Raw genomic sequence first — 60023 nt, 5'->3', positions numbered from 1 at the left:
TTTTTCGTCAAAGTGTAACAACTTCTCACCTGTTTAATGATAACGCGGTTTCAATTCCGATTGATTTGTATTGATTGTAAGAAGTACCACAAGACTCAAATGCTTTTGAAAGCCATGGGTACCCTGATATGTACCTACAAGGTCCATGCGTCCTGGCTAGCAAGCAGTGTCATATATGACATGCAAGGTCAGCAAGGCTTAGAATGTCTGCCTGCATCAACATACTGAAAGCACAAAGTAAATCTTATATTTAAGTACTGGCTGTCCTGTCCAAGCACATAAAGCAGAGACTTGTCTTGCCAAGAGTCGTGCTGTCTGCAAGCCATGACGGTCCTAATACACTTGTCAAGACAAGTGAGTTTTTCCTGATGGACCTGTAGAGGCTATCAGTGCGACAATTGTCACACAGCGCCACGCGAGGGGGGATGTCACGTCCCTCCTGGATCGTCTGCTTGCCAATGTTGTACAGATGAAAGGCTGAACTGTATGTGGAGTCTGGTAGCCCCGCGCGACGGGCCCCGCGAAGGTGAGCGCTCCTCCCAAGAGGTCCAATAGGCGTCAATGTCTAAGCTCGACGTGACCAGGGGGGGAAGGGGCCAGGCCAAACGTGGGCGCAAGGAGCCCCCGAACGTTTCTCATGTGTCAAACGAGAGCTTGAACCTAGCGACAACTCCCCTGCCTAGTTTTTCCGCGAACACCGCCCACATGCCCAACAGATCAACCCGGCTTTCCGCAGCCGCCCTCGACATCGAGAGTCAGCCGGCAGCTAAGACGACTGGATTTGCTGGCGGGCCCGGCCGCGATGGGGGGAGGAGACGTCTCTGTACTATGCAGCGAAGGAGGAATTGCGCCAAGTTGATGCGCGCATCGCGGTCCTTTCCTATGAACGGAAGTGCTTAGAGCAGTTCATCGCAGAGTTGGAGGATTTCGCGGGGACGACCGACATCTGAGACATGTAATGCACAATATGTATGTACCCCCGTGGACACAACAAGGATATTCTGCTTGATGAGCTGAATTGTGAGCCACCAAAAAAGGCCAAAGTGATGACCAGGAGGTAGGGGTCACGTAAGACGGCATGCTGTGGAGAAAAGGTATGCACCTCGTGTATCATCAACATCTACTGCGTGATCTCCTGTAGCGATCGCAAACCACTCTGACACAGAGACCTATGAGGATCGAAACTTGTCGGCTACGTCGCCCGACTGTGTGGACGTAGCATAGTGGTGTGTCTGTCGCGACCATGTCGCGATGGTGGTGTCCTGGCTGCGACTCCGACCTAAGTGAAACGGACATAAACGCTATTAACAGTAATAATCATATGTGGTACCAACATCTATCCGCTCGATGCCGTAGGTGATGGAGTGTGTGGATGTATCTCGCGGCGTCGATTGATAGCGTACCCATACCGAGATACTGGCGGTCGCGGCGGTCATTCGTTGCACAGATCTCCATACCTTAATAAGTGCTCATGTACAGACGGACACCAGCATTTTTTCCACCAGGACAACACTGATGCTGGTCAATCGAAGCGTGAGCAGAGTCGTTCCGACTGATAAGGTGTGGCAATGGGAGAGTGGCACATGTGAAGCTCTCCCATTCTGGGGAGATAGATTCCGCCACAAGTCGCCTCAGACAGGGAACATTGGAGCAGGGAGCAGCAGCTAGGAGCTAAGAACCCTTTCTGGACTTTCCATCCCGCCAAGGTGAACGCTTAAGACACTGAACATGTAACGGAGGTCGGCGACGGAGGCATAGTGGCCCACGCGATCACGGTGGTCATGGCTGAGCCATTTGAGTCGAGCAGGGTCGGAAGGAAGATGACTCTCTCGCCACAGTGGCGAAGTATTGATAGAGCATCAGAAGTCGGGATCGGGACAAGTAGCCATAAGCACGCCAGCGCGACAGCACAAGGGAAGCACGTCGGGTGGAGAGCTGGACAGAACCCCGACGGAATGCACGACGATAAAGGCCTTGGGTTCATCATCGCACTTTTTTCCGTGCTGCACAATCAATGTCGCGCACAAAAAGGCATCATGAAAGAGCTGGACGACGCTGCGGATGTCGTACATGCGACTGCACGACAAGAAAATCGCCTCAGAAAGACAAACAGCTCTCTCCAACCAGTTCAGTGGGAAACATGGGGATAGCAGGCGGAACCTCGGTAACGGAATGTCAAACCGTTGTCACTTAAGTTGACATCATCGACAAATAATTGTGCTCGGATTGCATCGACAGGGCATATGCGTAAGGGGCTACAGGCTCATTGGATTGCACACGAGTTTTATGACGCCCGAATGGGTTTGGGAACGTGTCTGTGAAATATCTAACGAGATACGCCTCCACTAATGAAGACTCATCGATGCCACCCACGACCCTCAAAGTGAGACAGTTGTCTCCCGTGCGACAGTAATGGAAACATGCAGGGAGCCACGGAGAACCTCTTCATTTCTATGCACGACGCTAGGATTTGGTGCTACCTTGCTACCTCCCGGAGGTGGATCGACCAACGCGACGTCCGCACACTAGAGAATCCCATAATGGCATCAATGTTGTACAAGGGCGAAGGGAAGGGTTCCATATGACGGACACCTGACTTGGAACACCCCGCGTCCCGACTACACCGGCATCGATCGCCAACGATACCGCAGCATGAACGGTGCAGCGCCGTTTGAAGGCGTATCGGGCTGGGCCTACGTCGCGACTTTGACGACTTTGACCGAGGGAGTGTGCGACAGGCTATAAACCGTTGCACCTCACTGCGGCAAGTACTGCCAAGCGCCACGGTTCGACGCTAAGCACGAGTCTGGTTGCACAGATGGGGATTGAACATGTCACCACTTCTGGTATTTATGAACGAAGGGGGCACGTACGTCGTCTCGGCGAAGGTCCTGCAGCCGTCGGAGACAAGGAGATTACTCGCATTCGATGACGATGCCTGGGCGCTAGATAACTCGGGCCGTCCCCGCCGGCCACAAGCCGCTTGTTGGAATCGTGGTCATCTGATCCGCGACAGGACGCGACGTGGAAAGGAAGCCGGACCCAAACAAGTTGGGAGGTAGTAGGGCCACTTCGACTTCGACTTCGCTATGAACCTACCAACGAAGACGACGCCCGCCGAGAAGCTCACCAATTTCCTCACTCGTGTTCCAGCACCCGATGACGATGAGGCATTGCGACGGTGGCTCGATCGTTTCAATCAAGAACTGGTGCGTATAGCATGAGGTGTCTCGCATGTTGAACGAATACTAAACCGAGCTGCGTAGATGCTGTACAAACACTCTACACGGAAGGATGTGAGAGATGACCACGTTTGGAAGAGCGTGGACATCGCCCTAGCGAACATCACGCACAGGATCTCCGGAGAACTGCGATTGTGGGTACTTGAGAACTTCCCGGAGCTGGCCCATGAGGTCAGAAGCCAGGAAGACGAACTTGGGCTGATATACGCTGCCGCCTTCGACGAGCTCTCCGTCAAGCGCCTCACAAACGCCTCGAAGAGACGGGATACAGAACGTCCTACCTCGCGAGAGGCGAGGCTTAGGCAAATCGGCCAGACTAGGTCGGAGTCTGTGACGGAGGCCGCACCAATGGATTCTCAAGTGAAAGTGGATGAGATGGTGAGCCGGGCATACGACGCATATGAGCGTAACCACAGGGCGAGTTTCAGTTCATTTACCCCGAAATAATGAGTCACTAATCCCCACGGACAGTGTGACCGTTGCTTCAAAAACTGGGGGAACATCCACTGTCACCTGGTAAAAGGGAGCACCACATGCGAGATGTGTCGTTTCTACAAGCGGCCATGTAGATGGGACGGCTACTCGTTGTCGGCCGGAGACTACAGGGGTGAGTCTCCATTACTCCGATGAATGATGCCGCGCCAGCTGAAGGGGTCGGCCGTTCCAGAGGACTCTCCGACAAAGCGTCCAGATGACGTGGAAATCGTGTCCATGGACGGCGGCGTCACAACGTGCGACGAGACCCCGGCGTCTCTTGACGTAGAGCGCAGCGGATCCTGGAGGAAGGCAGAGGGGATACATACGCGCCCCGAGGATAACGCCGCGCAGCATCGAGGGGCAGTGATCGTTCCCATCCATGAGCATAACACGGCCCACTATGACGAGGCTCTGGAGCGGCGCCGTTGCGCCACAATCAACGAAGTCACAAACCTCCGTCGAAGGATCGCAGAGCTGGAGGCGCAGGCCGACGTTGTCCGCGCGATTATGGCGCAAACGGGAGGGCCTTTCGACGCAGATGTGAGTTAGTGGTTGCAGTGGGCATGTCAGGCGTAACTGTATAGATACCATACGTCACATGGTGCACCCTATGTATCGAGAATCATATTGTGACAGGAATGCGACATGTCCAGCGACACCCATCCCGCCGCCTGTGAAGTCTGCGACGACGTTCCATATCACGTGGGGCCCCAACGGTAGCCGAGATCGTGGCCACAACGGCGTCTAATCCGCGGCATTGTTGCCCATAGAAGGCATGACATCCCCGATCCACGGTCCGCGACCGCGAACACTGTGGCTCCCACGACTTCATCCCTCTCTGCTCATTCTCACTTGACTAGTAACGACAAAATGTTGGGTCTTGGACTCCTAACGCCGACCGAACAGCTCATGAACTACCTCCGGGACAAGCCTGTACCTGAGCAAGGGGCAGCGCTCCACAAGTGGACGGTAGACTACAAGGATCTATACGTACGACTGTCTCACCGCCGGAAATACCATTGATTGGGAACTGAACTATCAACAGGACTCGTACTTTGCACATCGCGGGGATCATCCCAATGAGCCGCAGCCGGAGGCTCTAGTAGACGCTGCCAAGGAGGCAATGAGGCTGGTACATGCACGGGCGACACCGGGCTTCAAGCTGTGGCTGACTGAGCAGTTCCAAACGCCCTCGGTGCTAGACACCCGCGCTGGCACGCCAAAAAGAGCGGTAAGTGGTTCTTGTCCCAAAGACAAATGGACATGAACCTAAACCGTTCGGCGTGACAGCCACCCCAGGAAGGCGACGGCAAGGCGGACGTCAACAGGCTCGGGCTCCCTGCGATGCCAGTGATCACGGTGCCAGATGGGACACCTGCCAAGTTCGGCCCTCCTGGTAAGAAAGTACGACGCAACGCCCCTTCCGCGACTCCAGGTCGCCCCGGCCCCGCCGTATCAACAATGCATACGAAGAGAAAGGCCAACGAGTTGGACGAAGGCCACACTGAATCTTCAAATGGCGCCGACCGCGTACGTACTATAGTTCAGCGATGTACGAGAACTAACAAGTCGCCACTACACAGTCATGCGGCAACTGTGTCGCATTGCCCGCAGACACGGTCTGCCATGTAGAACCAGGGGCGCCGGCGTGCCGCCAATGCCTCGACCGGGGCCTCAAATGCGACAGGACTGGTCACGTTCGACCAAGCGTAAACGTCGGCGGTGCGTTGCTGATGGGGAGAGCATTCCGCGGGGTTACTGATGTCGGAATGTGGATAACAGACTCTGCTACGGGACCAATCAAGAGGGTGCGATTGGAACAGGATGAGCCGCGGTCCCCAGGCCGTCATATAGACTTGCCGGTGAAGGAACCGACTGTCCCGTCATCGACCAACGCTGCGGCTACCTCTGCAACAACAGATGCGACCAATGGGGGAGAGGAAACGCAGACGGGTAACGGGACCGCGGCTGGCAGCGTCCCAGCTCCACAAGAAGGGGTGGCACCGACGGAAGAAGACCAGTTACTTGCTAGCCCGGTCGAACGCAACGTTCCTGAACTCCGCCATGTAGCAGGAGAGCAGGACATGGAGAGTGCGGATGTGGCCACGGATCTCGACGGGGTGGAAGCGTTGATTTCCACAGAGGTGAAGGCAGGCGCCTCGTCGGCCCCTAGGATGTCCGTCGCCACGCAGACACAGAGTACGTCGCCCTCGTGCATGTCGCCGGTTGGCAGTCGCGAAATCGGAGGCGAGCGCGTGGACGTGTACAGCGCAAGGAGGCTGTACCTGGTGGCAGCCGAAGAACTCAGATCCATCGAGGCCCGTATTCAGGTCCTGCAAATGCAAGAAGAGAACATGAAAAGGGCCCTCGCGACTATGGAGCGGCAGTTCGCGACCCCGGGCCCGGCTGAAGACTCTGCGGGAGGCGCCTCTCCACCGGCTGCAGTTGGGGTGCGTGCAACGTATTCTTCGGTGAATGAAGCGCGTGGAGCGAGGGCCGAGCCGTCGCGTCGCGCAACGGTCCAAGCCGGATCGCAACACAGAGTGGGACCAGGTGCCGCGGGGCCTTCTCGGCGTCATGATTGAGGTAGCTCCAACGTGCGCTGAGATTGTCGCGATGCACACACTGACGTGTCAAAAGGTTGTGCAGTGATGATGTGATGTGTAAATGTATGTAGTGCTCATGATTCCTGTGGTCGTCAATTTCACAGGTTGGATGTTGGAATGATCGTCACCGTGCTGCGGTTAGGGTCTGCGAACCAGCCTTGGTGTACTAAAGTATGAGGCCACATCGTGTTAGATACCACAGCGATCGTATGCTATCTGCATGTGCGACGTCTGGTTGCATCGATGGCAAACGATGCAAGCATGGATGCGTCTGCTCTGGACGTCGTCATGTCCGCAACATCGTGGGGGGCTTACGCGATCATTCGACGAAAACGGGTTTCGGTTGGCCCTAGTCAGCGCGACAATCAACAGTTAGCCACAGAGGGACGACTCTAGACACATGACCACACAAAGAGTCGTCCGGCTTTGGTTTTCCCTGTGTGGAAGTGCCTTGCAAGACGTCGCTACAGTGTGGTTGAAGCCTCGGCAAGCAAACAGACCTGTATGACTCAGGCATCGAGGATCTTGCCAATGAAGACCTGGCGGCCTCATGTCATCCGAGATTTACTGCACAGCGCGGGTTAATCGACACGCACGTGAACGACGACGCGTCGCGTCAGTATCGACGTCGCGGTTCGACAGCACATTCCCACGCCCCTGCCATCATCCTTGCAGTGACCCCGTCTATACTGAGCTACGCCCTGCATTTATTTCGTACCCTCCTGAACCCCAGACTTCAGTATCATGGTCAGCGACGACGAATACGAGGAAGGACCTGAAGTCAACATGCGTGCGCAGGGGACAACGACGGGGTTTGACTGGAATGACGACATGTCGTCCATCGTCGAGGACGATGAACGAGGACACTACGAGCCGCAAGATATTTGGCGCGACAACGATAGCTTCGATGACGACGCCCGCTCTTCGTCCACGAACCCGACGGAACCAAGGGCTGCACGTGTCAGCACCGAAGAGCAGGAAGAGAATCACTCCCGCGACGAGCTTGACGATTCGGAGGAGGTTGACGACGTCAGGTCGAATCGGGGAGACGACGTGCTGGAAGACCCAGCTCTATCCGCTGACACGTACGCGCCGACCATCGGAATCGATGTCTCTCAGCTGGCGCGGATAATGCGGGACAATGGGCGGGTGGTAAGTCAACAGTACATGTCACACGGGACTATACGACCTGGCGTTGACACGCCTCGAGTGCGATCATTGCAGAGGGGCGCAAGACGACACGGCGCCGTGCTGCTTCAAGAACAAAAGCGATGTCGCGTGCTGGAATTGCGTCAGAAACCAGTGCGAATGCAAGTTTCAAGGACTGCCACTGGTACCAAAGTTGCGATGTGTGTCCATATAATCCGTTGGAGCGAATATGTTCTTACTCGTCGGGTTCCACAGATTTTGAAGCACCCTTGGGTCACCCGGGCAGCTTCGCAGACCATTCTGCTGGTGCTCGTACGAAGGCCGACAATCCGCCCGTTCTCATGGCCGACGGGACAGTCGCTGCAACATCGCGCGATCCTATGTCTGGCATGGAGACTGGGATGCAACGCATGAACTTCCGCGCAACATCATCAAAGCGCGCGCGGAGAAACTCACCAGTGTCTGCGGAACCTGTCAAGCGTCCGAGATACGAACATCCAGGTCCCGACCCACATGACGGGGCACCCACAGTCCCGGGGTCTAGGGAAGTCAGCAATGCGAAGCGAGCCTTTACGAAACCCGACAGACTCGCTGGTCTCCTTTCGACACGTCGAGCATCGTCACGTTCCGACGAGCCCACCCCGGAGTCGACACTCCGCATTCCGACGGACTATGCTCATAGCGACGAGGCGACAGTGAGTCGGGCGATTGAAATCCACACCGGTATGGTAGAGGTTTATCAGTGGAGCCTTAACAAAACCAACGCGGAGCTCGCGGTGGCCAAAGAAAACGAACGGTCTATCAGGGAGAAGCTTGGTGAATGGGAGGAGCGGCTGGCACGCTATGAGGAATCGCACTGACTCAATACGACGGTCGGACGAATGATAATCGCCAGTACTAGGACGGTGCCGTTCGGGACCCGGGCAGTTTCAATCATCTTGTAAATACTTGTAACGACAGCGTATGTAGACTAAAGCGATGTGCAATGGATCTGGAGCACTGAAGCGGGTGGCTGAAGAGTGACACCTTTTACTGACATGAGTGAAAGCTCGCCCCACTTTGCGATTGGACTGCCGAACCCGTGGGGAAACACGACGCCACACCGTTCGGTACGCCGATGTGACGGAGATCACAACGCGTGGCGACGTGGCGGTTGGGCGCCTACGACGTCTGTGTCGCGCATGTTCAACAACGGCTCTTCACGATCCCACCTCTAACTCCCGACGCTCCATAGTTCAATAGACGATGGCACCAAGGAAGACGACCGCAACAACAGAACCGGCGACCGCACCGCCGCCTCCCCACGTTGCCCACCTTCGCAACGTATTCAAGGCCATCGAATTGAAAGCATTCGAGGACGGCTCGGAGAGAACCCAATTAGAGGGCTTGCGGATGCTGCGCGACGCATTCGTATGTCAGACTAGACCTGCAGTCGAGTTCCGAATGACATTCGCTTTCGCAGATCCAGTACGGTGCACGGGAAGAGCTCTATGTCGGCGAAGACGGCTGGAAGACAAAGAGCGACAAGGAGAACGCTGCAAAGGTGGTTAAGGGGATCTCGAAGATGCTGGTCGGGAGCAACGTTCCCATAAAACCAAAGGTTGCAGCCTGGATCGCCGCCAATTGGCCAAACCTGGTCACTCCCGCCAATCCGCTGCCTGTGGGTCCCAGACGGTTTGAATTCGACGAAACGGATATAGGTGAGTAAGAACGACGACTGTCATTGTGCATTCATAAATCAACTCGTGCCGAAGATTCACTCAAGGAGCTCCTGGCTCAATTGACCCAACGGTAAGTGCATGAACCAATCGCGAGGGTGTGATGCTTATCAGCGGCCTTGACGTGTTCAGGGATGTTTATGTGGCCCATTCGAAGGAGGACCGTCCAGGAAAGGCGAGGAAACAAGCTTCAAAGGACGAGGTACAGCTGGTAGTCACTGGGAGAGTACATCAGCCTGTCGAGGATGTCAACAGGCGCTCTGTAGCTAAGAAGAAGGGCGTATCCGCTGCGAAGGGGAAGACGGACCACATTAAGGGCTCGAGAGAGGAAAATGCGGAGCACGCGCGAGAGCGATTGCGAGCGGGGGCTAAGGTGCGCCTCTCCGTGCAGACATTCAACGTATGATAATGATGGCATTGGCCACAGTGTGACTACTGCAAGTCTGCAGTGAATGTCGCGCGCCCGTGCGTCGTGCTGCAGGGTAATGCCAAATGCGAGGAGTGTAAGAAGAGGCGAAAGGGATGCTTCTTCGATGACCGTTCACTCAGCGGATATGTCAGCAGTGAGTGCTCGTCTCGTTAGGCGGTTTGACAGCGCCAAATGACACTTTAGAACTCAAAGAACAGACTGGCGGAGCGAGGGGGGGCGACAACGCCGACGTGGAGCACGTCGAGACCACGCCTGGCCCGTCCAGGGATGAGCGCTCACAGTCCGCGGCGGGTACTGCTGGGCCAAAACGCGGTGTAAACTCGAAAGGGAAACATCGGGCACACTTTGTGGACGGCCCAGGGGAAGCGTTGTCGGATTCGGCGTCGGAAACGACTAAGGCTCCGAGTCGCCGGGTGCGTCAAGTGGAGGTGTACATACCTCCCGTGAACATCGACCGGGCGTCCTACCGGCCAGTAGAAGAACTGCCATGGGAGTCGCAATGGGAGGCGGGTTCGGAAGACGGTTCGGATTCGTCTCGGTGTTCCATTGAGAGCAGGTACACACCTTCGGATGTTGCGCCGGAGGTCGAGATGAACCAGGCGCACCGAGAGGATGCTAACGAGTTGGTCGCCCTCCGAGAGCGAGTCGCGCAGCACCGAGAGGCCCTCGCCGCCGCAACATCTCTGGTTGAAGCTAAGGAACGGTTCAAGGCGCACCTGGAGGAGAGGATAGCAGGAGCAGAGGCTGACAGGGCTCAAGCGGCGGCACGACTCGAGGCCCTGAGGTCCGTTCGGGAGAGGGCTGGACACGACAGGCGAGACGAAGCTCGATGAGTATTGGCGGGATGGTCAAGGACAACTCAACTGTGCGTGTGTATGGATGTATGCTACTGAACGACGTCGGTCAAGCGAATAGAAGTGATGGATGTATCGACGATGCGTGTGCACATGTGGGAGGAAGGTAGTGAGCAGAGTCGGACGCACCATGAGTAATCGAAACACCGAATACGAAACATGTCATTCGAAAACGACCTGTTCAACAGCCACACCTTGGGACAGTACTCCACGACCACGCGACTCAAAACGTATGAATGGGTCGTATCGTTCATGAACGATACAGGCCGAATGGACTCTGATGATTCATGGTTTGCTCACGCATCAAGCGGCGGCTTGGTCTTCTCAGGACACCGTAATGGTGATTGATCCCCGTGCGACAAGCGAGACGCGTGGTTGAGATTGGTCACGAGCCCCCAAGGACTCGGACATTTCCCATGTGCATGCGTGGCCTTCCTACGTTCTCCCATCCACGACTGATAATATCACCCAGGCAACTTTCCTCATACACTGCGCGCTCCCTATGTCGCGGACTGCGAGCAGAGTTGATGATGACGAGGCGGTGTTATCTTCCATCGAGGTCTGGTTCTCAGTTGCGGAAAAGCAGGACCTCCGCGTCGCGTCGATGGCGATGCAGGTGGTCCAAACGCTCCATGGGCTGATGGTATGACTCACTATTGGTCACTATGGGTCATATTCTGCTGGCTGACGCTATGTCGACAGGTTAAGCATGGGGAACGGCACAATAATGCGTCGGGGATAATGGCCGAGCCGACCTGGATCACTCTTCGGCTGAACAAGTTGGCCCAGCTCGTGAAGACCGGTTCTTTCCATGTGGACGGACGAAAGTGGGTCCAGAGCCATTGGCCTGAGCTACTCGAGGGTGGCGAAAGCCGTTGGCCAGCTTGTCGAACCCGGAACGCGGCTGATGCCGATGCCGAGGTCGATGACGAGATGGATGGAAATCAGGATGGCAGCGAGGACGGTGAAAATGACGGGGGATTCATCGGTGACGGGCAGGACGAGTTGTCCGCCGATGGAGGGGAGGAGGAGGCCAGCGAGGAGGACGAGACGATGGTAGACGAGCATGAGTCGCCCCCTCCAGCGTCGCAGCCGCGCACGACCAACCGGCCCGCAAATCCTGCTCGATCAGCCAAGGAGGGCATCAAAAAGAAGGCCGAGCTTTATCGCAAAGCCCTCAAGAAGGTACGTATACCACTACAGCACGAACGCAGTGATTGAAACTTTAGGTATGTTATACAGTGCGACTACTGTCGCTCGGCGACGCGGGCTGTCAGGGAGTGCACCGTTGAGAATGGAACACTCACCTGTAGCACGTGCAAGACGGCAGGGAAGGGTTGCTACTTTAACGGGTATTCCCTGAACGGGACCCTAAGCAAGAGTGAGTGTCGCACCGTATCAGGGACATCCACGCTCTCCACGCTCACCTGCGAGTCCATTGGGAACTTTTGACCTAGCCACGTCATCAGATAAACAGGGCGACCACGAGTCTGCGCTCGTGCAGCAGGACCGCCCTGTCGACAGATCATCGAGGCCACTACCGAGGGCGACGCGTTCGACCAGAACAGCTGCCGTGCCCAAAGCCGAGGCGGCTGAGACGACTGTGACGAAGGCTTCGTTGACTACGCCTGTAAAAGGTCTGCCCGCAAAGCATGAACGCACGGACTCGAAAGATGGCGCCCCCCTTAGGAAGCGGACCAAGAGAGAGATAGTCCGGAACGTTGGCGACGGTGATCGCAGGTCGCTCCGCTCGTTGACGTCCGCTTCTACCAACGTGTCCAAGGCAGGAGGCGGTGAACAGATGCCACGCGTGCCATCGGCAACGGACACCGAGTTGTCCGCGTTCGACAATCTTACCTGCGAGGATGTCGCGCCGTCTGACGTCCGTATCGACGTTACCGCATCCAATGGAGAGACGAGGCCGACACAAGCTGACCAGATAAAGCGCCTGAAGAAGCTCATCGGAATGTTCGAGGAGCAGCAGTCCGATATGATCGAGGACATGGCAAAGCTGCAGGCAGATCACGACTGGCTGTCGGAGGAGATCTCCTTTAACAGAACGCTGCTGAAGGACTTGCAGCAACCTTGCAAGCCTGAACCGGGACCGAGTCGCCTGGACCCTGAAGCTGGACCGAGTCGCCTCCCCGCGTCGGGAGTGGCATCAGGTTCTCGTCGTCGGGCGGCTCGCGGTCGGGGCGGTTCGAACAAATCTCGTGGTCGATAAAGGTGAGATTGTCACGATTGATTATAGCGGAAGAAGTAGCTGAACGTGCTCTCGTCTGAACGGTAGAAGTCAGTACTCGCACGAGGTTAATGAGTATCCCTGTCGTACCGTCGATTACTGTCCTGCGCGGTTGTGTATTGAGTCTATGTCTCAAAGGAAATGACCTTGCGCCCGTCTTTGGGCGTATGTATGCCGAAGGAATCAAGCGCAATCACGCATGCGGAAAGAGAAAATCGAATGGATCGACAGGACGCGCACCCAGTTCGCATTCATTCGTACGGTCGTAAGAGAAGAACGACACGAGGGGATCGTTGGTAACATGCATGGGCTGCCGTGGTACTTTGAGTGTCGCGATATGCGACAATGATACACAGAAAGCGGCGATGTGTGGCATCGTCCATGAACGATGTGGCCCAAAATGGATACTGTAAGTGGATGCATGGCCCAGTAGCAAACGAATTTGAGATGAGCATTCACAAGCGCCCATTGGGCTGAGTTTGGCTATGGTCACTACAGATATTACAGCATACAGTGGGATCTAGAAAGAAGTCGGGCTGCATCGTTCGCGAACGATACGGACCGTCGGTCAATGTCGGCGAAGGTCGACACCTGAGATGGAGAGTGTGGCTTGTGAGCGTCTCACGATAGCTGATCGGGTCACTGATCGACGAGATTGCGTGACGTTGAAGTCTGACGAGCACACGTCATCGTGACCGTGTGGCTGCATTCCCGTCTCCCATCTCCATAACCTAACCCCACGCTGTCGCGGCTCTGTCGATCTCATGTCTCAAGCGTCGACTATGGAAATGCCTGCGTCGGATGCAGGAGCATTGGCTTCCTTGGAATGGTGGTTTGATCGTGCGAACGATACAGACGTGAAGTCATTTGAAAGCGCCACTGCGGACAACCCGGGTTGTGGCGCCGCCGGACATTGGTCTAACATTGGAAGACCGAGTAGATTAGTAAGCGGCGATTTACGGACCCGTAACATTGCAAGAAAAGAGGAAATGCCCGCCCTTTGTTCCGGGTCCTGACAAAGCAGGCCACAATTAGTATGTCGGGTGTCATAACATTGGTCACGTTTTCGCCGCAATGTTCCGAGGCCGCACAAAGCACGACCACCAAGCATGTTGGGATAATGTTCGTGCAATGTGATAGGTCCTGACATACGTCATGTGCCGGTTGAGAACAAAGGGGGGACATTCACTATGTTCCGACAATGTCTGCGCGCCGACAATTAGATATTTGCGGAACCCAGACATGTGCTATGTCCGGCTCGCTAAAATATTCTATTTGCGGAAGTCCAAAATGGGAAGTAAATGACTCATGTCCGGAGGTCTGACATAGCGTATGTTCCGTCACTATGTTCGCAGGCCGAACATTCCCTGTTTCGCTACGGAATCGTGAAACGATTCGCAACGACTCGCAACGCGAATGGTGGATGTCTTTTTACGAATCTGGCACACGATACCGCAGACGTATATCGGTGAAATAGATTCGGGTACTCTATCGCCAGCCTGATACCGCGACATCGCATTCGACGCGTATCACCTACGTTTGCCACAACGTCGCGATTCAACCTTTATCGCCACCCTGATACAGCGACTTCACGACTTCGCTTTCCACGCCGCGATCGCCACAACGGCTTTCGATTCAATACCATGAAAGTTGCCCATATCTCGGGCAGGACTGTCTTAAAATTACAGTGCTCCATTCGCGGGTCCAGATTCGCCTGTCCCAGACATAAGCCGATCGTCACTTTCTTAAGGGGGTGGAGGGGGGGGTCGACATATGCCAGAGACGCGCGATCTCCGAAGTCGGGCGACCGCGAGTCACCGACGACGCGGTCAATCTCCTCCTGGGCCTTCTTGCACGCATCGGGATGGAGGACCACCGTGAATAGAACGCCTTGAACACGGTGGTGGTCTGCGAGACATAGCCTTGAGCGTTAGATGCCACAGACATGGCATGCCGTCTTGAAGCGCATACCGCGTCGGTTCCACCTGCACACGAGCAGTCCAGTCAGCAGCACTCGCAGTGCCTACACTCTGCAGTTACTCACCGCCGTAGACGATATGAGCGTGACAAATGGGCTCCCGCAACCTCTATCGTCAGTGCGCCGATGCACCTGTGCGGCAGCGCCCCGTCAGCGCTCAAGTAAGCACGGCACGGTAAGGTCTACTCACCGCTTGACAAGCGTGAGGAACACTTCCGGCGACCCCAGCAGCCCGACGAGGATCTTGTGTGTCTCGCATTGCTGGATAGGGACGTAGCTTTCCAGCTTACTGTCGGGGACGTCGACGGCAATGTGCGCGGGGGAATCGAGGCTCGCAGAAGCCAAGACGGTCGCACCCAAACGCGTCCCCGAGGCACCAACTGGGATGTTGAGCTGGTATGACTACGCCCAGCAGCCGAGTTTGTACGGCATACAAAGAGGTGCGTCGCGACATATTCTTGATGCTGTAGATGGCAGTACGCGTCCGCGCCAGACGAGCAGACGAGCATTCGACGGCAAGTTTTTGAGAGCGCAAAGACGTCCTGCAAAAGCAAGCCTGTAATCAGCGCTCGTCGACGCCCAGTATCATCGCCGACGACTCCAACACTCACGCTCCTTACAGAACTCTCACTCTCCAAGGCGCTCCTCCGCCCAGTCCAGCTCCCTCTTCCTCCACGCCACGTCTAGCGCGCCCTTCTCTAGTGCCCACCCCCTTCGAGCGTCGCGAGCACCTCCGTCGCCCCAGCTGAGCTCTATGAGAACGCCACAGTGCTCCAGCGCCAGCTCTGGCCGCTGCTCGAAGGCGCGTGAGAGGACGGTGCGCTCGGGCCCGGTCTAGAGGACCATGCCGCCCGTGAATACGGAGAGGGAGAACATGAGGATCGCGGGGCGGAGCGGAGATATGGGCAGAAGGGAGGGGGACTGGGAGAGCATTTTCGATAGAGATGCTTTGCAAAACGAGGGTCGTCAGCTGGCATATACTATGAGCGCGAGCCAAGGAAGGGACTCACGATTCGTGCGCGATCCTTGCCTGGCCGAACACACGACAAAGGCGACTGTGAGCACATGGCGGGGGCCCGTACTGCGCTCAATTCGACTCGGAGAGGCTGTATGTGCCTAGCTTGCAAGTAGCGAGTGAGCCCTGCTATGACTAGAAACGGAAACGTAAACGTAAGAGGGGAGACCGCCGAGACTTAGGACGTGCGAACACACCGCCGAGATCAGTTCGTGATTCTACGCCATCCCCTGGAACCGGACAAGGCAACACTGGCACAACAGCGAACGAACATGGCGGTCAAGATACGCACTCCTAAAAGGGCCGGAGCATCAGTGTGGAGGGCGTGCGGTTGACAGAGGCGGAGAAGCTAGAGCGCCGTAAGAGGTGATCGATGGGAGGATGGGCGACAGGGGTGCGACATTGCGGGGCGAGACTCACCTGTAGGTGCCCTCGCAGCGCTCTTACTATAGCTGCTCCCTCGAGCTCCACGTCGGCGACCTCACGCATACCCGTGTGGCAGGTCGCCGGCATCCTACCCTCTCTTCCGGTCTGGACGCTTGGATGTGCCATCTCCGTCGAACGCGCCCGCACGGCAATTGCATTGTGAGAATGGTGTTCTCGTACGGCGCGTACGAGTACGATTAAGTGGGTAGATGTCGAGGAGTGATGTAAGGTATTAGGCGTGCTTTCGAACACAGAAGTAATAGTTGAGTGAGACGACGGACAACTTGAAGGCGGACGATGTCAGACACACGATGTTTGCTGTCTCAAATGGGCCACGAATTTACCCAGAGCACGAGTCCGTCGTTCAGTCGATTGGACGGCAATTGGTTCAACTCTGGACACCCGACTCGGACGCGACCACTGCACGAAGAGCAGCACGCCAGCCATATCGGGAAGGACGGGTGCTTGACGAGCAGACGTCCGCACTCGCAGCACTTGCACGCGCGAATCGTTCTCATGGTGGCTGACGTGCTCAGATCCGATCACGGCCGTGCATCGAGCCATGGACGCCGCGCAGCATCTACAAGTACATGGTGTCCAAGCATACGTGGTCAGCGAGGGATGCGGCGTGAGGCAACAACGGACGTACCGGGTCTATCGCGCGGTACACCGGATTCGCGTGGTACACCGGATTCGCGCGGTACACAGGGTTCGCGCGGTACACAGGATGAAAGACGAGTACGGTAAGTGCATGGTGTTCGGCGTGGAGAAGACCCCCGCCTTGGAGCACGTATAGATGGCTCGCCGAACGTCGAGAGATGTTGGGCAGACGCGCGGAAGAGCTTGAGGCAGATCCATTCAATGTTGATCAACAAACGAAGCGCACGTTTACCTTCCATCGTGAACGCGCTTGAAAGTCTTGCCGTGGACTCCAGGAAACGAGGGGCAGTCGTCTGGAGGATGAACCCCGCCGGGCTGGGCGCGTTATGTCGAGTGATCTGAAGGGATACGGCGCCAGGCAACACCCAGAATCAGAGCATGATCCCCAGGCCATCAACGAACTCACCTGCAATACGGATGCTCACAGCACACGGTACGCTGCCCGCGGCGTTCACAGCAACTGCCCCGCTGCGCCACCCAAACGGACGGACCTAGCCGTCAAATTCAGCGGAGACGGCAACGAGGGTATTCGGGTACGGAGCGTTCGTGCCGTAGCATCCTCGGTCTCATCGCAGATTCCTCCGTAGTATTTCGCGGGCAGACAACGCGCCACAGACCTCGAGTCACCATTCAGCATGGCTGTACGATCTACGAATCGCGCAGGCTGCTTACCTTCGCGGCTGATTCTCACAATCTCTAGACCACCAACTCCCTTCGGATGAGAGTCGTACGCTGTAGGTCGAACAGCCGCCAACCAAGAGCTTGCGACCGCTGCGCAAGTCATCGCCTTCGACCCGTATGAGCTCATTGTCTTTCAGAGTCGCATAACTTCGGCTGACGTCGTCCTGAAAGCCGGCATCACCGTATCCGTTCTGTTATACAGGATGGGTCTTTCAATGCATCGTCGTGTGGAATGCCGAAAGCAGTGAGCCTACCTCTCATTTTGTGAACTCGTGTACTACACGAAGACCCTCCGTACTTGAAACAGCTCCGCGTTCACCCAGCGACGAATAGATTCATTCGGCAGCCATTACAAGCAGTTGAGAGAAGGATATATGCCGTATAAGTGGAAGATGGTAAGCGATGCGTGGAAGATGGTGGAAGATGAGAACAGAAAGACAAGGACTGGAACGCCACACACACAGTTGCATCGATTACCCTATGCGGCAATGACTTCAGCGCTGCTGTGACGTCACCCGACTGGCCGTATTAGCATCAGCGACAGAATACAAAGCGTCTGGCGTAGCTTGCGCACACCCAGAACGCCGTGATGCCTCATTATTCGCGGCTTGGTTCGCGTGAGGATAGACGTAGACGTAGCCTCTGAGCGTCATGTGCGCGTGACATCAACCATGCCTTCTGCAGTGTCCTCTGATCTATCCGAACGAGTGTCAGTATTGCGAGGCGAGAGGTAGAGATCCTGCAGCGTAAGGTAAGCTCCCTGACGAGATACGTCTTCCATATTTCGACGAGTACCTTTATGATGGGGAAGACGTGGATCTTATGGTCGTCCGCGGTCGAAGCCCCGGCCCCAAAGTGGATCGGCCCGCCGTATGGTGTGCTTGCGAATGGGCAGACCACATCCTGCGCGCATATGATCTCTGGCTGCGAGAGAGTCTCGTAGAATAGACAGCCGGAGATCGCGAATCCGAACGCGCGATAGGGATCATCTTTGTAGACGTCCTGGTCGAGAGGTACGTGTCGCCGCACGATGAGGAACACTCGGTTTGCGCCTCCCTCAGATGTGCCCGAAGGGTGCTCCTTTTCCCATAGTATCCGAGATATCTGCGCGGGAACGATCCCCATCTCCTCGATTCCAGGCAGTGTCGGGTCGGTGATATCAGAGCGTCCTTCAGATGATCGCATGAGTATGTTGGCATCTCGGTGACTCCTGAAGAATGGCCGAAAGCTGAAGCCGTTCACTCGCATCACAGAGCATGAAACGATTCCTACAGGGCGGTCAAAGTCAGCCGTGTTCAGCTTGCATTGGATCATCAGGCGCACCTCTGAGATCTCGTCTTCCTGTATAGTTCATCACCAGAGCTCTCTCGTAGTCAGTTGAGAACCGAATTGAAGACGAGAACTCCTTGATCTGCAGCCGGGCCGCGTCCCCAAGGCCCAATATGTCATTCAGCCTTGTTCCCCGAGACTCCGATTGAAACGCCTTATCGAATGATGGCTGCAGCGCTGACAATTCTGTGGGGAGGCTCCCGTTCGTGAGCAGCGGCCGGACATTGGCGGCACGATTTGCGTGATGCATCATTGTCATCTCTAGTTCACCTACCGAGCCGTCAGAGTCAAGGCATAGTCCTTGAAACGAGTACATACCTGACTTCATGTTCGTCGGGATCTCCTGTAGGCTGTGGTTGAAACGTTCGGGACCGAAAGCTCGTACAGCGTGGGAAGGGCCTAGATCCTCCAAGTTTTCGTCGTGATGCTGAGCAAGGTGATTGCTGGGTTGAAGCGGTACTTCTGGATACAGAGAAAGGAACCGATCAAGGTAGGCTGTATAGTAAAAATCGTACGCGTTGATGTGTTCTTGAGTTGTTGATCGAAGGCAAGAAATGAAGACGGCAGACACGAGATGCATGTAGTTGTGCAACATATCTTCGTGTCTTCCGCCTTTGAAACCCCAAAGCCGTACCAGAGTTACGACCAGATGCACCATCCCCAACGAGCGCCATTCATCCGCTTTGAGTTTTCCGGGCTTCACAGCAACCTTGCGGGGAGCAGGAGCGACGCACGAAGGGAGAAGCATTCGATCAATATCGTCCCATACTTCTTGCAATACCTCAACCCCAAGCACGACTGCATTCCTATCTGCAGGAAGCACGTTCACTTCCTCTGGTTGTATGGCCGCCTGCAGACGCTCTCGGCATAGGAAACATAGAACTGTTGACCGTGAACGCTCACCCAATCCAACAGTCGCTGCCACATCTGCTTCTTTGTCCCCTCGCTTGCTATGCCATTTCTCATGCAGAGGGCTTGGAGCACTGGTGCCCGTACGTTGGGATTCTTGTTCCTCTTGGCAAGCCCGATCTGGGCCTTGGCCACCTCGTCCTCAGTCCAAGCCTGGCTGGACTGAGAACTCGTCGACGCCTCGGAACCTCCTTCTGTGGAGTAGGATGGTGTTCTCTCGAAGCCATGCGTGTTGAGCGGCCCTGAAAACGGGTCCATGAGGTCGATATGGGCGAAAGAATAGATATCTGTGTTTGTGCGCAGTACGTACCGACTGCATTACTCCCGCCAGATACCCCCGACTGCGACATGGTGTAGTTTGATATACGTGCAGAGTCTTCACTCGTGAGTGGTTCTGTGTCCACGCTCATTAGACGTCGCTGCATAGTCGGTAAGCGAAGTTTATTTCATTGAAAAGACAGCTACGCCTACAGGACTGCCATGAACCTCATCCGAGGTAGTAACGAACGCGGCGGCCTCTGCGGTAGAGGGAGTTACGGCTTTAGGTCCACGGCGGGGCTGACTGTCGCGCTGTACGAAGAGGAATTTGTTAACCTTGAATACTGCCCTACAGACGTCGTGAAACATACCCATGCGATCAGACGTCGGACGAGCATGCGCACAGATCCCGCTCGTCGGAGGTCACGATCGTAGCATAAGTGCCACAACACTGCATAGGACTCCGCCTCCAGGGTCTCATGCGTCGCGGTCCATAAGAGCTCCTCTTTCTCTTCCCACTCTAGTGTCTTGTTTTTGACCGAACATGGCGGAACATCCATCTTGTGGCAAAGCATCCCATCGCCAGATGGCCTTGACGCATCCATACCCCAAGCGTAGGATATGTGGTGCATCAGGTTGCGAAGGAAGTGAGTATGCATAGACTCGATCACAGTGAATCGTAAGGGTTCCAGTACGGAAGTCGCAGGAATTCGGTCCACCGTACACCGCCTTGTCGAATGTGGGCAGCTCTCGCGCTCTTTTTAGTGAGAGTGAGCCAAGTCTCGGCGCTCTCTCGATGCGTCGCGAGGTCCCGGTACGTCCAGCTCGACTTCGAGATCTGTTCGATGTCATCCCTGTCCAGAAGGCAGATTGAACAGAAGTACGTAGCCGAGTGGCCTGCAAAACCAGAAATCTGGCGGGCAGCGGGGAGATCACATATCATGGGAATGAGAGCGCCAAGAGTAAAACGGCCGTTTGGATGAGCAGCGGTTTTGGAGAAGTAGACACCAGGGTTCCAAAACACCAGCAGGTCATCCACGATGAGTCGCGTATAGTGATTGATTTCGTCCAAGGAAGGTTTCCCTGGGCCAGGAATTACGCCGACCAAGAACATGTTCTCTTCGCGATAGCGGAGATCTGGAGGAAGGTTCATGAGCACAAGGTATATAGCGGTGGACGAGATGCTCCTGCGCGCGGGTTTCATATGGTGCGGGTCGAAACTGTCAAATGCGAAGCCCCAGATCAGCCTGAGCTCCTCATCCGGGCAGTCCATAAACCGTGAACCGTCGGGCCCGATGAAGTCCTGCACGACCTTGCTCTCCATGATATCGTTTACCCTTTCGCGTTTGCCAGCATGCGACGCCTGCTTAGCCTGTCTAGCATAGTTGTCTAGCGACAGTTCGATGTCTTTCCGAGCTAGAAGGCGCGCATGCCACGCCTTGAAGTCCTGGTGCAAGTACTTGCGAACGGCCATGGTATGTCTCCCTCCCTTGAGCACTCGCGTCGCGAACAATTCGGCGCCACACAGCGGGGCAGTCTGATAAGCCTGGTACGTGCAACGTTCTGGACAGTCTGGGTTGTCTGGGTACAGGCAGAAGCACTGGGGACACGAGATATACGTCTTGACGTCCGGATCGATGTCGAAGTGGCGGATCAAGCTGCGAATATCGGCGGGGATATGGCCGATAAGGCCCAACTTGGCCTGGAAGGAAGAGAAGACGAAACGGACGATGTCAAGGACCCAGTTGCACCGCTTCCTCGATACGCCGCAGAGCAGAGCGAGCGTCAAGACCATGTAGCACAACGCGGCCACAGCCGGGTCGAGTCCAGGGAAGACCCTCCGGTGATAGCGATCTGCGAACACATCGTCGCTTAGGATGTGCAAAAAAGCGGCGCGAGTACACTCACCGCTGTTGAAATAAATCCTGGCAGCTCCTCTATGCTCAATGTGACTCCGAGAGTCTGGCGGACCATGCTCGCGCTGTGCGTCCCATTCCTTGCCTCTGATGTCGCAGATTCGTTTGATCTCTCCGCAGATAATATCCCGAATGCGCAGACGATGAGCCTCAACCGCCTCAGCGCTGGGAATTGCGTACCGTCCGTTCAGATCCAAGTGATTGTACATCTTAGCCTCATGAGCCAGCAGCGCTGTATTGCACGCGGAGGTGGACGAAAGCGCAAGAATCCCGGTGTTCGGGCGGTCTGGAATCTCCTCGGGATACGCGTACAAAGGCGACGCGGGATTTGGGGGATTTGCGAAAGCTAGCGGAGAAGTGGCCGAGAATCCTAGAGTTTCTTGGTTGATGGTGCGGAGCATGGTATCGAGATCGCTTAAAGAGCTCTCGATGCGTGCGTATGCGTCGAGGTCTTCGTTGTCTTCGTTAGTGCTGGGCGGCCCCACGGCTGTTGAAGAGCCAAGAGGAGGGGCCTGTTCGGGCGGCGATGTCGATGGTCCAAGCGGTATGGCGAAGTCTTCCAAAGAGACGGCGGGAGGAGGGTCATCAGACAGAGTCAGCGCCATATGTCTGGCCTCGACGCCCGGTCCAAATGAAAGGTTTCGGTGCAGACATTGCGACAGCCAGTCGACCTTGAGGTGATGCTGTAGGGCACGGGAGGTGGCCCAACTCCCAGCGACGTTGTCGCCGCTCCGAGGATCGATCGTCGTCTTGTCGCGACAATGGTACGCGTCGCAGAGACACAGATACTTGAGTTTGCCATCCACAACAGCGGTTGTGTGGCTCGCCCAAGTGCTACGCAACGAGTTATTCATGGCGCGTCGAGTACACACACAAGTGAACCTGCGACTGAACCCTTTAGCACCGCATCCATCGAGCTTGAAAGACCATATTCAAGATTCACCTGAGCGATCGTTGTATTGGCAGGCAGATATCCGACTCGGAGTCGCTTCCGTTCTATGGGTCCTGTATGACGGCACGCTCAACACATCCTATCAAAGTGTCAGAATGTCACATCGAATGTTTGTTGGCATTTCACACAATGCCGGTGGTACGGGCTTGGAAATCACTCACAAAAAACTGATGATCGTCGACGATTAACACGCACACGGAGCACCGCCTGAAAGAACAGAAACAGCGCTTGGCCTCTAACCTCTAGGGGTAGAGAGCTGATATGACGCTCAACGATTCTTTCCGAGTGAGCAGTATTGGTATGGCAGCTGGGAGTTGGGCTTCGGAGGAGGAGTAAGTGATGGGAAGCCTGCGGCACCGCGCCAGCGCTTATGCGCGCGAGACTAGTAGTAGGCAGTCGGCGTAACCCGCACAGATTGTAAAAGGCCACCTCTTGCTCAGCATCGAAGAGAAATGAAGATGCTAGCCTGAGACAGCCCGATGTTGACAGAAACTCGTTAGCCAATGAAGCTGCGCGAGGAAGTGAGAGCGGTCATCGCGACTGCCAGCTCCTGCCATTGCCGCGAACTCGACTTACAGAGCCAAATTGAACGCCCCCTCCTAGTACGCCCCCTTCGTTTTTTCTGAGGCCAGCTTGCTCTTGGTGCACGCGTAGAAATGTCCAGCACGCAGGCTGTTACGCGCGGCGAGTGGCAGGGTCACCCGTACATATCGAGAGGACAGGCACACGTTACAGAGATAAGTACAACGATGGTAGTAATACAACGCAGCGCAACGTCTTAGCTCATCTTTTGCCGCGTAGAGCTAGTCAGGAATCACTTCCGCCCCATGAGATATCCCAGCACGATTCCAACAGCGGCCCCGAAGAGCACGGGGCCAAGATGAGTGGTTTGGTCGGAACAGTCGGGGGGGTGTCTCAAGGTTCTCCTATCGGAATCGCCGTGCACGTCGTCAAGCTTCGGAACACCATCGTGCGGTATACCATCGTGCGGTATACCATCGTGCGGAATACCGTCGTGCGGAATACCGTCGTGCGGAATACCATCGTGCGGAATACCATCGTGCAGGATTGTGTTCGTTGAACCCACGGCTCGGAGAGAGTTGGAAAGCGAACCCTCCAGGCGTACGACCTCCTGAATTGCGCGATATTCCTGTACTCCCTGATAATCGAAAGCCGCCGAGAAGCAAGAGATGCAGGAAAAGAAATCCGCGTCCGTCGCGAATTGAGCGTAATACCAGTTTTCTCCAGTCGTCCACTTGACCGTGCGGAGGACCTGTAAGCTATACTTCATTGCGCGGCTCACAGCATAGGTCACAAGTCTTACCTGATAGGCGACTATCCTTGTGTCGTCTCCCAGCACTACGTACTCGAAGAAATTTCCCACAACATCGATCTCCCGGCCAGCAATAACGTCTAAGGGCAAAAGTGATCAGTGCTTGATGAGGATAAGAAAGTGTGATAACAATCTCACATTGTCCCGTGGGCAGTTGGGCGAATACAAATCGCGACGGGCGCGAGTCTCCCTCGCTCTCGAACAGCAGTTCTTCGCCAAAGCTGATGTCCTCAACCGACGTAGCGAACACGACGCTAACGTGCCTAAACGCCACCGCTGGTCAGTTGGTATGAGGAGAAGAGGCGTTGTGTGTGAAACCTACTGCTCTGGGTCCATGGTGTGGCCCTGGCCCTTGAGGGTGAGTCGAGCTGCCGCGTCTTCAAGGCTGGCGATCCCTGGGTCTTTTATAGGGTGAAGACACGCGAGAACAAAGCCGCAACGCGGCTTTGACGTGGCAGCCTAGGCTGCAAGTTCAGACAATGGAGCATCGAGCGGCGCGCTGCCTACATAGGACGCCCATGCTTGGCGTCCAGAGAGCGAATCTCCTTCGTGAGCTGTGTAAGAAGACGGCACGGTCCGTCACTCCCGAATCCCGACCAGGCGTGTTGAGCAGAAGGGCGCAGGCAAGCAATCGTTCGAACGACGCACGGGGTCATGGTACGATAAACATGCATACAAACACATACATAATGAGCATAAACGGCATATTAAGACCCACGCTGCCCGCACTACTCCAGCCTGAGATCGTCCGCTGTAGGTAAGAAAAACCCGTCCCAAATATTATGATTACCCCCCGCCTCACGGTCGGACTTCGTTGGATTTTCTTCTCCGAGTGCCTCAGCAACGGCCCATACGATGCTCCTGAGAGACACTTCTTCTGTTGGTCTCGTCTTGGCCGGCTGTCGACAGGTTGGACATGTATAGCGCGGACGGGGGTAGGCCGCCAGAGCGTCAGTGAGCTCTGCTTTGGCACGCTCACGATCCGCCCTTGGTAGCTCGGGGTTGCGAATGGCGTCGCGGTAAGGCTGTAGGTTCGGCCATTCCAATTCCGGGTTATTATGCAGATGTTGCATCAGTGCCTCACTGAACCACTCTTTGAGGCACGCCTGGCATGCTGTGTGGCCGCAAGGCAAGCTGCGGATAGACAAGACGTTAAGCTGTGGATCAACGGTGATATCTTGTGGTAACAGGCTTACGCGTAGGGCAACCACAGTCGGCAAGTGCAAATCGTACAGGTCGAATCGCTTTGCAGAGCATCGATCAACCCCTGAGCAACAGTGATGTAGATCAGATAATGAAGGGGCGATATGCGCGGGCTTACCCTTGAGGTCGCCGCCACAGTGCCCTCGCGCCGTCGTGCTTCCCCCTGTAATCGTCGGACTTCCTCTTGTGATCGCTGGGCTTCCTCTTGTAATCGCTGGGCTTCCTCCTGCAACCGCTTGGTTTCCTGTAAGGCCTGGTTAACGATTCAATCGTACACATAGTAGCGCTGCTCACTTCCTAGAGCGGACGTGTGAGATTGCGGTAAAATAGAGTGTGCGAACGAATACCTGTTTTTCCACTCTATGCTTGTGCCCTTCCTGAACGATGAGCTGCAGGCTGTCCCGTTCCTGCAGGCGTCCGATTAGCCCATCTCAGTTGGGAAAACAAAACACAATACCTGAGTTGTGGCAGCTAACTGCTGTAATAGCTCGTCCGATGCCTGGTGAGCTGCCTCAAGCTCGCGCTGTAACTTGGCCCTGGCAGCTGATACCGCAACGAGGGCTTCTTGTAGAGCCTCGTTCCTATCGGATGGCGTACCCCGCCCTTGTGCGCGCTTGACGTTGTCCTTGGTTGTCGATGTGTTCCGCCGGACTTCCGCTTGCGCTGCGTTGCCTCTCGGACGCTTTTTGGGACGTGTTGCAGAGCGTTCAGAAGCCTCGCGCGCGTCCCGTTGTAAAGGCTCGCGCCTGGCATTATGGAGCGCTTCGCCGTCGTCCGAGGAGATGTCGATGACGTCCTCCTCAGAGGGTCGGCTGGCACCCGGCTCCTTGCTCGAGGGCATGATCAGCGGACGGAGCAGAGGGTATTGGGACGAGGCGTACGTGTTCAGCACAGCAGAGCGTATATATTCATCTTGGCTGCCATGGAACAATGCGAATCTTTCACATTGTTGTGGACAATAGCGACGTCGGATCCGAGCGGCGGATCCGACCGTGTTGATCCCCGCAACCGTGGCAACACTTCGAGCGGAGACGGTGCGTGACCGCGAGGCTGAGTGGCAGAAGTGGCGCGAAAATAAGAGGGCGACGAACGCGCATAAGCCGTCCGATGTCTTCGCTCGAAGCCTTCAAGGCGAGGTGAGCGGTCGAAATGAACACTCGGGTGAACGCATGCAACCAGCGTTCGATGAAGCTAGAAGAGTCACAAAAGAGCTGAAAGAATGAGGCCGGATCCGGAAACAAAGGATGGCGCGGACCAATGATGGGTGCCCAACTCTTTCAACGGCGCGCGCAACTGCAGCGATACAAGGCCGCTTGTCAAGGCTACGAGGGCTACTGACGTATCATGGCTGGGCAGCGAGCAGCGCTTACCAGCAGCCGATGATACGCGCATACGTGCTGGCGACCGAGTCAAGAGAGCGTATGTAGGACGAACCGGCATACAGAGAGGCACACGTCAATCGGCCACCTTCTGCTCACCAACAACATTGATTCAGCGCCTCGTGCAACAAATATTGACATCGGACGCTAGCATTCCATGTTCAACGCTGACGGTCAACCCTGGTTAGGCGCTGAGTAACGGCCGCACGCATACGCAACGCCAGTCCACATACCCTGGAAGCGGAACTATGGCGCAAGCTTCTTGGAAAGCCAGTTCTTGACGATAGGGAAATCCGACATGGACGCGTGAGTCATTTGTGCGTAGTCCTGGCCGATATACTTCGCAATTATGAGATCCCCGCGCCACGCATTTGCCGCCTCAAACCTGTCGCCCTGGATCTCTCGCGCGCATTTGTTGATAGGGAACGGCAGGCCGTCGGACGAGACGGTGGGGTAGAAGACGATGTATGGGGTTGCGAACCTCCTGGACATGCCTTCCAGAGATTCAACGGGCTGGTCTGCGCGTCAGTCAACCGGATTCAAAAATTGACCGAAGGCCCACACCTCAAACTGCCAAGAACGAGGTCCTAGACCGTAAGCAATACGGTCATAGTAGAGCTCAGGGTGGGGAATAAGGCCACAGCGGAACGGCCCCGGCGGGTGATGCGCGGGCGTGGCAAGCGGGCTTGCTTTGAGGTCGACAAGACGAGGAGGCCGGTTGCCCGCGGGGATGATGATGGCCTTGAATTCGAACATTTGTCCCTGGTGGATGGTCAGGGGTGAGACAGCGACTACAGATCAGCGACGTTTGAGCGACGGCGGTATATCAGATGGGGTATGCAAACGAGGCCCACGATTAGCCTGCGAACAGCCTGGCGGCGGCAGAGGGGCGTGGGGATGATACGTACTTTTGTTGCGACAATCGGCGCATGTGCGGGCGTAAAGACGCACGCACCCGTGGCCGATGGCTTCGCAAACGTACTAAACGGCACGCAGGGGCTGCAAGTCACTGCAACAGCCAATCAATAAGGATCGTTGGGGAATTGAAAGGTTCGATAAGGAAGTGCTGCCGCCCAATCGCGAACACCGCTCCCTGTCAAACGAGGGGAGCCGTGGGACGGTAGGAGGCTTGGCCCGTCCGAGCCAAGTGCCGCGAAAGGCGGAAGATCCTACCAGTACGGTTAGCACCACGGCCAACGCCGAGGCTTACCTGAGGATGCCTACCGGCAGCGGACGTCGACGTGCCAGGCCTGCCTGGCCTCATCCTTGCGTGGCGGGGCCCGGCAGGTGCGGAGGGGTGCTCTGAGTTCAGTAGGGACCTGAAGGATAAAGAAGGGGAGCGGTTAGGTTGAGCGCTTAGCAGCAGGAGGAGGATCGCGATGCAATTCACGTGACTCGCCCGCGCGGCGAACTGACAAAACCGTCGAATCGAGAGGCCGTTTCTCACCCCCCTACGCCGCTAAACTTTGGCTTTGGCCTCCCTACCCACGCTTGCTCAACCACGAGAGCTACGGTGAGCGCGTTCGCTCCGTCCCGGCTTACTGGGGGCGCGAGGCTTGCGGTTGAGTGGAGTCCAAAATCCCGTGCCGAGCGCCCCCTCGCTGGCTGCCCGAACGTCCTTGCTCAGTAACGCCCGGCGGCAGACTATCCCCTCCGCCCTCTGCACTGCGCCGCTTGGCGGCGACCATGGTAAGCTTACTCCTCTTTTTGGGACCCTCCTTACCAGTGCGTCTCGCAGGATCCCATCGTGGTTCGAGGACGGGCGTCTTTCCAGGACAGGCTACGGCTGGTTTGGGACGAGGAGGCTGTGGACGATGGGTTGATGGGACATGCTGGACTCGAAGACCTGGCCTCGCCGGGAACAGTGAGCGGTTGTCGCCTGGATGGTGAGGAGGGCGAAGAGAGGTGGGCGCGCGAGTTATGCTGCTCGAGGGCTGGCGCTGACAAGCCCTACGTTTCAGCGCAGCCCCTTCGTCTGCCGGCCCCGCTCGGTCGGAGAGGAAGTACGCTCGCAAAGCCCGTCGGCAGGCCGTTCGCAGCGCCGCCCGCGCTGCAGGGTGGTTGGCGCAGAAAGATGCGGAGGCCTCCCGCGTCGCAGCGGCCGGATCTGCCCTCTCAGATATGCCGCTCTCGGGCGGTTTCATCGGCCATCGAAAGGTTCGCCGCAGAGAGGCGGAGAGCGCTGGAGGACAGCGGGTTGTTGGCCACGACGGCGGGTACGTGTCCTTTGCAGCGCAGCGGCTTTGAGCTGACGGCCAAGGGCTGGCGCAGTAAGGCTGCCGAGATTTTGGATCGTGCTCGCCACTTGGTCGCGTATCGGGCATGGCAAGGCTCTGCTACTCAGGAGGCCAACGGCCTTCTTACGGCAGCTGCGGCCTACGTGGTAAAGACAGGCATCAAGCCGACGTACACTTCCTCTAAACGCGGGACTTTTTCGCAATACTACTTCACACTTCACAAGGATAATCAGCCGGTGCGCTTTCTGTGCCGCCCTTGGCCGCCTGGCGCTGACTTGCTCCCAGAGACCAAGGATGTCCAAGTACTTCTGCGAACACGTCGAGGTTGCGCACGAGCTTGCCCGTGTGTTGGCGCCTGTCATACGGCTGGTTGCTGGTAAGCAGTTGCAACTGCACGCTGTTGCAAGGCATGCTAACGCTCAAGTGTGGTAGGCATCTTCCGCCGGAATTTTCCTCTGCTCTATGAGTATTATGCGCGCACCTTAGACTATGCCGTTCGCGGCGACGCTTCTCTAGAATCTCTCTTTCACCCCTTTGCCTCCTTTGCCCTCAACGTTGGAGAGGTCGTCTGCGAGCGACATCTTGACTGTACCAACTTGGGCCCTGGCCTTTGTTGTATCGTTCCCTTTGGGCGGTACAATCCGTCGGCAGATTGCCGTGTTGGCCTCGCAGATCTTGAATGCGAGATTGAGGTTGGCCCAGGCGTGCCCTTGTTGATACCTTCCGCTGCCTTTACTCATTACAACACGCCTCTCACAACGCAGGGGGCATGTCGCGGCTCTGCTGTGTTTTGGACTGGCGGTACTCTTTTTCAGTTTCAAGAGCTTGGTGGGCGTATGGTGTCAGAGCTGAGCACGGCTGAAAGGCACGAATACCAGGCTGGACGCTCCTCCCGCATTACAGCAGGCATCGCACGCTTTCCCAAGCGTCCTTTTTGAACACATGTATGGCTCTTTAGCTTAATAAACGTGTCGCTGGCGTTATCGTCGATGGCGCACAACTCGACTGCTGAACTGCGCGCCCGATCCACCAACGCCGACAAGCGGTGATCGACACAGCCCTGAGATTCGCCACGGCTTTCTTGGTCTGTTAGCTCATGCAGCGGCACAAGAGGTAGGAGCGAACGAAGCAGGCGAAGCCGGAAGGCACCAAACAACGCCTTGTTAACGCCGAGTCGTCGAGTCTCGATAGTACATGCGCATTATTGTAAGCTATGTATAGGTCTCCTGGGCCATATCACGCGCTCGATGCTGCCTTACGAGAGATAAGCAGATTGCTCCAACTTCTTCTGGCGCCCAACATAGGTACGAAACGTCTCCTTCGTCACCCAACGCGGATCGCCGTTTTCGAGGAGGCGCAGGACGTAGCCTGTTATGATTGGGTGCGGGTGCTGCTCAGCGATAGGCAACCACGTTCCCGACGCGGCGCGCAGCCAAATCTGCACGCTCCCAAGGGTCTTATGAACGTACACATCGCCGACGTTCGCAATCGTGGGAGGAAGCGCGACAGCCGTGAGCGGAGGCCCCTCAGAGGCGAACCAGACAACCTTCTCCGCGCGCGATCTAATGGCATGCTCGTGCCGAACGGGCCCCCTGAGGAGCGATTAGCCACGAAGGTAAGCGCGCTAAAGGAGGTACGTACATATGCATGGAAGCGTCGGAGGGTTGCTCCGTTCCTTTGGACACAACATCTGCTCCCGCCGCCGCGGGTAGCGATGGCGCGGGAGGCATCGGGGCGTAGCGCAAGGGCGGGTGGCTGCGTTGCGGGCGGCTCCGTGAAACGTCGAAATGTACGCTGCGTACTCCCGAGTTCATGACAGGCGGGTCGGCCCACGCTTCAACGGGTGCAGACAGGCGGAGCCTCTGTAGAGCGGAATCGAGCGAAGCTGCGTTCGACTGAAGAGCAGGGGCAGGCGATCCTTGCCGCTTGTCAGAGAAGAGCTGAGATATTCAACCGTCGGCGTGAGGGTAGGTCGCAGGATAGACGTCAAGAGCGTACTGGGGCTTTCGGCGGGTGGCTCAGGATAGGCGTGTTGTCGTTTTCGGAGCGTTGCTTGCTTGTGGAAGCCGGCAGCAAGAAGCCGCCCTTTCTCATTGGGCCGCCGAGCCCTGTAGGTGCCGCTTGACCGGGCTGAGCGTTCGTTCCCTAGAGAGGGCAAGAGGGCAGGCAACATGAGCCTGAGCCAGCATGTAACGAAACGGAGCTTACGCGGCGCCCGACGCCCACGGTGTTGCTCTCCGCCAGGTTCCCTTTCACGTCTCGTTGGCTTCAACGTTGGGGGCGGTCAGTCTGAGTTAACGGCAGCCAGAAGTGCGCGTTGACACGCACGCAGCTGGTTCTGAGGCGCGCAACTGTCTATACCGAAGTATAATGGGGCCGGGGTTCTTGACATCTCGCTGGTAACGATGGTCAGCGTCCAGCGCGTCATGTAATTGTAAAGACTCGCCTCCCGCTCAACTGGAATCCCAGGAAGCCGTGAGTGGCCCGGGGAGCGGTCGACGAAAGGCAGTCGCGACTCAGACATGATAGACGGTGGTGCGCAGGCGCTCTCATGAACTCCTGCCGGTACTTATGCTTGATAGGCCTGACGCCGCTTGGCGGAACTGACGTCGGATGCCCTGCAGGAGGCTGCATTGTAGGGCTGAGTGGCTCGATCGGAGAAGGCTGAAGCGCTGGTGCGGCAGGCGCTTACCTCCGGGCTCACCGGCACCGCTGAACTAGCGCACCGCGCAGAGCTAGGATGTCGCTCGAGCCTTGCTTCTCGAGGTCTTTCGCCTTCGCGCAGACGTTGCTGAAGGGAATCAGACCCGCATAGCACGCGTACGGGGTCTTGTGCTTATGCGGTTTTGTTCGCCATGCACCGGCCTGCGAATCGGTATGCAACGCGGCCAGGACTCGTCAGAGTCTCCTCAAGTTTAGCGAAACCAAGGCAAGGTCAGCAGTCGCAAAGAAAGCCACGGCTTGCATGTAGTATCACGTCACGCGTCCGGTCGCCCAACTACGTTGTTGGTCGTCGATAACAGCGGCATATGTCGCTTGCAGCCTCATACACCCGAGCCGCACTCGAACATATACATTTCAAAGCAAGCAGAACGAGATGGTGAAGTAACAAGAGCGGGGGTGAGAGGTGGTTCGTAGACGAGAGTGAAAACTGCAGGCACTACGAGCGATATCAGGTAAAACGTTAAGGATGAGGGAGCCAAGATTGAGATCAGGAAACGCCAAGAAGAGCGGAACAAGGGGAATGAAAAGCGCGGAGGAGAATGTGGGAGTTGGAAGAGGGGTAGGGGCAGCCGACGAACTGTTGCGGCCGGGATCAGCAGCGCCCGGATGCATCTGCGTCAAACTCACCTATGCCTTCGTTAAAGAGGATCCACGAGCTTCGAAACCTGTCGCTCAGAGTCGCCAATGCGCGCGCTCCCCAAGCGCTCGAGACCTCGGGCAAGCATTCGCAGAATGACCTCCGGCGGTGCGGCCTCCGCCACCATCGCCCCGGATGCTACAAGGCGCAGCTCATGGAGGTGTTCCTCCATGCCTTCGAGCGTGTCCTGGATTGTCCGGACGTAGCGCAGAGTTTTTGCGCTGTGGTCTCCAACGCGGTTGAGGATGTTGGCATTGCGAGCCAGGCTCGCGAGATGCCGCCTATTGCCGCCTAGGAGCTTCCACAGCAACCCTAGACCCCGCTCCTGCTGAGCCAGGTCAACGCCAAACTTCTCCCACGCGACAATGTTCATAGTCGAAACCAAGTCCGCGTCGAGGACTGCTGCTTTCGCGAGGGAATCGGCGCTGCACTGGATGAGCTCGCGAAGCACACCTTCATACGTCTGCAAGGCGCGCTCGTACGCACGCGCGATGTCGGGGTAAGGAGGCTGGATGAGGCATGCCTGGTTGTCATGTGGTTTCGAGCTAGAGTAGCAAAATTGAACGTCGAGCATGCGACCAGGGGGGATAGGAGAGTTGCGCAGGAGCTGATACAGGTGTTCGTTCGTCAACAAGATCCTGAATAGTTTCAAATTGTCTGTATCGTAGGTCTCTCACCACGTGAATGGGAAGCGTAGGCTCACCTGTCAAAGCCCGACGTGATTTTGGCCGAGAGATGTTGCAGACCACGATTGAGGTCCAGCGCATCATCCGCGACCTTGTCAATGAGACTCGATATCTGGTGCCGGTACTCGAGATCACTCGATTGCACAAGAATCGAAAGATCAACCGAAGCCAGCCGAGTTTCGAGTAGATCGAAAACGATCTCAGCGTGCGCGCCGGTTTGGTTGAGCACGCGCTCCATGCCCGTCGTCTGCGCACCCAACAGCAGCGGAAGAGCGGCCCAGACAGTCATGTTGGAGTTGATGGCGTCGCAAGAAGGTACAAAAGAAGAGACGAACGGGTATTGGCAGAGCGATCGTAGCCCCGACCATACCCATGATGTGCCGTAGAGTAAGAGCACATACACGACGAACGCCTGAGAACCGAGGCTGAAGAGAGCACGCAGCATAATGCCGGGGAGAAGACGCGGATGAGGGGAAGGGAGACGCACCGAAGACCTGGTACGAAAGCTGCCAGTTTGGCACGCCGTCATCTTGTACTGGATGACTCTTTCAGTGGCACCGGCGATACGGTAACACGAAGGCGTGTCTAGCGTCGAGCCCGCCGCATGAACGCCAAGAGATCCCGAAAGAACGCGAATTGCACGTGCGTCTGCGGGAGGAGCTTGTCCCCCGTCCAGCCCCAGCCGCTTCTTCAGCGAGGAGGTAGTACGTATGCGCACTGGCACGAGGCAGCGGGGCCTTTGGCTTCAGTCGCATGCGCAACTTATGCATCAACCCGACAGCAGTACGCTGGGCAAGACAAAGCGATCCGTCGCCGATCAGCGTCGCGCTGGAGCTTCAGCAACGTACGAGTAGCCTTGGAAGACTGCGGTTCGTTGTGTTGCTGTCTGCAGCAGACCGGTGGCTGAGTACACAGGCGCCCATACGCAGTACTTCTAGATCTCCCTCCAGGCTTACGGTGTCCGATCGGATCTGAAGATATGATGCCGACTGTCCATATCCACATATAGTGATTCGCAGTTGGAAGGGCACCGCGGGAGAGCCAAACTCTCATCCCAGAGGCAAGTAGATCTCGGGCCCGGAGTTCCTTGCGTTGATGTATTACGCTCATCGCTCTGTGTTGGCGTGCGTCTCATGTCAAGAGGTCAGGCCCCGTATTCGTCGCGCGTATCCATTGGTCGGTTAGGGCTCAGAATTGCCTACAGCGTGCCCAACACGACTCGTGCGGGTCATCCGCTCGATTGTCATGATAGGGCCTCACGGCGCGAGGTCTAGAAGCTTTGGCACAATATCGTTGCGCAGCTGTCGGAGGCGAGGTCGGTGATGTCCCGCTGTTCTCGATATCTCGCAGCGCGCTCAGGCTGACAGTTCCTACCGCTGACTACTCCGCCTCCCTGTAGCGTCCTGCCAGAGTCTGCAGCCTCCCGTGTTAATTGTCTGGCGTAAGTGCAAAACCGAATCAATGGCGGAGCGCTATCGCTTCGAGCCTCGCGCTTGCCTCGCCTCGTTTCCACGCACCTGTCCTACAACGTGCCAGCAAATTCCGCGGCGGAATACGCCGGGAAGCTGTTGTGAGTTCCTGACGTCTTTGTCGTCAACGGCCAAGAGTGTAATTTTAGACAGTCCCAAGCATCGGACGCGCTTGATCTTCAATCGGTGTGGCACTCGTTGCCCGCCGGTGCATGCTGTCCACCATGACGAAGGCTTCTCGGGGAGCCACGCTCTGCACCGTGATCCCTCCTCCGATTTACGCGGTCAACCTATCGCTCTGTCGGCCCTTCGAGCGCAAACTTGACTCCTCTCAACATGTTGGTCCGAAGCTCAATAATCAGCAGCACGAGCTTATAAGAAACCTGGATACGACGTAGCGCGCCCTCCGAACCCGCCAAACCGCTGCCAAGACGTATCGGAAGGCTTCGTATTAACTCATCGTGCCAATCTTGCGGTGCCGCCGCTCGATTGCGCTCTTCACGCCCCTTCACAAGAGCCTCACGCCGATCCCAGCGGCACATGAGCGCTTGAACCCCGGTGCGCATGAGCCGCCTACACTCTCGTAGCTGCAGTTGGATTACATTGACCTCTGGCCGGAGAGGGACAATGGTGAGCCTTTTCTGTCATCGTCGACGCCACTGGCTGAACGCGAACGGTATATGAGACGATGGAACGGCGCGCTTCCGACAGCTCTCAGCTCGTCGTTGCAACTCCTGCATTCGCCCCACTCCTAACACGAAAATGCCCAGGTGAGTAGGCTCCATTGCGACGTCTTCAGGGCTACGCTCACCTGTCATAGCTTGAACCCTCGCAACGGCTTCGACATTCGCTCGGTGAAATTCATCGCCTCCGCTTTCTACCGCAAGATCCCTTCGTTGTGCTGGATACCTTGCACCGTCGCAATCACGGAGCTCGATAACGCGCAGTGTTCGTGTCGGCCGCACTTGCTTTGTCGTTTGTCTAACTGAATCTTGCCGGTGTAGTTGGCGTCTTCATCGTCGATGGGTTCGATCAGCGGCGTTCATATAAATCTGCCTTTAAGACCAGCTGGCGAACGCACGCCATCCAGGTATGTGAACACATCCATGGGGAAACCTCTCGCAGTAGGGCCTGACGGCGTGTGCTAGGACTCGCGGCTCCTGGTGTGGTTTGATGGGACGGAAGAGTACCAGGTTGTCCTCAACGAAGGCGGTCCTAACTTTACGGGCCTCGTCCTAGCCTTTATGCTTGGGCTCCATCTCGCGTACCACGCCTGGCAGGTCAACGAGGACCAGCTGCTGGCCACCCTCCAGGCGTTGCCGGCTGACCTCTCGGCGCCGTGGCCAGGTGTCACGGTCACTAGAGACGGCACGCTGGAAGCCGCCGATGAGCCGATGGATATAGATTGAGGCACCAGTGCGACGAGGCCGGCATGGCGCGGTCAACTATTTCTTTTTCCACCCCATCTAATGTAGTGCTCCGATATTCTTCTCGTCACGAACCCTGCGTCTAACGTCCCGAATGATTCCATCTCGTCCTGGACCGTGAATTCCCCCCTTTTGCGTTGATTCCTGTATTCAGTTTCCTGCACGCATCCCTAATCATTCCATCTCGTCCTGGGCCGTTTATTTCCCCCTTTTGCGTTGATTCCAGTATTTAGTTTCCTGCACGCATCCCTTCCTGCTCCACCCCATCTTCCTTCACGAAGTGTTGGTTACGAGTCTGCTTATCATACAATGTGCTCTCGAGTCTATGATATTCAGCGGTTCTGGCCACATTTTTTGCGCGCCGAAATCATCGCGCCGCCGCACGACGAGACGCAGCGCAGGGCGTTCCTATGAGTGTCGCGAAGTTGTCATTAGCTATGGCTCACCGGGAGCAACCAATGCTCGGAGCGCCGGCCATGGGCAGCTGTAGCAAGCCTATTGCGCTCGCATATGCCGACGCCCGAGCTGCATCTACATTGGAAGCACGGTGAAAGGAGGCGGGGCTCAGGCTTGGCCAGCACACGCAGTAAGCATAGCATAGTCGTCATAGCCAACAATCATACGTGCTTAGGTACATGTGGGGAGACGCCAGAACAGTAGATAGAGAACATGGTGATAGAGAACACGGAGGCGAGAGCATACTGGTAGATTTGTACAAGGGGTGGCATAACAGCGTGCTAAGAGAAGATGTAGTCGCCTACTGACCGAAGACAAGGGCTCTAAGGGGCTGGATAACTCCAGTGTCCCTTTTCGCTGAATACACGTAACGCCTGTTGTACACAAGTTCGGCGACGTGCCCACGAGTGTATCGGAGATCGGGAGCTAGGGACGTTTCCTGCTGCGCGACCCACTCTTCCAGTTCGGCCAGTCGGCGCTGGCTATCAGCGAGCAGCACAAACAACTCGCGCACGGAGTTGAATAGTCCCTCGGCGTCGAAGCGTACCATCTCGAGGGCGAGCGTCAGATCTCGGCAGCGGGTGTCCTCGGAATTGGGATGCAATATTCTGCGAACAGACACCGCCCTGCCCAAGGGCTTCGGCCAACAGAGCCTAGACACGTGTTCTTCGAGACGAGAGAGATCCTCTACCAGCGGGAGGAGCGCACTCTTCGTGGCTAACAATTCCCAAGAGATGTGCATGAAAGACGACCGTGTTTCGTCTTTGATGACCTGGAACAACCGCGCGACGAGCCATCGCTCAGACGGGTAGAACATGTCGCCAGCGAAGGCGCGCGACGTAGCCTGTACGCGGCTCATGATGAGAAGGGCCAAGCGGCTCGCATAATCAGCGCTGGAGAAAACATCAAGATGAGATGTTGATATCATCCGTAGTAACGGCCCTACACTTACTTGTTGGTCACCGAATTTATTTGCAGGCTAAGTTCTACGGCTTGCAACGTAGCGTTGCCGCTGGAGGTCAACAAGGTCCTCGATCCTTCGGTCAAATTGAGGCGTTCCGCGGAGCCGAAGTGCAGCTGCGACGTGGTGTGGAGCTTTAAGACGACGGAGTGAAGTCGAAGGGCGATCTGCAGGTGCTCCGAGGTCTCGTCCAACGCGCCTGCTATCAAGGAACCCTGTATGTTGACGAGCTCGGCAAACTCCGCCCAGCCGACCTTGCCTAGCGGTTCTGGGACCACTCGGCAGGTAGGAATCAGCATGGTCACGGCGGGGAGCGTGCACACTGTGGTCCGCATCATCGACATCCTGAGAGGATCTTGGTCGAGGAGTAGCATAGTGACTGGGCTGACAGCCCAGGACGCATACGATGCAACGTAATGGCGAGGGCCGGGAAAAGACGCCAGCAGCGACACGAAGACCGCAGCGATGCCTATGATCATCTGTACACCCGTGAGCTTCGCTGTAGGCAATTGTATCCTGGGCGTCGCTACTCACAAGACGAGGCGAGACCGTGATCACAGTGGGCAACCGGCGAGGAGCGATGTATGCGTCTTGAGTAATGGCCAAAGGACCCCGGACCGCAGCGTCACGGTATGGGCCCTGGCGGATGAAAATCGTGAGCCGGGCAATGCACTCCTCGAGCGTCCTTCGAGCTGTAGACGTAGAAGATCAAGGATGTCAGCGCTGATATCTCATCGCGTACACCGACCGACTTGCCCGTGTCCTCCGAGTCGGCCTGCCGCAGGTCGTCTGACGCACCACGGGGAGCGGCGCGCGGATTCATCACCTCATCAGAGGCCGGCCTGTCAGCGTCCTGGTTCTCTGGATTGAGCCGTGTTGAACGTCGGCGGGCGCTGGAGGATGCTGATGCAGTGCTGTTCGATGCCATGGAGGGTGATGCTAGACAAGGGGATTAGCTGAGTCGAGGTCGCGGGGTCGGTATAAGACGTCTATCTCATGCAGCAACGACCATACGGCTTCAGGATTATAGAATGCGTCCTGGAACCGTGAAGCAATGTGTTTGGCGCACTCTCGGGTTCTCGGCTGAAGAATGAACCCATCAGGAGCCTGACTTTGTGCGGAAGGTAGCGGCTCTTGACACCTCACAATCTAGACCTTGACTAGCCCTAGGATGGGCGGCCCTCGGCAAAGCGTCAGCGGATTCCATTGGCTCAAAGGACAAAGAACGACAGCGTGTTGGCCTATCGAATTCGTGAAGCACCTCAGACAGGACCATGAGGCCTCGTCAATGAAATCCGTGAGGCATGAAGGCCTGTCTTCCTCGCTTAGCTCAAAAGGATTCAATGTCGGCGGTGGTAAGCTGTGATGCGTCCAGCGCAAATGAGGTCCCCACGTTGCAGTGCCCAGAACCCGCTGCCCGGGGTGGCCCAGCGCATACGACAAAGGCCCGTTTGGGTCGGTCGTAAAGGCGTTGGCTTCGCATACTAAAACCTCTGACTCAGAGAGAGGAGCCGAGGAAAAGGGCAGAGACAGAAGACTACTGACTGCTAGAGCTGCACCGACTGGTCAAAGCCGGTAAACGGAGTCAGTCCCATCGGCTATTTTGGGCACGGGGAGGTACAGTATGGTAGCGCCGATCCTGAAAGGGCGCTCCGGGGCGTGTGAGGATCGCTCCTAGAGATCTCAGATATAGTGCGGACGGTGAGTCCACGCTTGGTCCACGCCGCCTCCCCGTTTTTGGGAACAGATGCCTGCTTTGGAAAGTGAAGACTTCGGAGCAAACCGAGCATCCTTCGAGAATTTGGCCATCTCTCTTGTACGACGGCCCCGCGACATCTTACGTCCTCGCGAGAATTAAGGGCGGGACGTCATACATCTCGAATTCCTCATGTGCTCGGAGCCATGATGTGGGAAACTCGCTCAGCGGACGAACATAGCATGAAGGTTTGATTCGAGTGTGGAAGACTTCAAAGAGTGGAACGCATTATAGTAAGGAGAGTGGAACGCATTATAGCAAGGAGAGTGGAACGCATTGTAGTAAAAGAAGAGTGGAACGAATTATGGTAAAAGAAGAGTGGAACACATTGTGGTTGCACATAACGGCCGCTTCCTCATTGCATATGCATATACGACGGAGCTCGTGGGAGCTCGTGTTGCCGACGCGTTACGTCCTCCATTTAGTATTCCTTGTGAATTAGTTAGCGTTCTATCGTCAGCACAGAGCACTCGTGGGGCTTACGACGAAGACAAGGGACTGCAGGCTGTCCATCGCAAGGGAAACCTGAGCGAACTCCTGCCTGATTTCGAGACGCAGCCGAGCGATCTCTTGCTGCAGTACCAAGGTGCGATCTCTCAGCTTGCGAAGCAAATCATGGTGGGCTTGTATGCGTTCGTGCTGGACGTGGTTCAGCCGGCAAAGGGTTTGCTTAGAGTTACGCAGACGCTCTCGTTCTGCTTCGATAAAGGCCCTCTCTTCTATAAAGCGGGCAGCGTTCCTATTCTCGTAGAGCTGTAAGACTACTCATTTGATTCAATGTTTGTTTTTCATGCTTACCTGCGAATGAGGTTGTTGAACAGCGTGGGATGGTACGTGGGCTGCCCGAATCTGAAGCGGATCGCAACAATGTCGGCCTCCAGTTGGAACGGTTGCCGACATACGTGGCACAGCGACTGTACAAAATGTCTGCGAATTTGACGAAAGCAGTCGACACAGACGACGTGTCCTGTGTAGCATTCGTTTACCAAGACTACACGCTGTGTTAGGAATAACGGCTCACCACAGGCTTTGATACAGATGAACTGAGCCCCACCCTGCACGGCAGCGTTGAGGCACACTGGGCAAGTTGCGAGCATGGTAAGGCGACGAGGAGAAGGCCTTGGTGTCACGTCCTGGGGGCATCTTGCATGAGTCCAGCGCTGGGTCTTCTATACGGCGAACCTGCACAAAGGGACATCGGGACGCCACACCGTAGCAATCCATGCGGCGATGCATCGAGCGGCGTATCTACTGGAGAGGTCACTGGCGTTCGCAACGGTGGGTGGTAGGACAAAGGTTCACCGGCGTCCTGGAGCACTCACCCGGCGTGACGGCGCTCACGACCAGTGGCACAAATGATCTCAAGATTGCGCCTCGATTCCTCCTCCGGATCACACGATCGCAAGTATCTGGGAATCTGGGATTGCCTCCGAGATCTGACAGTGCTACGCCCGGCCGACCTGCGGCCGCCAGTAATTAGTGAGTAATGCCATGAGGCGTGTTCCTTTAAGCCTGCTGCCTCACCAGCGACGGCAGCATGCTGACTTCAAATTGCAGGTCACCATATGGCCGCATGCCCTCCTGAGTGGCTCTTAAGGGCCGCCTATCTTCACGTTCCTTGGCAGCGATGGCCTCCACTGCTTACGTCCCTACCCTCACGCTTAGGGGAGGACACTCTGACACTATCAACGTCCTCGCCTTCTCACCGGATAGTACCTACCTCGCCAGCGGAGGTGACGATGGGGCTGTGATCATTTGGGATGTCCGCACCGGCAACCTCTTGTACCGCCTCTCAGTCGATAGCGTCGTCGACAGCATTTTATGGCATCCCGTGCACAAGGAGACGATTATTGTCGGCTGCGAGAGCGGCGCAATCCGGCAAGTACGCTATTTCTCTCCGGTGAGTGATCCCGGGCTCCAAACGTCAGCTCGAAGGGCTTAAAATACAGCGCAGATACGCAGCGAGGTCTACGACCTTGATCTTGGAGGACAAGCGAACGTCTTCGATATGGACTATAGTGCTATGACGGCGTGTCTGGCAGCTTCGATCGGGCTTGACGTCGTCATCGCAAAAGAGACTTCCCCTAGTGCGCCGGCTGCAGGCATTCAGTCGGACCATCTTACTGACATCGTGGTAGATCGCTACAGTGTCAGCATGCCGCTGCCACGTCTACAAGAGAGTGTCGGCACAGGGGACAATGCGGCCGCGTCGAAGAACGTCGATACAGAAGATAGCGCGGTCGCGTTGAGATTCGACAAGCACGGGCGGATTCTCGTGACCACATATACGGTCAGCGGAATAGTGTGAGGACTTCGTCTCCTGCGGCCCATGCCTCGCTGACGCATTGATGGCAGTTGTTGGGACGTGCAAACTCGGCAGCCGCAGTGGCGCATTGTACCGCCTGAAGCTTACCCTTCTATGTAGGATCCCTTCTACGCTCTTCGCTGGCAACATAAACTCATCGCCATTAGGGGACACTCGGCGATAAGCCCTGGCTTCCGCTTCATCGCAGTCCACAACCTCCGCGACGGTGTGCATCTCTACTCAATGGGCGGACACGAGCAGAGGCCTCGTCGTCTATTGAGATTTACCGATCAGCCGCTTCCACGCATTGCCTTACAGACGGCCTTCATCCATGAGGGTCGGGCAGTTGTATGCGGTACATCCACAGGAGATGTGTGTATTTGGCAGACAGGCACCGGGGAGCTGTTCCAGTCGCTGTCGCATCAAGGTAAGCCGTCTGCGGATGCCATCGATCAATGTTCACGCTCACGCGCACGTCTAGAGGACATCATTATGGCCGTCGCAGTAAGTTCGCACACGTCGAACTTCCTCGTATCTGATTTCGCTCGTAGAGCTGCAGGAAGGGAAACATATGTTATCTTGCCACGGGATCCGCCACAATGGGCCCTGAAACTTATATCAGAGTATGGCGCGCGAAAATCCGTACGTCTACCACGGGTCCTATCTTCAGCAAGCCGTGCTCATAGTATATAACGTGAAGCCAGCTTACAGCAAAGGCCCGAGTCGTTCGTAGAGGCATTTTTAGTGGGTCTCAACTTGAAGGTGCGTGTTTTCGTCGATGTGTTGTGCTCCTTCTGCTAAAACTGTTTTAGTCTGATCGACTGATCCCTACGGTGGAGGAACTGCGGGCAGTCCTTCGCACGATTGCGGTTCTAACGATATCCCTCGGACTCTGCTGGATCTCTCTGAAGATGGGCATTCTCGTCCCATGGGGCGACTGTGGTCGCGCAATGATCCATGGTGTGAGTAGTCTTGCAGCGTTGCTCGATCTTTCTCATGTTGTTCTGACACAGGCTCACTTCGTATGGTCGGCTCTGTTGCACTGCTGGAGATGGGGCGTGTACGCTGCAACAGATGTTTATCTGGTCGGCGAAAGCGTGGCTCGCCAGGTGCTATACGTCGCATCGGAGTGGGTAAGGGGGCAAGCACTCAGGGCTCTCGGGCTTCCGCTGGATATCATGGAAAGGCTACCTCCGCCTCAGTAGGCTCAGGTATAGGCGTGAAGTGGCACTGAATACTGCGTCTGTCGCTAGTATTTCCGAAGTGGTGCGCATCGGCACACAGAACAGGAGGTCGGGGTGAGTGCCGACAGTGGCTGTTGTTCCCAAATTGCAAGAATCGTATCTACCTGTCCGTAACCGACAATGAGCGATACACATGGTCCCGCTTGCGGGGGAGACGGGTCACGCGTGCTTCTCATGCAGTAGGCGCTGCTCTCAGCGTCCTTCGGGATTGTTTACGACCTCAGTGCGTTCATATGCCGACGTCCCCGGCCCCTCACGGCTATCTGCGCTTGCCATACACGCTACAGCAAACAGCATCAACTCCGATTGTGCCGCACTGAGGATGAGTTGCACGCCATCCCGAGCTCAACTGCACTGAATCTCATACCCCAATTGCAGAGCCGGAGCTCAACTGCATATGACGCATGTTATCGACAAGCGTGCTGCTGCATGTCCTGTGGCACTATATGCACGTGTTGCCATGTTGTCGATCTCATCTGCTCCGGACTCCCACCTCAGTGTGCACCACGACGCTTCATCTCCGATTAAGCGCAGGCCTGCGCATCGCGTCTGCATTGTCCTATTCGCGGTGGCAGTCCCTTTGTCATAAAGTCGGATGGATTCCTTCTCTCTGTACGCTGCCGTTGTCGTCTCCCTCGCCAACTGATCACCATGCCCGAGGAACCCAAAGCCTCCGCCTCCAAGCTCCCTGACCCTGAAGAGCCTCCCCCTGTCGCCGGAGTGAAGAGGCGACTTGAAGACTCCGGGGCGCGGCAGCTAGTGGTGAAAGGAAACACTATTGTCCGGTCGCGTTCCCCGCCCCGCAGGGTGGAGATTCGGAGACAGACTCCCACAACACCGACATGGGTCAAGCAGCTCAAGAGGTTTAGAGCTACTCTTGACAACCTGGTACGTGGCTTGTATGCGCGTTGATGATTGCTGGCTTAGCTCGGCATCCGAAGACTGGAAGCAACACGGCGGCTGAAGTGGTCAGACCGGTTCCACCAGCGGTTCCACCAGCAGTTCCACCAGCAGTTCCACCAGCAGTTCCACCAGCAGTTCCACCAGCAGTTCCACCAGCAGTTCCACCGGCGGTTCCACCAGCGGTAAGTGCCAATTGAGCTTGTCTTTCGTCCGGGCGACCTTGCTCATCAGCATGTATACAGTCAGAAAACAATGCCACCATCATGCAAGAGGAAACGGCCGGTAATCAGCAGGATGAGGCCACCGAGGATTACTTACACTACTCTCATGCAAATGAGGCCGAGGCAAACGAGGCCAGCGTTCAGGGCACCGGTGTTGGACGTCAAGAAGATCACGACCGCGGGGGTTCTGTGCAGGTTCGTTCACATATCTGTTGTTTCGCCGCCGTTGAATAATCACAGAGAGCAACAGGCAGACGCCGCTGGCATAGGGTCGTCCGAATGGACGAGATCCACCCTCTCCGCATTGCAGGTATTGTCCAGCAGATCCACGCTGATTTGACGGCATTAACGAGACCATGACAGAACGCGCTCGTGCCATCCGCACAAGTTGAACTGCAAAGCCTCCAGAATTTGTTTCACTCGATCGCTGAATACGCGACCGGCCGCCCTGCGGAAGACCGAGACAACCCAGGCGAACCCGCCGCTCCAAAGCCAGGCGAATCCGCCGATTCAAAGGCAGGCAAATCAGCTGATCGGAAGCTGCATCCTTTGTCTGCATACGCACCGGGAAAGCGAAGAGTTGAACGGGCTCAAAGGAAAGAGCTTCGCGAGCCATACTCTAAGACGTCATCTTCGCGCGAGGAAGTGCACGGCGAAGGTTCGGAGTGGACCCAAGAATCCGAAACAAGCCAAGGCGTAGTGAGTTGGCCTCTATACTACGGGGGCAACACTGCTAATGCGGTGTTTTCTCTCCAGCCAATCTCAGGGGCGACTGCATCAACCTCCTGGGAGAGACACGCTACGTCAGCCGAGGAGTATGAGCGGCCTAAGAACGAGGCTACAACAAGCGTGAGCGTGCTGTCAATTTCAGGCGTTCCAATGATCGGAGAAGTAACCTATCTCTCGCACTAGGCTTTAGAACAAGACGTGGACATGGATGATGGGGCCGGACAAGCTCATCGCAGTGATACTGATGTAGGAGCCTCGGGCGGTGCTCCTGCCAGTGAGGCAACGCCACCCCTCCATCAAGTAAACCTGGTCAGTAATTCCAGTCCTGCGAGTGCTCGTGATCTCTAATAACCGTGCGAATGAAAAGACCCATGGATCGACAACTGAAGATCGCATCGCTGAAGGCGATCGAACAATGGTTGGAAGCCAGCGTACACACGTCGTTCCGTCTCCGGTACGTTTGAATCACTCGGTAACGATCGCCGTTGATAATGATCTTACATTGTAGGATTTGCAAGCGCAGCATCAGCCCGCCGTGGCCGAGATGCATCCAATGCCTGATCATGATGAGCGCATGGAGATCATTCCAACCTCAGACGTGACGCAGTCACAAGATAGTGACGTACCTATGTCGGCAGACGTAAGCTTTCTCCTCCTCCTCATCTGCCCAGTGGGCGCTCAACGACCCGTGCCTAGGACGCCGCAAACGAGAGCTCGGAGCCCTCAGTGGCCCCTGCACCAGCGCAATCTAACATGTTCTTGGAAAGTCTTTCTCGATACGTGAGTCAGATGAGACAATGAATTTCACCATCATCCTGACTTTGTCAACCCCAAGCTATCCCAGGACCACGACGTACCTATGGACGGGCCATCTTCTGCTGAGGACGATGCAAGCTCGACATCGACTGAACGTCCTCCGCAAGTTGATAAGGGCAAAGGGCGTGAGGGATACTCCGACACGGATTCGACCTTAGCGGAGCCACTCCGACAGGCGGGAGACGAGAGGCGCCACCGGAATCCAGGCGTAGCGCCAACGCAGCAACTGGATTCAACAGTGTGTACCATTTTCATTACCTATCCGTATACGTTCTCATGCAAACCAGGTGCACTCAGCGGCGATGCCACCCGCTGCTAATCACAATGCGCCACAGACGGTGCGTACTACTACGTCTTACTAGTAATGCTCCATGTAACCTCATTTTTCGCAGGGATCCGGGGCATCGCGGCGCCAGTTCGAGAAGTTTGACAAGAGCAAATACCAGCGTACGACGTCGACGAGGACGGCTGTACGGGCAGACACTTCTGCGCACCAAGCCGGTACTGGCTTAGCCGTCCCAGAGCCGCCAGCGCATCCGAGGGCTAGCGCGGCTTCGAGCCCCTCCCAACCACAAGGGATGTCTGAGCCTGCCAGATCACGTAAAACGCAGGCTAACCCAGCGTCGAGGCAAGCAAGCAACGTAGGAGATTGCGCTACCACTCTTCAAATAGATGCTAATCTAGCTTATTTTCTTGCCCCTAGGATGTCGATGCGCCGTCGAGGACTGACTTAACCCCGCTCACCCGGCGCGATATGGTTATACTTGAGCAAAGCATGAAACACAGCATGGACACCAGAATGTCCGAACTCGTAAGCAGTATCTCGCAATCATTGAAACTGTCGGTAGAAGCCGGCATACGATCCGCAATGTCTGCGAGAGATTCAGCGGAGGCTCCCGTAGCCCACGAGTCATCATCGTCATCTGGGAATGCAACCGGTGCTTCTTCTTCGAGTGCACCGACGGTCAAAGGGCATGCTAGTTCCCGGAGATACAAGGGCGATGATGATATGGCTGACGACGAGATGGACATGATGCCGGACAACACACGCTTACCTACCAATCATCGCCAGCGCAAGAGGAAGGCTCCGGAGGAGAATACGTTCAAGGTGAGAATGGTATAATGATCTCGACATTAGGGTACACCCTTACAATAAGCCTCTAGGATTGCATACGTACCCACGCTCTTCGTTTGATGAAACGTGATACACACAAGTCCCCGTTCGCCAACATCCCGTCTGCAGAGCAGATCGCAGCCTTCGACCCCAGCAGCGGCCGCGAGTGTTGCAGCGCGGATAACTTCTCTTATGACATACACGCTCGACCTTCGTCTGCTTGGAATCTATCTACAGCGAGAGTCTTCGCAGCGGACTTCAAGGCCCAGTATCCCCGGATAGAAAAGTCGGAGGATGAAGTGAAACAAGCTTGGATGGCCCACACGGACACTCTGCGCCGGCAGTATCGAGACCAGGCGATAGCGCAATCCGAGGCTCTGTACGAGCAGAAGCGTCACAGGCAGCAGGAACGGAAACGGCAGGTAAGACGTCGTTGCGAATGCGGAAGCTTTCTTGCCATTAATGCTTTGTTTGGAACAGCTTTTTCAGAGAAGACGCAACGTTTCGGTATCGTTGCTTTCTACGAGGGCCACGGAACTTGTAGATGCGCTTGGCGTTCATGGTATGAGCACCGATGAGTCCGATCACGAAGCTGGGAGAGGGGAAGCCACGTACTTCATACGTTCCAAGACTTGGCGCTCTGCAGAACTTCAAACATGGCTACGCACGCTCGATTCGCTTCACCTATGGACGCGCTACAGAGGAGGCTTCAAGGCTTCACAGGGCGGTTGGCCGCACTTTCGCGTGGCTAGTCAACACCCCTGTACCCGCCCTCCCATCGTTGGACTCCCCACAAATTGCTACGCCCCATCTCTCCTGCAGCGATACGACACGTTCAAATTGAAGTGGCTAAGCCCTCTACCGAACAACATTGACCTGAAGCACCCTGATCCGATCATTGAGTACGTCTTTCCATTGCAATTGTTTCTCAAGTGCTTTTGAATGACATCGATCACACCCCTTAGAACGGCGAGACTGTACGACCTCGCGCACAAAGTCTTGGTTACTGGGCACTTCGATCCTGAGAGGCCTGGCCGAGAGAATACGCCAGGTGCCGATGCAAGAACTCAACAGTGAGAGCCTTCCGTAGAGCGATTGCTCAGGTTCTTTCGACCGGACATTCGAACTGCAGGCTTTGCCGACGCACGAGATGCTCTCCATATATTTCATATACGATCTTACATGGTTGAGGCCTTCATATACAGCTGCTTTTGACATCAAAGTAAGGTTCTACACAAGTCCGAGCACGTAGTAGTATGAGTGAACGAGTGAAGGTACGCAGCAAAAAAAAACGCCATAAAACTGAATTGGATGGGCGAGTGTATGAACGTGTAAGCGTGAGTGAGCGAACATGTGAATCAACAAACAGGTTGATGAAGTAGACAGCCTGCAGACACCGCGACCCCGAATACGAACATACAAGGGCCAGCATGAGAACGGAACGAGTAAGCGGGCGAGCGGGAACGTGGACAAGAGGCGAACGGGTGGGCAGACAGAGCCAGCGGCCAAGCGAGAGCGGCAGCCGGACGAGAGTGGGTAGACGAGCGAGAAGCCGCGGGCATGTAATGACAGGCGAATAGGCAGGCGGGCGAGCGGGCAGACGGTGAATTTGCGGGCGAGAACGACGGTGAGGACGAGGACAAACGAGCAAGAGCGGGTGGGCGAGCGAGCGAGCTAGTGAGAGGGCGAGCGCGCGCGGACGAGAGCGGGCGAGCGAGTGTACCAGCGAGCAGGCAGTCATGCGAAATAGCAAGAGGGCAAGGGTGAGCAGAACCGGAGAGCGGGCGAGGGAAGGAAGGCGGACGAACTGGTAAGAAAGCAAGGGCGGGTGGGCGAGGCTAGTGAGAGAGCGAAAGTGGGCAGGCGAACGAGCTGGCGAGAGGTGAGTAGGCAGACGGGCGGGCGAGCGAGTGGGTGGGTGGAGTAGACAAGTGAACGGGTAGGTAAGCTCCAACGTCAGCAGGCATATAGACTGAAGACGTCAAGTCTCATTGCACACTAGACATGTTGTTCAGCATCATGCGTGTGAGAACCAGGCTGGAAGGACTCACCGCACGAAGCTGAGATTGTATGAACGGATGGAGTACGCCGCATGTACTTACATAGGTCGTGCCACCGTTCACGGCATATGCGCATCCGCGCCGCCTCTTCTCGCCCTCGCGACTCGCCACACACATTCTTCTCCCCGTCTTTCTCATTTCCCTTCCCTCCTCCCTCGGTCTACTTACATGCAGTATGACTGTACGGTTGATACATTTCGAGGGAACTGCGTGAGTTCAGGCTCGCGCGGCCGTGTCGTGCCACCTCGCCAAAGTTGGGTGCAGTCGAGTAGGAACCGAAGGCTTCCCATTGGGATATGATGCGGCGCGAACTGATGTAAGTACGGTTGCCAGTTGTCCGATAGTCCGAGGCCGGGCATTCCAAAAGCGTTTTGCGTCTCAGCCACGTCGCATCCAGGTCGCATCGCTGGTGACGCACATATCAGTAAGTTCAAATTAATATTGGCCGTCAAAATCCACGACTTAGCTCGACGACCGGTAAGTATTAAGCGCCACACGGTGCCATGAGGCCCACGACTCGCTCCTCCTGCACATCCCGCCCGCGCTGCCCATGTCGCCCCCGATCCTCCGAGGTGCGCCATCCCTGTACCACGACTGCCCCTGCTGACGTCCTTACGCGCAGACCTCGAGCTCTCCCCCGTCGACGCGTCCTCTGCCGTCGCGCCCCGCCGCAGCGGCTTCCCCGCGCCGCCAACGGGCCACGAACTCATGGCGCTCTTCCCCCCGCCGCCGCCCAACCCCATGATGGGCCCGATGTCTGCTATCTTCTCCGCGCAGGAGCGCGCCTTCTTCGCGTGCAAGGGTAAGGAGATCGTCGCCGTACAGATCGAAGCCGACATGCATGCCGGCCCGTCGCAGCCCTACCTACACGCCCATCCAAATTTGCAACCTCACTCTCAGCCTCCGGCGCCCGCTAAGCCAATCGCCCGTCAGACGTCGCGCTCGCTCCGTACGCGTCCCGAGCTCGTGCCGCCTCCCCAGTCCGGACCGCCACCGCCGACACAGGGGAGCGCGAATGCGCCGCGCAGCATTCCTGTCATCCCCGTCCCAGCCCAGTCCGCGCCCGTGTCCGCATTGTCGCCTTGCCCGCACCCCGCGCCGCCACAGCGCAAGTGGACGACGCCACCACACACCCCCATGGACGTCCAGATGCAGCACCCGATGCACTCGCCGCCGCCACTGCCGCAGCAGGGGAAGGAGCAACAGGGAGAGGAGCATGGCGGGGAGCAGACGCAGCAGGAGGAGGGGCACATGGAGGAGGAGGAGGCGTGGAGGAGGCCCATGCCGCATAGTGAGAGGAGACGGGCGGGGATGCATACGAAGCGGGTGTCTACGGTGAAGTGAGTCGTGAGTCCTCCTTGAGGGTTCACAGGTCCTTTAGTCGTTCTTGGGATTCGGGCTGGACTGGGCTGTGGGGTCGGTGGTCGGTGGTCGGTGATCGTTGGCTGTACGCTAGTAAGCATTGTACAGCGTGTCTCTCTGCTCTGTGCTCTCATATCCGCTCATCATTATCGCTGTTTTCGTGCTACTGCTATCGCAATGCAACTGGTCTCGTCATGCATGCATCGTGGTGGCTGTGCCTGACTGGGTGAACTTTGTCAGACTTTGCTGCCGACCATCGACATCGCAGCAAGTACCGGCACCTGACAATTCAGGCTTTCTAATTTGCGGATCCCGTCCACGCAGTAACCTGCCCGACCTACGCATCGCGATCGGTCGTACATGCCTTGCCTCAGTCTTGCATTCGAGTCTGAGTATCCTGACGGCCCCCTGAACGCACTTACCGCCGACTACTTGCAGCTGCATTCGGGATCCGACTGTGATATGGCTACTGCTCCTTCACCACAGGTATCAACGCCGATCTCCGGAGACGATAAGTAACGCTGAAGAGCGAGAGACAGGAGAACGGTCCAGGTAGGTTGTCGTCTCCGATACTTTTACCCGAGTGACCCGACTCCTCCAGCGGCCGGCGTGGACGCTCGCAGACGCGTGCAGTGGCTCGCACCCGGTCGAGTGGCGCACTTCGGCGACGGTGCGTAGACCTCAGGTCCTCAACGTCCATCGTGGTGGTCAAATCTGACTATTCGGGCGCAGAGGATACCATACGCGCATGTCCTGCTTTGGCAGAGCGTTTCCTATCGAGAAACGATGAAAGTTTATTCGCGAGATGGGGTCCGGAGGCTTACGGCTACCTCTTATCTGTCTATCCTTTGGCAAGAACGCCGGACCGTCGTATTGACGAAGATCTTGCAGCTCAGCAGCCGGCGGCGATCAAGATGATTACTCGCGCGACCGAGAAGGTCCAGCTTGGAAAGCGTGCTCTTTACCAAGTTTACGGAGGCTCGTCATATCTCAGGCTGTGCGTACGAGTGTCCGACTCGCGGGATCCTGAAGTTGGTGAGTAGCCGATGGAAGGTGCGCAATTCTTATCGTGTCACTCTCGCTGAGATATCTGACTTCGTCGCACCAGCGGATCTGCATCATATCATCGAATCTGGACAGATGCTCAGCAATGAGTACGTCCAGTACTTCCTCAGCCAGGTTCTCCAGGCCATGAAATATATTCACTCTGCGTCCGTCGTACATAGAGACCTGAAGCCCGGCAACCCGCTGGCGAAAGCTGATCGTGGGCTGAAGATCTGCGACTTCGGTCTGAACAGAGGGTTCAGCTCAAAACCGGATGAGGAGCCGTTAGCTCACTCCATGCAGGATAGCGATTGACTGTCCCATAGTCGACCAATTGAACAAGATCCTCAAAGTTCTCGGTATGTCGTGACGCACGAACGTTTGGCCGACTGTGATCGAGCACAATATATGCTTAGGTACTCCGGAGAGCGACGTCGTTGATCGCATAGCAAGTCCAAAGGTACGGACCGTGTGCCTCACACCGTTATTCCTGAAATCTTGTGGCATGGATCACAGCCCCTGAGCACTCCGGGCGAACACCCGTGGCTTGCGTCGTACAAATCAGAACAAGGACCAGTCCTACGAGTTTGTGATATCGTCCGCACCCACTGGTCGGCGGCTACCCCTCATGGCGTGGCATGGTGCGGTGTCGCCCCGCATAGTCCTTTTGCTGATCTCACCGACGTCCTTCTTGGTGCGTCTATAGTTTATCATGTTTATCTGCTGCTCGTCGTCGCACTTTTGACGCGTAGATCGGTGAGTCGACGGTGTCCAGAATGCTGTGCCCGAGAACGTGCAGGGCGAGTAGCCCAAAAAAGAACTAAATTATAACAGGGTAAATTGCATATGTTGTAACACGCCGAGGACACTGGCTCCAGGCAAACGGACAACCTGTGCCGAAATAAGACGATTCACTGGAGTCCACTGAGACAAGGTCTCATCGACGGACGGCACACTGTACGCTATCATTCTGACGTGCATGGTGCTTGTAAGACATATGAAAACTACTCATTTGGCAACAGCTACACACGATGAATGGATCAGTTTGAGACGTTCCAGCCAGCACTGATCAACATGCTCACCTCTTTGCTCCGTACATTCACCTTTGCCTCCATTTCCTGGCGCTTTAGAGTCACTATTGCCAACTCACGCCTCAGGTCTTCACAGGCTGTCTCCGATTCCTCTTGTTCCTTGTTCGCCGCCTCCAGCTGCCCTAGCAGGCGCGATATAGCAGACGAGTTGGCCGAGTTCTCTTTTTGAAGCACATCATGATCTTGTCTGGCAAAGCCTAGAGCCTCTGTGGCTAAGCCGAGACGACGATCCAAGTACACTGTGTGCGGATTATCCCTACAGTGCAGAGTCAGTCCTTCACATCCTGCCGAAATGAGGTAGACTTACAATGCCCGTTGGGCCCAAGCATCCGATGCGTCCACATTGGTAGGCATGTAAATGTCCCGCAGGTATGTTTCAGTCAAGCTGTTTGTGTTGTTGACGACCACTGGTCTGGCCAGGTCAATGGTGATTATGGCAGCGCCGCAGTTTGGACATCCTAGCCCGGGGTACTCCGCTACATAGCGATCGACACAATCTTCGCAGAACAGATGCCCTAGGGAGCCATTGATGACTGTGAGTCCGACGCGATAATAGTCAGCCTGAGTTCACTGACCGCATCGAGTATTGATCTTTATTTTTGGAGACAGAGGATGCGATTGATACAAGCGTGCGTCACATAGCTCGCAGATAGGATGATTCATGGTCTCTGGGACGGTGAACTGAGGAGGGCGAGGACAAGGAGGGAAGGTGTTAGCACGCGAGCGAGACGTCAAGTATTTGGACGACTCTTATCTTTCGGGATCAGTACTTGGTCTCAGAACAGCCAGCTTTCCCCGAACAGCGCGTGGCTTGAGGTACGCTCCTCATTATGTAGCATTCATATATCGTACCAGTCTTACAAGCCAAGTCAAGTTCCCCAGTATCGTCAGCCAGACTGATGTAGCAACGGTAGGTAATCATATGCGCGCAGGATGTGGTCTGCCCATTCGCAAGCACACCATACGGCGGGCCGATCCACTTTGGGGCCGGGGCTTCGACCGCGGACGACCATAAGATCCACGTCTTCCCCATCATAAAGGTACTCGTCGAAATATGGAAGACGTATCTCGTCAGGGAGCTTACCTTACGCTGCAGGATCTCTACCTCTCGCCTCGCAATACTGACACTCGTTCGGATAGATCAGAGGACACTGCAGAAGGCATGGTTGATGTCACGCGCACATGACGCTCAGAGGCTACGTCTACGTCTATCCTCACGCGAACCAAGCCGCGAATAATGAGGCATCACGGCGTTCTGGGTGTGCGCAAGCTACGCCAGACGCTTTGTATTCTGTCGCTGATGCTAATACGGCCAGTCGGGTGACGTCACAGCAGCGCTGAAGTCATTGCCGCATAGGGTAATCGATGCAACTGTGTGTGTGGCGTTCCAGTCCTTGTCTTTCTGTTCTCATCTTCCACCATCTTCCACGCATCGCTTACCATCTTCCACTTATACGGCATATATCCTTCTCTCAACTGCTTGTAATGGCTGCCGAATGAATCTATTCGTCGCTGGGTGAACGCGGAGCTGTTTCAAGTACGGAGGGTCTTCGTGTAGTACACGAGTTCACAAAATGAGAGGTAGGCTCACTGCTTTCGGCATTCCACACGACGATGCATTGAAAGACCCATCCTGTATAACAGAACGGATACGGTGATGCCGGCTTTCAGGACGACGTCAGCCGAAGTTATGCGACTCTGAAAGACAATGAGCTCATACGGGTCGAAGGCGATGACTTGCGCAGCGGTCGCAAGCTCTTGGTTGGCGGCTGTTCGACCTACAGCGTACGACTCTCATCCGAAGGGAGTTGGTGGTCTAGAGATTGTGAGAATCAGCCGCGAAGGTAAGCAGCCTGCGCGATTCGTAGATCGTACAGCCATGCTGAATGGTGACTCGAGGTCTGTGGCGCGTTGTCTGCCCGCGAAATACTACGGAGGAATCTGCGATGAGACCGAGGATGCTACGGCACGAACGCTCCGTACCCGAATACCCTCGTTGCCGTCTCCGCTGAATTTGACGGCTAGGTCCGTCCGTTTGGGTGGCGCAGCGGGGCAGTTGCTGTGAACGCCGCGGGCAGCGTACCGTGTGCTGTGAGCATCCGTATTGCAGGTGAGTTCGTTGATGGCCTGGGGATCATGCTCTGATTCTGGGTGTTGCCTGGCGCCGTATCCCTTCAGATCACTCGACATAACGCGCCCAGCCCGGCGGGGTTCATCCTCCAGACGACTGCCCCTCGTTTCCTGGAGTCCACGGCAAGACTTTCAAGCGCGTTCACGATGGAAGGTAAACGTGCGCTTCGTTTGTTGATCAACATTGAATGGATCTGCCTCAAGCTCTTCCGCGCGTCTGCCCAACATCTCTCGACGTTCGGCGAGCCATCTATACGTGCTCCAAGGCGGGGGTCTTCTCCACGCCGAACACCATGCACTTACCGTACTCGTCTTTCATCCTGTGTACCGCGCGAACCCTGTGTACCGCGCGAATCCGGTGTACCACGCGAATCCGGTGTACCGCGCGATAGACCCGGTACGTCCGTTGTTGCCTCACGCCGCATCCCTCGCTGACCACGTATGCTTGGACACCATGTACTTGTAGATGCTGCGCGGCGTCCATGGCTCGATGCACGGCCGTGATCGGATCTGAGCACGTCAGCCACCATGAGAACGATTCGCGCGTGCAAGTGCTGCGAGTGCGGACGTCTGCTCGTCAAGCACCCGTCCTTCCCGATATGGCTGGCGTGCTGCTCTTCGTGCAGTGGTCGCGTCCGAGTCGGGTGTCCAGAGTTGAACCAATTGCCGTCCAATCGACTGAACGACGGACTCGTGCTCTGGGTAAATTCGTGGCCCATTTGAGACAGCAAACATCGTGTGTCTGACATCGTCCGCCTTCAAGTTGTCCGTCGTCTCACTCAACTATTACTTCTGTGTTCGAAAGCACGCCTAATACCTTACATCACTCCTCGACATCTACCCACTTAATCGTACTCGTACGCGCCGTACGAGAACACCATTCTCACAATGCAATTGCCGTGCGGGCGCGTTCGACGGAGATGGCACATCCAAGCGTCCAGACCGGAAGAGAGGGTAGGATGCCGGCGACCTGCCACACGGGTATGCGTGAGGTCGCCGACGTGGAGCTCGAGGGAGCAGCTATAGTAAGAGCGCTGCGAGGGCACCTACAGGTGAGTCTCGCCCCGCAATGTCGCACCCCTGTCGCCCATCCTCCCATCGATCACCTCTTACGGCGCTCTAGCTTCTCCGCCTCTGTCAACCGCACGCCCTCCACACTGATGCTCCGGCCCTTTTAGGAGTGCGTATCTTGACCGCCATGTTCGTTCGCTGTTGTGCCAGTGTTGCCTTGTCCGGTTCCAGGGGATGGCGTAGAATCACGAACTGATCTCGGCGGTGTGTTCGCACGTCCTAAGTCTCGGCGGTCTCCCCTCTTACGTTTACGTTTCCGTTTCTAGTCATAGCAGGGCTCACTCGCTACTTGCAAGCTAGGCACATACAGCCTCTCCGAGTCGAATTGAGCGCAGTACGGGCCCCCGCCATGTGCTCACAGTCGCCTTTGTCGTGTGTTCGGCCAGGCAAGGATCGCGCACGAATCGTGAGTCCCTTCCTTGGCTCGCGCTCATAGTATATGCCAGCTGACGACCCTCGTTTTGCAAAGCATCTCTATCGAAAATGCTCTCCCAGTCCCCCTCCCTTCTGCCCATATCTCCGCTCCGCCCCGCGATCCTCATGTTCTCCCTCTCCGTATTCACGGGCGGCATGGTCCTCTAGACCGGGCCCGAGCGCACCGTCCTCTCACGCGCCTTCGAGCAGCGGCCAGAGCTGGCGCTGGAGCACTGTGGCGTTCTCATAGAGCTCAGCTGGGGCGACGGAGGTGCTCGCGACGCTCGAAGGGGGTGGGCACTAGAGAAGGGCGCGCTAGACGTGGCGTGGAGGAAGAGGGAGCTGGACTGGGCGGAGGAGCGCCTTGGAGAGTGAGAGTTCTGTAAGGAGCGTGAGTGTTGGAGTCGTCGGCGATGATACTGGGCGTCGACGAGCGCTGATTACAGGCTTGCTTTTGCAGGACGTCTTTGCGCTCTCAAAAACTTGCCGTCGAATGCTCGTCTGCTCGTCTGGCGCGGACGCGTACTGCCATCTACAGCATCAAGAATATGTCGCGACGCACCTCTTTGTATGCCGTACAAACTCGGCTGCTGGGCGTAGTCATACCAGCTCAACATCCCAGTTGGTGCCTCGGGGACGCGTTTGGGTGCGACCGTCTTGGCTTCTGCGAGCCTCGATTCCCCCGCGCACATTGCCGTCGACGTCCCCGACAGTAAGCTGGAAAGCTACGTCCCTATCCAGCAATGCGAGACACACAAGATCCTCGTCGGGCTGCTGGGGTCGCCGGAAGTGTTCCTCACGCTTGTCAAGCGGTGAGTAGACCTTACCGTGCCGTGCTTACTTGAGCGCTGACGGGGCGCTGCCGCACAGGTGCATCGGCGCACTGACGATAGAGGTTGCGGGAGCCCATTTGTCACGCTCATATCGTCTACGGCGGTGAGTAACTGCAGAGTGTAGGCACTGCGAGTGCTGCTGACTGGACTGCTCGTGTGCAGGTGGAACCGACGCGGTATGCGCTTCAAGACGGCATGCCATGTCTGTGGCATCTAACGCTCAAGGCTATGTCTCGCAGACCACCACCGTGTTCAAGGCGTTCTATTCACGGTGGTCCTCCATCCCGATGCGTGCAAGAAGGCCCAGGAGGAGATTGACCGCGTCGTCGGTGACTCGCGGTCGCCCGACTTCGGAGATCGCGCGTCTCTGGCATATGTCGACCCCCCCCCTCCACCCCCTTAAGAAAGTGACGATCGGCTTATGTCTGGGACAGGCGAATCTGGACCCGCGAATGGAGCACTGTAATTTTAAGACAGTCCTGCCCGAGATATGGGCAACTTTCATGGTATTGAATCGAAAGCCGTTGTGGCGATCGCGGCGTGGAAAGCGAAGTCGTGAAGTCGCTGTATCAGGGTGGCGATAAAGGTTGAATCGCGACGTTGTGGCAAACGTAGGTGATACGCGTCGAATGCGATGTCGCGGTATCAGGCTGGCGATAGAGTACCCGAATCTATTTCACCGATATACGTCTGCGGTATCGTGTGCCAGATTCGTAAAAAGACATCCACCATTCGCGTTGCGAGTCGTTGCGAATCGTTTCACGATTCCGTAGCGAAACAGGGAATGTTCGGCCTGCGAACATAGTGACGGAACATACGCTATGTCAGACCTCCGGACATGAGTCATTTACTTCCCATTTTGGACTTCCGCAAATAGAATATTTTAGCGAGCCGGACATAGCACATGTCTGGGTTCCGCAAATATCTAATTGTCGGCGCGCAGACATTGTCGGAACATAGTGAATGTCCCCCCTTTGTTCTCAACCGGCACATGACGTATGTCAGGACCTATCACATTGCACGAACATTATCCCAACATGCTTGGTGGTTTGTGCGGCCTCGGAACATTGCGGCGAAAACGTGACCAATGTTATGACACCCGACATACTAATTGTGGCCTGCTTTGTCAGGACCCGGAACAAAGGGCGGGCATTTCCTCTTTTCTTGCAATGTTACGGGTCCGTAAATCGCCGCTTACTAATCTACTCGGTCTTCCAATGTTAGACCAATGTCCGGCGGCGCCACAACCCGGGTTGTCCGCAGTGCGCGAAGAAGCTGGTCGAACAGCTGCGTCGGTGGTTGGTATGTCGCGACAATTGCAGTTTGGTGGTGGAGTAGATGAATCTTACGTTTTGACAGCACGCATACGGCACAGAGTATGGTGTATACTCTGGCAAAAAGTCCGAGCCGACGTGGATCACCATTCAGTTGAGCAAGCTCGCAGGACGCGTGAAGAACAGGTCCTTCAACCAGGGCGCACGACAGTGGGTAGAAACTGAGTGGCCAGAGCTTTTGATGGCTGGCCAGAGCCACTGGCCCAGAAAGGACAGAGGAAGTCGCGCGCGAGACCTTCAAGCCGCGGATGAACCTTTGAGTGGCGGTGGGGACACTCACAAAGGGGGGCGGAGCGAAGGGGACGGACACGTACGTACCGTCTGTCGATAATAACACGATCGATGCTGACGAGCTAATTCGCTCAGGAGGCGGACAAGGTGGAGAGACATGCGGTTGAATCGACAAAGGACGCGATGAGAGCAAAGGCGAATGAGTTTAGGAAGCAGCTCAAGAAGGTATAGTTTCCAATATGTCTGTAACATCACCGCACCTGACGAGTACATGTGGTTGGAAGTGTGACTACTGTAGGTCTGCGACAAGGGCAGTGAGGGAGTGTGTGGTGGACCAAGGCAGCGGGACCTGCGGGACGTGCAGAAAAGCCGGCAAGGGATGCTACTTCCAGGGATTGTCGCTTAATGGGACACAGAACAAGAGTAAGTGTGAATTATTGTAATTATAAGAGCGGGCACTCATTAGAATACTCTGTTAACAGAGGCGGCGTCGGTCGTGATGCCGGATGAGGGTGTCTCGTCGACCACTAAGAAGGGAAAGCGCAAGGCAACGAGTGTCATCCAATCGCTCGACAACGACAGGCCCGCGGAATTCACGGCTTCGGATCCTGAAGGACCAACACCCGTCCAGCGCGCAACTCGATCGCGTGCACAGCGAGACCCCTCGGCCGCAAAAATGGGCAAGACCGTCCTGAACACAGCGACCAAGACAAGGGAGAAGAACAATGGAAGACTGACGCATGAGCGTCCCGACACTTCTCAGGAGGGCCCTCGTCGAAAGCGAGGAAGATACGATGTCGAGAAGACCTCAGAGAAGAGGCATACGCGCGCGACGGCTGCCGCCCTCGTTGGCAAAGCCGACCAAAGGCCCTCCAGGCCGTCGGAGCGCGCATCCGATGGCCCCGCAGCACATGTAGCGTCGCCGACGGCCTCGGAGGCGGCGGGCGTGGACACAATCAGCCTGGACTGGGGCGAAGAACTGCCGGAGGGTGTCAATGGCGCGTCAGATAGCGAGGGCGAGGGCGCCGGTACCCTGCGGATGAAGACCCTGTCGGAGGTGATCAAGACGTTTGAAGTGAACAGGGCGAAGCTCGCAAAGAAGATAGAGGAGATGGAGGAGGACCGTAGCTGGTTGGATGCTCAGCTGAAGGCGAACAGGGCGCGTCTGCGAGAGCTGCAGCAGGCACAGATTGCGGAGGCGGGTCCAAGTCACTAGCACGGCTTGTCGCAGTGATGCTCACGCATGTCGTCGTACTCCGGCACGCTCGAGGGAGGTATGTGAGTAACGCGGCAATCTATATAACAATTAGTAGCTGATCGCATAATATCTCAGTGTTATAAGGCTCGGTCTGAAGTATCGTAATGTTGTACAGTATGATCCGGCGTTGGGTTTGTTTGCTTCGTCATCCGGAAAGCTGTTTGTAAAACGTGGATTGTAACGTAGAGGATGTGACGACAATGAATTGTACTAAGTAAGGGCAGGTTTGCTCACCTAGTGGAGACTATCCAACGGCTCGGGTGGTGGTGCCCAACAAGGGATCACGAGCAGAGGTTTCGTCGGAAAGGCAATCGCACTTTGTATGTTCGGGTTAAGACAGTGCATCAATTGGACAGACGGACAAGTCATGCCTCGCATGAGACGCATCATCAACGGGTATGTCAACCCGCCGAATTTAGGAAGCTACTGGCCGACGATTCCACTGAGCACTTATGTATTGGTAGGATTGTTGGAAAATTTAGTAGGAAGGGACCACAGCCACGGTCTTCCCGGACAACACGTGCCGCAGTGAGGCGCCTGGAGATTCCGTCAGGGCAGTATGATTGCTGATCGTGCGACAAGCGAGACGCGTGTTCGTAGGTGGCCACGGGGCACACACGACGCGAGAATTGCCAGGGTGCGTCCATCGCCTTTACACCTCTCTCACCTCCCACCAATATCACTAAAGCCTCCCTCTAAGTTTGCTCGCCCTTCCGATTCCAATGGCGCCAGCTGCAAGCAAAATGTCGACCG

At 56.2% G+C, this 60023-nt stretch overlaps 20 protein-coding genes across 20 annotated transcripts; 11 read left to right on the top strand and 9 right to left on the bottom strand.

The window, feature by feature from the left end:
• Positions 1 to 3089: 3089 nt before the first annotated feature.
• B0H18DRAFT_959748 (uncharacterized protein) lies at positions 3090 to 12700 on the top strand (the record flags this gene model as incomplete). Its single annotated transcript, XM_048042851.1, has 24 exons — positions 3090 to 3209; positions 3267 to 3620; positions 3888 to 4259; positions 4626 to 4709; positions 4765 to 4950; positions 5010 to 5249; positions 5303 to 5441; positions 5502 to 6169; positions 6201 to 6316; positions 6430 to 6486; positions 7066 to 7477; positions 7536 to 7674; positions 7730 to 8169; positions 8717 to 8884; positions 8937 to 9174; positions 9229 to 9265; positions 9307 to 9565; positions 9620 to 9755; positions 9806 to 10406; positions 10448 to 10487; positions 10949 to 11119; positions 11179 to 11661; positions 11719 to 11857; positions 11946 to 12700. 24 exons carry the CDS (start codon positions 3090 to 3092, stop codon positions 12698 to 12700), a joined length of 6354 nt encoding a protein of 2117 aa, XP_047886649.1.
• Positions 12701 to 14307: 1607 nt separating this feature from the next.
• B0H18DRAFT_1125455 (uncharacterized protein) lies at positions 14308 to 15629 on the bottom strand (the record flags this gene model as incomplete). Its single annotated transcript, XM_048035022.1, has 8 exons — positions 14308 to 14345; positions 14405 to 14626; positions 14690 to 14703; positions 14763 to 14828; positions 14887 to 15076; positions 15131 to 15252; positions 15328 to 15488; positions 15540 to 15629. 8 exons carry the CDS (start codon positions 15627 to 15629, stop codon positions 14308 to 14310), a joined length of 903 nt encoding a protein of 300 aa, XP_047886648.1.
• Positions 15630 to 16275: 646 nt separating this feature from the next.
• On the top strand, positions 16276 to 17004 carry B0H18DRAFT_125620 (uncharacterized protein). Its single transcript, XM_048036746.1, has one exon. It carries the CDS (start codon positions 16435 to 16437, stop codon positions 16882 to 16884), a length of 450 nt encoding a protein of 149 aa, XP_047886647.1. The 5' UTR covers positions 16276 to 16434; the 3' UTR covers positions 16885 to 17004.
• Positions 17005 to 21544: 4540 nt separating this feature from the next.
• Positions 21545 to 21829, bottom strand: B0H18DRAFT_849993 (uncharacterized protein; the record flags this gene model as incomplete). The annotated part of the gene is made up of 1 exon (XM_048039599.1): positions 21545 to 21829. A coding segment is annotated over one exon (285 nt), but the record flags the coding sequence as incomplete, so codon positions are not given.
• Positions 21830 to 23518: 1689 nt separating this feature from the next.
• On the bottom strand, positions 23519 to 24680 carry B0H18DRAFT_1044848 (uncharacterized protein). Its single transcript, XM_048030739.1, has 4 exons — positions 24498 to 24680; positions 24314 to 24438; positions 24167 to 24255; positions 23519 to 24115 (listed from the first exon to the last, which is right to left on the bottom strand). The coding sequence occupies exons 1-4, from the start codon at positions 24509 to 24511 to the stop codon at positions 23657 to 23659; spliced, it is 687 nt and encodes a 228-aa protein (XP_047886645.1). The 5' UTR covers positions 24512 to 24680; the 3' UTR covers positions 23519 to 23656.
• B0H18DRAFT_125391 (uncharacterized protein) lies at positions 24662 to 26566 on the bottom strand. The gene is made up of 6 exons (XM_048036744.1): positions 25836 to 26566; positions 25726 to 25785; positions 25673 to 25675; positions 25497 to 25622; positions 25372 to 25442; positions 24662 to 25309 (listed from the first exon to the last, which is right to left on the bottom strand). Exons 1-6 carry the CDS (start codon positions 26217 to 26219, stop codon positions 24904 to 24906), a joined length of 1050 nt encoding a protein of 349 aa, XP_047886644.1. The 5' UTR covers positions 26220 to 26566; the 3' UTR covers positions 24662 to 24903.
• Positions 26567 to 27003: 437 nt separating this feature from the next.
• Positions 27004 to 27513, bottom strand: B0H18DRAFT_1125451 (uncharacterized protein; the record flags this gene model as incomplete). Its single annotated transcript, XM_048035021.1, has 2 exons — positions 27004 to 27270; positions 27322 to 27513. 2 exons carry the CDS (start codon positions 27511 to 27513, stop codon positions 27004 to 27006), a joined length of 459 nt encoding a protein of 152 aa, XP_047886643.1.
• A 693-nt stretch (positions 27514 to 28206) lies between these two features.
• On the top strand, positions 28207 to 30051 carry B0H18DRAFT_1044827 (uncharacterized protein). The gene is made up of 5 exons (XM_048030738.1): positions 28207 to 28446; positions 28496 to 28662; positions 28719 to 29230; positions 29280 to 29370; positions 29427 to 30051. The coding sequence occupies exons 2-5, from the start codon at positions 28641 to 28643 to the stop codon at positions 29930 to 29932; spliced, it is 1131 nt and encodes a 376-aa protein (XP_047886642.1). The 5' UTR covers positions 28207 to 28446; positions 28496 to 28640; the 3' UTR covers positions 29933 to 30051.
• A 60-nt stretch (positions 30052 to 30111) lies between these two features.
• Positions 30112 to 30973, bottom strand: B0H18DRAFT_125385 (uncharacterized protein). The gene is made up of 2 exons (XM_048036743.1): positions 30636 to 30973; positions 30112 to 30586 (listed from the first exon to the last, which is right to left on the bottom strand). The coding sequence occupies exons 1-2, from the start codon at positions 30806 to 30808 to the stop codon at positions 30250 to 30252; spliced, it is 510 nt and encodes a 169-aa protein (XP_047886641.1). The 5' UTR covers positions 30809 to 30973; the 3' UTR covers positions 30112 to 30249.
• A 1383-nt stretch (positions 30974 to 32356) lies between these two features.
• B0H18DRAFT_959743 (uncharacterized protein) lies at positions 32357 to 33330 on the bottom strand (the record flags this gene model as incomplete). The annotated part of the gene is made up of 2 exons (XM_048042850.1): positions 32357 to 32993; positions 33059 to 33330. 2 exons carry the CDS (start codon positions 33328 to 33330, stop codon positions 32357 to 32359), a joined length of 909 nt encoding a protein of 302 aa, XP_047886640.1.
• Positions 33331 to 35272: 1942 nt separating this feature from the next.
• Positions 35273 to 35919, top strand: B0H18DRAFT_1125448 (uncharacterized protein; the record flags this gene model as incomplete). Its single annotated transcript, XM_048035020.1, has 4 exons — positions 35273 to 35280; positions 35331 to 35458; positions 35515 to 35600; positions 35659 to 35919. The coding sequence occupies 4 exons, from the start codon at positions 35273 to 35275 to the stop codon at positions 35917 to 35919; spliced, it is 483 nt and encodes a 160-aa protein (XP_047886639.1).
• A 598-nt stretch (positions 35920 to 36517) lies between these two features.
• On the bottom strand, positions 36518 to 38282 carry B0H18DRAFT_1215921 (uncharacterized protein; the record flags this gene model as incomplete). The annotated part of the gene is made up of 4 exons (XM_048036655.1): positions 36518 to 37286; positions 37346 to 37833; positions 37889 to 38039; positions 38107 to 38282. The coding sequence occupies 4 exons, from the start codon at positions 38280 to 38282 to the stop codon at positions 36695 to 36697; spliced, it is 1407 nt and encodes a 468-aa protein (XP_047886638.1). The 3' UTR covers positions 36518 to 36694.
• A 2455-nt stretch (positions 38283 to 40737) lies between these two features.
• Positions 40738 to 42620, top strand: B0H18DRAFT_1125446 (WD40-repeat-containing domain protein; the record flags this gene model as incomplete). Its single annotated transcript, XM_048035019.1, has 10 exons — positions 40738 to 41010; positions 41065 to 41197; positions 41249 to 41414; positions 41466 to 41531; positions 41583 to 41842; positions 41897 to 41919; positions 41967 to 42057; positions 42116 to 42177; positions 42228 to 42377; positions 42429 to 42620. The coding sequence occupies 10 exons, from the start codon at positions 40738 to 40740 to the stop codon at positions 42618 to 42620; spliced, it is 1416 nt and encodes a 471-aa protein (XP_047886637.1).
• A 3407-nt stretch (positions 42621 to 46027) lies between these two features.
• Positions 46028 to 47619, top strand: B0H18DRAFT_125338 (uncharacterized protein). The gene is made up of 4 exons (XM_048036742.1): positions 46028 to 46436; positions 46493 to 46864; positions 46923 to 47344; positions 47408 to 47619. The coding sequence occupies exons 1-4, from the start codon at positions 46083 to 46085 to the stop codon at positions 47517 to 47519; spliced, it is 1260 nt and encodes a 419-aa protein (XP_047886636.1). The 5' UTR covers positions 46028 to 46082; the 3' UTR covers positions 47520 to 47619.
• Positions 47620 to 49109: 1490 nt separating this feature from the next.
• Positions 49110 to 50089, top strand: B0H18DRAFT_1044804 (uncharacterized protein; the record flags this gene model as incomplete). Its single annotated transcript, XM_048030737.1, has 1 exon — positions 49110 to 50089. A coding segment is annotated over exon 1 (631 nt), but the record flags the coding sequence as incomplete, so codon positions are not given.
• Positions 50090 to 50974: 885 nt separating this feature from the next.
• B0H18DRAFT_842236 (kinase-like domain-containing protein) lies at positions 50975 to 51154 on the top strand (the record flags this gene model as incomplete). The annotated part of the gene is made up of 1 exon (XM_048039507.1): positions 50975 to 51154. A coding segment is annotated over one exon (180 nt), but the record flags the coding sequence as incomplete, so codon positions are not given.
• A 512-nt stretch (positions 51155 to 51666) lies between these two features.
• Positions 51667 to 52515, top strand: B0H18DRAFT_1044800 (uncharacterized protein). Its single transcript, XM_048030736.1, has 2 exons — positions 51667 to 51930; positions 51991 to 52515. Exons 1-2 carry the CDS (start codon positions 51888 to 51890, stop codon positions 52137 to 52139), a joined length of 192 nt encoding a protein of 63 aa, XP_047886633.1. The 5' UTR covers positions 51667 to 51887; the 3' UTR covers positions 52140 to 52515.
• A 1793-nt stretch (positions 52516 to 54308) lies between these two features.
• On the bottom strand, positions 54309 to 55037 carry B0H18DRAFT_125282 (uncharacterized protein). Its single transcript, XM_048036741.1, has one exon. It carries the CDS (start codon positions 54876 to 54878, stop codon positions 54429 to 54431), a length of 450 nt encoding a protein of 149 aa, XP_047886632.1. The 5' UTR covers positions 54879 to 55037; the 3' UTR covers positions 54309 to 54428.
• A 646-nt stretch (positions 55038 to 55683) lies between these two features.
• Positions 55684 to 56850, top strand: B0H18DRAFT_1125442 (uncharacterized protein; the record flags this gene model as incomplete). Its single annotated transcript, XM_048035018.1, has 7 exons — positions 55684 to 55773; positions 55825 to 55985; positions 56061 to 56182; positions 56237 to 56426; positions 56485 to 56550; positions 56610 to 56623; positions 56687 to 56850. The coding sequence occupies 7 exons, from the start codon at positions 55684 to 55686 to the stop codon at positions 56848 to 56850; spliced, it is 807 nt and encodes a 268-aa protein (XP_047886631.1).
• An 814-nt stretch (positions 56851 to 57664) lies between these two features.
• B0H18DRAFT_1125441 (uncharacterized protein) lies at positions 57665 to 59228 on the top strand (the record flags this gene model as incomplete). The annotated part of the gene is made up of 5 exons (XM_048035017.1): positions 57665 to 57745; positions 57807 to 58091; positions 58148 to 58237; positions 58297 to 58435; positions 58495 to 59228. The coding sequence occupies 5 exons, from the start codon at positions 57665 to 57667 to the stop codon at positions 59226 to 59228; spliced, it is 1329 nt and encodes a 442-aa protein (XP_047886630.1).
• Positions 59229 to 60023: the final 795 nt, after the last annotated feature.

The sequence above is a fragment of the Fomitopsis serialis genome (assembly GCF_022376445.1).
Source record: "Fomitopsis serialis strain Sig1Antser10 chromosome Unknown B0H18scaffold_155, whole genome shotgun sequence".
NCBI lineage: Eukaryota > Fungi > Basidiomycota > Agaricomycetes > Polyporales > Fomitopsidaceae > Fomitopsis > Fomitopsis serialis.
This window is presented reverse-complemented; position numbering and strand designations above follow the sequence as displayed.

Bases quoted from the DNA above. Each gene is read 5' to 3' on its own strand.
- B0H18DRAFT_125338 (XM_048036742.1), top strand. From the start codon at position 46,083: ATGGTTATACTTGAGCAAAGCATGAAACACAGCATGGACACCAGAATG. The intron at 46,437-46,492 runs GTGAGAATGGTA...ATAAGCCTCTAG, and splicing joins CGGAGGAGAATACGTTCAAG to GATTGCATACGTACCCACGC. The intron at 47,345-47,407 runs GTACGTCTTTCC...CACACCCCTTAG, and splicing joins CACCCTGATCCGATCATTGA to AACGGCGAGACTGTACGACC.
- B0H18DRAFT_1044800 (XM_048030736.1), top strand. From the start codon at position 51,888: ATGGTGCTTGTAAGACATATGAAAACTACTCATTTGGCAACAG. The intron at 51,931-51,990 runs CTACACACGATG...CAACATGCTCAC, and splicing joins AACTACTCATTTGGCAACAG to CTCTTTGCTCCGTACATTCA.
- B0H18DRAFT_125620 (XM_048036746.1), top strand. From the start codon at position 16,435: ATGTCAGACACACGATGTTTGCTGTCTCAAATGGGCCACGAATTTACC.
- B0H18DRAFT_1044827 (XM_048030738.1), top strand. From the start codon at position 28,641: ATGGTGAGGAGGGCGAAGAGAG. The intron at 28,663-28,718 runs GTGGGCGCGCGA...CCTACGTTTCAG, and splicing joins GGTGAGGAGGGCGAAGAGAG to CGCAGCCCCTTCGTCTGCCG. The intron at 29,371-29,426 runs GTAAGCAGTTGC...CAAGTGTGGTAG, and splicing joins TGTCATACGGCTGGTTGCTG to GCATCTTCCGCCGGAATTTT.
- B0H18DRAFT_125385 (XM_048036743.1), bottom strand. From the start codon at position 30,808: ATGAACTCGGGAGTACGCAGCGTACATTTCGACGTTTCACGGAGCCGC. The intron at 30,587-30,635 runs GTACGTACCTCC...ATCGCTCCTCAG, and splicing joins TCCGACGCTTCCATGCATAT to GGGGCCCGTTCGGCACGAGC.
- B0H18DRAFT_125282 (XM_048036741.1), bottom strand. From the start codon at position 54,878: ATGTCAGACACACGATGTTTGCTGTCTCAAATGGGCCACGAATTTACC.
- B0H18DRAFT_1044848 (XM_048030739.1), bottom strand. The intron at 24,256-24,313 runs GTGAGATTGTTA...TTTTGCCCTTAG, and splicing joins CCAACTGCCCACGGGACAAT to ACGTTATTGCTGGCCGGGAG. The intron at 24,116-24,166 runs GTAAGACTTGTG...TATAGCTTACAG, and splicing joins CAAGGATAGTCGCCTATCAG to GTCCTCCGCACGGTCAAGTG.
- B0H18DRAFT_125391 (XM_048036744.1), bottom strand. From the start codon at position 26,219: ATGCCCTCGAGCAAGGAGCCGGGTGCCAGCCGACCCTCTGAGGAGGAC. The intron at 25,786-25,835 runs GTATTGTGTTTT...GGACGCCTGCAG, and splicing joins AGTTAGCTGCCACAACTCAG to GAACGGGACAGCCTGCAGCT. The intron at 25,310-25,371 runs GTAAGCCTGTTA...GTCTATCCGCAG, and splicing joins CGACTGTGGTTGCCCTACGC to CTTGCCTTGCGGCCACACAG.